The sequence below is a fragment of the Ochotona curzoniae genome, unplaced genomic scaffold (genome assembly GCF_017591425.1).
Source record: "Ochotona curzoniae isolate NIBS_2020 unplaced genomic scaffold, NIBS_Ocur_1.0 scaffold_4683, whole genome shotgun sequence".
Lineage (NCBI taxonomy): Eukaryota > Metazoa > Chordata > Mammalia > Lagomorpha > Ochotonidae > Ochotona > Ochotona curzoniae.
The window spans coordinates 19,449,701-19,510,648 of record NW_024467121.1 but is presented as its reverse complement, the minus strand read 5'-3'; the positions used below and the strand labels follow the sequence as shown (position 1 = coordinate 19,510,648).

The 60,948-nt window shown below is 44.9% G+C and overlaps 1 protein-coding gene and 1 long non-coding RNA gene across 11 annotated transcripts; one reads left to right on the top strand and one right to left on the bottom strand.

Moving 5' to 3' along the window:
* Positions 1 to 284: 284 nt before the first annotated feature.
* LOC121147937 lies at positions 285 to 33,949 on the bottom strand. Its single transcript, XR_005882488.1, has 3 exons — positions 33,588 to 33,949; positions 32,698 to 32,952; positions 285 to 485 (listed from the first exon to the last, which is right to left on the bottom strand). It is a non-coding gene; the product is annotated as an uncharacterized LOC121147937 (long non-coding RNA).
* Positions 15,886 to 58,657, top strand: SEPHS1 (selenophosphate synthetase 1). Of its 10 annotated transcripts, XM_040967845.1 has the most exons (10): positions 15,886 to 15,897; positions 18,454 to 18,459; positions 37,536 to 37,810; positions 44,237 to 44,340; positions 46,388 to 46,495; positions 47,503 to 47,657; positions 50,083 to 50,173; positions 51,744 to 51,843; positions 55,047 to 55,259; positions 56,454 to 58,657. In XM_040967845.1, the coding sequence occupies exons 3-10, from the start codon at positions 37,618 to 37,620 to the stop codon at positions 56,666 to 56,668; spliced, it is 1,179 nt and encodes a 392-aa protein (XP_040823779.1). In that variant the 5' UTR covers positions 15,886 to 15,897; positions 18,454 to 18,459; positions 37,536 to 37,617; the 3' UTR covers positions 56,669 to 58,657. The 10 variants fall into 10 exon arrangements, with proteins under 10 accessions (XP_040823779.1, XP_040823778.1, XP_040823780.1 ...); XM_040967844.1 differs by lacking the exons at positions 15,886 to 15,897; positions 18,454 to 18,459 and adding an exon at positions 34,840 to 34,900; XM_040967846.1 differs by lacking the exons at positions 15,886 to 15,897; positions 18,454 to 18,459 and adding an exon at positions 35,563 to 35,705.
* Positions 58,658 to 60,948: the final 2,291 nt, after the last annotated feature.

The following is a 60,948-nucleotide window of genomic DNA, read 5'->3' as shown; positions in this document are numbered from 1 at the left end:
AGGCTTTTTAAACATCAGTAGCATCTGTCTTCTCAGGTCTCATGACTTATTGGATCAGGAAGCTACCTGTAAGGCTCTCCCTTGGTGCTTGCTCAGCATTTGGTGCTGTGTTCTTATCCACATGGGGTGCTCTCCCTGCCTGCTCACCTTCCCACCCAATGCACAGTGATCAGCTTCCATAATTACAGAGTGCTGTGATGGTGCTGGGATTAGAAAGGAGATATAGCTTATATAAGGAAGAAAAGGTGAAGGGGGCACAGAAGTACATACCTTCACGAAGCTTCTCTGAACACGCCTCTGAGTATTCATGAATTCCCTGAGGAACACAAAGGCTTCAAGAGACCTAGTCTCATCAATCTTCCCATGTCTGACATTTTTCCTTCTGAGTCAGGTCCAAATAGAAATCTGAGACATTGGCTCGTACGAACATATATTCACTGCATTCCTGTCTTCTTGATATTCCATAAAATGGCTTTGGATTCAGGCTGATGACAAAGTGATTTGTTCATTTCTATATTCAAGACCCATAGAAAGAAAAGGGGAAAGACAATTAGCCCCACTGCAATAAAGAGCAGGCTTTAAGATATAGTTCACAGAGTCCCTGATAGAGAGAATAAATGAAGTCAGAATAGAACCTTAATGAAACACAAATGTGGCTCTCTGCTTCAAACTCGCGTGCTTTCCTCTTCTCATGTAAGTAGACTCACAAGTCCTGACGTTGTAGACTGTTTTCTGTAGTTGAAAGGTAGAGCAAGGAACAGAGAGAGAGAGAGAGAGAGAGAGAGAGAGAATCTTCCATCTACTGGCTCATTCCCCCAGATGATCACAGCAGCCAGGGCTGGGCTGGCCTGAATCCAGGAGACCAGAACTCAACACCTGTTGCCTCTTAAGGGAGCACATTAACAGGAAGTTGGATCAGAAACAGAGATTGGGACTGCAACCCAGGCATTTTGAAATTGTGTTGGTTCCTAAGCTGGGACTTAACCCACTTTGCTACAATGCATTTTGTGGGCATTTTTAATGTGTACAATAATGACTCCTTGTTGAATAATGGCACACTGCTCTTGCATCTTCAAAACTCATGACTATCATTTCACATGGCATAAGAAGCAGACTAGGTGGATGTGATTAAGCAAAAGCTTTTGGGATGGGCAGATTATCCTGGATTGATGGGATAATTGCAATGGTCCTCTTAATACAGAAGGAGGAGAACTTTGTGTGTCAGAAGACACTATCATGAGAGAAGGAAATACGACCCACAGAATGGGGAAAAATCATTTTATTGGATAAAGGTCTAAAATACAAGGGACACCTACAACCTTGAACAACAACAAAGGAATTAAAATGGTCAAAGAGAGAACCAATGTTTGGCTTAATGGTGAAGATGCCTGACTGCCACGTTGGAGAGCCTGAGGTTGACTCTCAGGTCTGGCTACTGACTCCAACCTCCCACTAAAACTGATTCTGAGAGGCAGCAGTGATGGCTCAAATAATTGGGTTCTGGCCCATCACATGGGAGACCGGGGCTTCATGCCTGGCTCCTAGCTTCCAGCTTTGGGCCCAACAGATGAAAGGGTGTTCACCTTTTCTGCCTTCAAATAAATGAATAAATAATTTTAGAAAATGGGCAAAGGACTGTAATCCCAAAAGGATATACAAATGACCAACAAGCACATGAAAGGATGCTCAGTACACCATTAGTCACTAGGAAAATGTAAACTCAATTCATGAGCTGCTACTTCACACCTACTAGGAGGACTGTAACTTTAAAAAATGGAAAATAGAGGCCAGAATTGTGGCAAAGCAGATGAATCCATAACTTTTGCTGCTGGTAGCTCATGTCAGAGTGTTGATTTGAGTCCTAGCTACTCTTTTTCCAATCTGGCTTCTTGCTAATACACCTGGCAGCAGAGTATGACCCAAGTACTTGTGCTCCTGACCAGAATAGTGTTCCTGGCTCTGGGAATTGAGCCAGTAAATGAAAGATCTCTCTGTCTCTCTGTCTCTCTATCTCTCTCTCCCTCTCTGTCACTTTATCGCTGTGCCCTTCAGATAGATAAATAGATAGATAGATAGATAGATAGATAGATAGATAGATAGATAGATAGATAAACTCTTTTTAAAGGAGGAATATAATAAATGTTGTTGAGGGTTTGGAGAAACTAGAACACCTATACACTGTTGGTAGAACTGTAAACTAGTGCAGCTGTTACAGAAGCCTATTCAGCAGTTCCTAAAAAAGCTAAATGTAGAGTTACTGCATGACTCAGAAACTGCAATGCCAGATAGAGTGCAAACTAAGAACTAAGATGCCTGTAGTACAGTGTTCATTGTAGTACTATTCACAACAGCCAAGCAATGAAAACAACTCAAAGATTCAGCAAAAACAAATGGATAAATAAAATGTGGTCTAGACACACAATGGAATATCATTTTGCCATGAAAAGGGACAGCATTCTGAATCATGCTACAACATGAGTGAACCTTGACAACATTAGGTTAAGTGCTATAGATTGGACAGGCCTTGGTTCTCCAGCCACAAACATGTATGTTAACAGCTGATAGATAAAAGGTGAAGACTTGATCTAATTTATAGTGTGTGAGAGGCAGCCTGGTGGGAGGGCTTTAGATCTGCAGGGGCTCTTGGGAAGGCAGGTCTCTTGTATAGGATAGGCATGTGTCTCTCTCCCTGGTTCTTGGGTCACATCATATGATGGCTGTTCCATTGCCAGTCTCCATTCTTGAATTCTAAGCCAAAACTCTAAATTCTACATTCTAAAGCCAAAACAAGCCAAGAACTCCTTTTGGATATTTTAAAGTAACAAAAAGTCGACCAATACACTATGAAATAAACAAACAGATGTATGTTTCCACTTTTATGAACTACCTAAAATAGGCAATTTCATGGACACAGAAAATATAATAGAGGTTGGCAGGGACCAAAGGGAGAAGGAAACAGGATTTATTGCTTCATGAGGTACAGAGTTCCTGTCAGGGCTGATGAAAGGGTTTTGGAAACTGATAGAGGCGACTGCTGCACAATGTCACAAATGTGCTTCATACTGCCAAATTACACACTTTAAAATGGTTACATGGTGGGTCCAGCACCTAGTGGCTAAATCCTTGCTAAGCATGTGCCGGGATCTCTTATGGGAGCCAGTTTGTATCCTGGCTGCTCAACTTTTTATCCAGCTCCATGCTTGTGGCCTGGGAAAGCAGTCAAAGATAGCCCAAAGCCCTGTGACCATGCACCTGTGTGAAAGACCTGGAAGAAGTTCCTGGCTCTTGGTTTCAGATCAGCTCAGTTCCAGCCATTGTAGCCACTAGGGGAGAGAATCAGTAGACAGAAGATCTTCCTCTCTGTTTCTCCTCTCTGTATGCCTGACTTTCCAATGGCTCCATGGTAAATTGTATAGACAAATCAGAAAAGGAGATAGAAAGATGGAAGCAAGGACTGGTGTAGACCTTGCAGATGGAAGAAAGGAAGCAGAAGTCAAGGAGCACAAGCCAGCCCCAGGAGCTGACAAGCGTGAGAAAACAGATTCTCCCCTGGGGCCTGGGGCTCCAGGAGGAACTCAGCCCTGCTGACAGCCTGATTCTTGTCCCATGAAGAGTCATTTCAGACTTGGAGGCTCCAGAGCTATAAGGAAAAGATAATAATGTTGAGGGTAGGGGTACATAGTTGCAGGTAATTTATTACAGCAGGAATGGAAAAACTAATATGCATGTGTGCATGCTTTAAAATGTTCAGGCACTAAAAGAAACTGATCTTTGAACTGTATTCTCCATGAACTTTTTGAGGGATGCTCTTATGTGGATATAAACCTTGTCCCTTTGCTGTAGGTCACTAACCGTGCACCTCTCATTCACTTTCCAGTTGACCCAGATGACTTTAAAGGGATCACATCAATCAGCCCTGCAGCTGGCGGGAAGGACCCTGCTGTGGTTGGAATGTTCATGGACCCTTAGTTCCCAATGCGACGTCCCTGAGGGATGGTTAAGTCATTAAGAGATTAATGACCTTCTCCTGAGATAGGGTTAATTCTCTCCAGGATGCGCCGAGTTCTTGCTCCAGCGTAACCAGATTAGTTCCCATGGAACTAAGAGGAAACAGCATTCCCTTGTGCTTTGACTCTTGCACAAACCCACCTGTCCTGCCTTTTCACCATGTGACATAGCACAGAACTGTTTCCAGAGGCTGTAACATGATCCTGGACTTAAAGCCTGGAACCTTAAGCTCAATAAGCCTCTCTCCTTTAGAAATTACCTGGTTTGAGGGTATTCTGTCATAGCAACAGAAAATGGACCAAGAGGGGGACCCATTGTCTACTGAACTTGTGTGCAACCACACTGAAATCCAGTAAACGGTTAGAACTGTAAGACTTTGCTGTCCCTTTTACAAAAATGGAATGAATGCAGTGAATGAGATCCCAAATAAAAACACTTTCCCCTACAAAAAAAAAAAAAAAAACCACAACCCTGGAAATGCATGCACGTTTGATTTGCAAAATTTATGAAAATTATACCTGGACAGCACCAGCGGGACTGCATGTAGAGGCCGTACTCCTATGCTCACTGTTTTGCCCCTTCGCTAACTTCCCTGAGCACCCAGCACATCTTCTTACCACACTGTGCTGCCCCTTGCGGTGCTGCAACCAATTTCAACTTTGCATTTGGAGCACAGAATTTATATTTTCATCTTTATACCTAAATCTGGAATGAAAGGCTTTCTGTTTGATCACAAGGTAGGGAGATAACTTCCTCCAGGACATCCTTAAAGATTGAAGAAAATGAGGGCGTTCCAAGGACATTGACCTCCTATGAAGTTGCACCTAGAGATGTGACAGCATCCACTCAAAGCACCTGCAGAACTTTAATATCTGGCCCCAGCATCTCACTCTTACTTCTCTGCTAGTATCAAGATCTTTATTCATAAATTCACCTTACAGATGATTAAACACACCACCCTGCAACTAATTTAAAAAGTCCTGAGTTGCCAGGTTGAATTCCAAAGAAATGCCTTATCCGTGAAGCTGACACATGTTAATCAGGTCAAAATCAGGTGCGATAATTGTTGCCCAAGCTCTAAGCCAAGGGCTGTATGTCTCCTTCACGTGGGAGTGCTAGGGGACATTAGGAACTCCATTAGGGTTCTGCTGCCAAGATGCTCACAGACACAGTTACTGACTCATCCATTATCTCCACAGAGCTTCGAGGCTGGGCTCCATGGTACAAGCAGAGGAGCTCCTTCTCACACATGATCAGCTGCCTTGGACACTGTTTACCTCCCTGCCAATCACTTCTTCCCAAGAACAACTCAGTCTATTATAGGTTTCCTGCACTTTGCTGAAAGTAAATAAAGTGGAAAATTCACCTGATGTTACTTTCTTCCTGTTCTCCCCATGAAAACCACACCTGTTATGCAGTGAATCCGTAAATACCAAACCAAAAGGCCTTTGTCCAAAACATTCCCCCAAATCAGCAGGAAGTGAAAGCAAATGACAACTTCTTATTGCCATTTACTATAGTGCTTCTCCAAATATACTTACAGTGGGAATGCAGGTTTACTTTAAATAATTTGAAAAACAGAGAAAAGCACACCAAAAAAGTCATCTGTTGTCTTACTGTGGCGATAACCACTATCCATTTCCCAACATTCCTTACACCTTTATCCTACTCTTTTTGTTCACAGGGCTGTTTTATAATTTTGTTATTTATTTCAGTTATTGGTCTACTACCCCAGTGGGATATTAAGACTATGAAGGCAAAGCATCTGCCTACCAGATATCTGGAATAATCTGTGGCTCTAAGTACTTGTTAGGAGCTTGGCATTGTGGCTCAGCAAGTGAAGCCATCAGTTACAACACAACACCAGCATCCTCTGTCAGAGGGTTGGCTCCAGTTCCCACTGCTCACTTCCAATCTTACTCCTTGCTAATGTGCCTGGGAAAAAAGCAGAAGGTGTCCTGAGTGCTCGGGTCTCTGCCACTCATGTGGAAGATCCAGATGCAGCTCCCAGCTGCTGCCTTCTTCTTGGCTGAGAGCCAGCTGTTGCCATCACCAGCAATCATCTGAACTAGAAAATGAAAGATCTTTCTGCCTCTCTCTTTCTCTTTGTAACTGTGACTACTGTCTCTGAAACAAGATGGCCTTTAAGCAAATTTCAAAAGAAACTGTTATAGGTAACCAAGTATATACTTATATTCTCACAGATGAATGGTATAATGGAGGCTACTGTACTGGGACGTAGTTACATTGCAATATGGGGTTCCACTCATAACTAAAAGTTTTTATATTTAAAAAATTTTTAATTTACATTTTTAAAACACGTAAATATATGTGCACAGTATGATACTAGATTTTCCACCTTTACCTATACCTACCATATCTTCATACATTTAAATAGCAGAAAGTTAACTTACAACTGTTACAAGGAATTTATTACTGTGATAATTCAGGGAATAACAGTGGAAGAGGAAAACATGAAGGGAGAATAAGGAGGAAGGAAGACTCTCCATAGCTACACAACTCTATCATGGTAAAGAACAAATATATTTTAAAACAAATCAATAAAGATTAAAATGAAATAATTTGTAAATTTGGCATAGAAAAAGATTAATGATAATCATTAACAAAATAGAACAATTGAACAATATGCTACAATAAAAGTTCTTTTAAACTAAGGAATTATTTATTTTTGAGAATTTTCCATTGAATATGTTTTGCACTAAGGAAGGCTGTGGGAAGCAGACCATAAAATGCCAAGCCAACAGCAAAGAGGGAACAGTTGGATAATACGAGCTCAGGAATGTTCTATAAACTTACTGCAACATGTTGTTTTACTCATCTTATTCCTTCTACATTTGCCTTCATGTGGGCAATGGCAGCAGTGTGCAGTCATTCTACTAATTAATCATCTACTTAGATCCAAACCAAAACTTGGAGAAACACTTACTCTGCAATATCCAAAACAATCTCTAGCATCCAGGCCTGCTTTACCTGTTTTTAAAAAGATTTATTTATTTTTATTGGAAAGTCAGATATACAAGAGAGGAGGAAATACAGAAAAAAAATCTTATGTCCGCTTAGTTACGCCCCACGTGGCCGCAACAGCTGGAGCTGCACCGATCTGAAGCCAGGAGCCAGAAGCTTCTTCCTGGTCTCCCACACGGGTGCAGGGTCCCAAAGCTTTGGGCCTTCCCAGGCCACAAGCTGGGAGCTGGATGGGAAGTGGGGCTGCCAGGATTAGAGCCGATACCCATATGAGATCCCAGCGCATGCAAAGGGAGGACTTCAACTGCTAAGGCCCTCATCTGCTTTTTAAAATAGATTTCTTAGAGGACTAACACCATGGCATAGCAGGTTGGGCCTCAACATCCCACATGCGTACTATTTGAGTCCCAGCTGCTGCTCTTCTGAACTGGCTCCTGATAATGGGTGGAAAGCAGTAAAGAATGGCTCAAATGTTTGGGCTTCAGACTGGCCCAACTCTCACCATTTGCAGCCATTTGAGGAGTGAACCAGTGGGTGGAAGATTCCTCTCTCTTCCTATGTAGCTCTGCCTTTCAAAATAAAATAAAGATTCCTTTGAAAAGCAGAGAGGATATCTTCCATCCTATGGATCGCTCTCTAGATGGTCATAATAGCTGGGGCTGGTCCAGCCAGCATCTCAGCACTTGGCCCATCTTCCACTGCTTTCCCAGGTGCATTAGCAGGGAGCTGGATAAGAAGCAGTGCAGCCAGGACTCCAACCTGTGCTCCAATATGGAATGCCAATGTCACAATTGGTGGCTTACTGGGCCCGGCGGTGTGGCCTAGTGTCTAAAGTCCTTGCCTTGAACGCCCTGGGATCCCATGTGGGCGCCGGTTCTAATCCCGGTAGCTCCACTTTCCATCCAGCTCCCTGCTTGTGGCCTGGGAAAGCAGTCAAGGACAGCCCAAAGCCTTGGGACCCTGCACCCGTGTGGGAGACCTGGAAGAAGTTCCTGGATCCTGGCTTCGGATCGGCATAGCATCTGCCGTTGCGCTCACTTGGGAAGTGAATCATTGGACGGAAGATCTTCCTCTCTGTCTCTCCTCCTCTCTGCATATCTGACTTTCCAATAAATAAATAAATCTTAAAAACAAAAAACAACAATTGGTGGCTTACTCTGCTGCACAATGCCAGCCCCCTCTTTGTTTGCTTTATGGCATAACCCAGGTATCTCCCATCCAGGAGCTCTTCCTCTGAATGCTGGGAGCTCTCCTTCTCCAAGGATGTAGTCATGAGATGCTAGTCATCTCACCATCACGTTTGTTTTCTCACTGCCATATCATTACCACAGGGAAAGTCCTAATTGCTGGTAAGCTGGCAAAGCGTGCACGACCTCCAGCATCTATTCCATCCTCTCCTCCTTCTGGTCCAGTTGTGTTATAAGCTGCCTCACTCTCAGGCAATCCAAAATGCAATCACTTCACCCCTCTCCTAGTCAACATCTCTTTTCCACTGTGTCTTGTTGGCCTGTAACATAGTTTTTGTTTGTTTGTTTGTTTGTTCTTATTTGAGGAAAGAGACAAAAGAAGAAAGTGAGAGGATGTGTGTGCATGCCCATCCACGATTCACATCCCAATTGGCTGCAGTGGCTCAACTGGGGTTGAAGTCAACAGTCAAGAACTCAATCAGGCTTCCTAAGTGGGCAACAGGAATTCGGTTCATCCAGGCATCATCTCCTGCCTCCCAGGATGTGTGTTAGCAGGAAGAATTAAGAGCAGAGTGAGGATCTGCACTTAGGTGCACTAATACAGGATGCAGGAATCCCACCCAGCAATTTAACCACTGGACTAAATGCCCACGCCTGTAACATGCATTAATTTCGTTTCCTCAACCCACCCCCACCACTCCCAGAACAAAACATTTCTCCTCAGTACTAGCCCACAAGATCATTATGGATTTTCTGTGAAGATAAAATTGGTCAGTCTGAGCAAGGGATGCCTGTCAGAATACAAATGAGCAAAAACAGACATCTAGGCCTGATTTTAAATTTAGGAAAGTCTGACCTACATTCCTCAAAGAGGGGGATGCATCTGGGGACAGCAAGCTGTAAACCCTCTGAATTACTTCAGATTCAAAAGCAAATGAAATTATTAACAGTTTGTTTTTAGAAGCATCTTGGCTTGACTATCTGGATTAATTACCAGTTGAAAAACTTTGCCAAAGACATGAGCTGATGGAACCATCCAATCTGAAACAAAGTCTTCATTGCATGACCCCTATTTTACCCTGTGCATGCCTCTCCAGTTTGTGAAAGAACAGGAAAATCTGAAGTTGATATGTTGATTCTGAACTGTTGTAGATTTTTTTTTAAAGATTTATTTTTATTATTTTTTTTATTGGAAAGGCGGATATACAGAGAGGAGAGACAGAGAGGAAGATCTTCCGTCCGATGATTCACTCCCCAAGTGAGCGCAACGGGTTGATACTATGCCGATCCAAAGCCAGGAGCCTCTTCCGGGTCTCCCACGCGGGTGCAGGGCCGTCCTCTGCTGCTTTCCCAGGCCACAGGCAGGGAGCTGGAAGGGAAGCGGGGCTGCTGGGACTAGAACCGGCGCCCATATGGGATCCCGGGCGTGCAAGGCGAGGACCTTTAACCACTTGCGCCACCGCGCCGGGCCCACTGTTGTAGATTTTTAAGAAATATCGCCTTTGCTCTTTGGGGTCAATGTTGTGACACAAAGAATGAAGCAGCCACCTGCAACGCCAGCATGCTGTATTGGAGCACCAGTTCTAGCGGCCCAAATACATAACCCCCTGCCATCCTCTTGGGAGACCCAGACGGAGCTCTGTTCTCCTGGCTTCTCTCTGGCCTGTTCCCCATTATAGCAGCCATTTGGAGAATGAATCAGCATATGGAAGACCTCCCTCTGTGTGTGTGTGTGTGTGTGTGTGTGTGTGTGTGTGAGAGAGAGAGAGAGAGAGAGAGAGAGAGAGGGAGAGAGAGAGACTCCTTAACTCATCATAAATCATGGTGGCAATAAAGCATTGCAACAGGTTTACAGGAGAATTCAAAAAAAGACAGCCATATAGGCCATCAGAAGGTTGAAATAAACTTATCAAGCAGTTTGAGCATGACAGTCTCTCTCACATGGTATAGAAGCCAATTGCATTTCTGCATTGAACATATTTTTATCTCTAGATAAAAGAAGCATGACATAACCCAGGGTTTTCTGTAATTTACAGCTATAACATAGTTCTGTGAAAAATTCAGACCTTTGTAAAATCAGACAACACAAAAGAATCTGCTAGATAATACTCTGCCATCCACTGAAAGGAAACCCAAGGACCTTTTTGTCCACTTTAAGGCCCTTTTCTTGGCAATAAGGGAGAATGTAATAAATTGTAGAGCAGTCCGAAGTTTTGTGCTGAAACCAAACAAATGAAAGCTTAAAGGAAACCTTCCTGAAGAGTAACCACACACATAGAATCAAGATGGCAAATTAGGATAAGGACAAGTTTAAACAGACGGAGAAATGTTAGTTAGTGTGATGTAGAGAAGGTACACTCCAGGAAATAGGAAAGGACAGAACAACAGCAGAGGGATACCTGGAGACTGACTGACACAGGAAAGCAGGGACACAACAGTGTGGTGTTGATTGATAACCCAGCGGCATTCAGTGAGTGGCAATCTGAATTGCGCCGGCAGCCAGAACTACACCAGCAACCAGGTGGGAAGGGACGTCTATTGCGAGCTCAGGCAGTGAACCCAGACGAAGACTTGCCCATCCTGCTGGTCTGTTTGATTTGACCAGGAGCAGAGAAAGAGCGGCAGATTCGACAGGTTCCAAAATAAGATAGGCAGATCAAGAACTCTAGTAGTCAGATGTCATTTTGTACAGTGTGGAAAATAATTTAAGACTGCAGACACAACAATGAGCTGCGCATGTGGTGAGCTCAGCTAGAACTCACTAAGCTCATTGCATTGCACTGGTCCCACAGGGAAATAATACGGACTTTGGCATCCTACAGGTCAAAATAGGTCCATGTGGACCTCAGACCTAATGGCCAACAGGTTCTGACAAGATCAGCACCACCAACAACCTAATTATATAGGACAAGTGGTGTCTCCCTAATCCTGGGAACTGCTCCAACTGGAAGTAGGAGAACTGTTGTACAGACAACAGTGGAGCCTCAGCACGGTATCACAGGAGGTGGAACTGGTAAGCCAGGAACTGAGGCTATGAAGATCATGGTGGAAATCTAACATAAGAATCCAGACCTGGAAATCGCTGGAGGGAGTAGCACAAGTGACTGCAAACAAAGAGCTGTGTGCCAACTGCAATAAGAAAATCAAACTGTAGACCTGTGGGTGACAGAGCTTAGAAACCTGCCCCAGGGAGAAGAAACTGATAACCACAAGTACAATGACCAAGAGCAAAAGAAGAGAAAAAGGCACAGTAAATATACTGAAGACTCTCCTACAAAGGAACAAAACTCTTTGCCAACCTCAGAGTTAACTGCGGAAAACATTGAGAAAATAGGGGATACAGAATTCAAAACACTTGTTATAAAACTTCTTACCAACAACAAGAAGCACGTAAAGCAGGCATTTAAGGAATTTAAGGACTATGTCACACTGGAAATGAGTTAAATAAAAGCTGATATATCAGAAATGAAGAATACAGTGGAGCAAATTAAAAGTACAGTGGAGGGGACTGGCATTCCCCAAGTTACCACAGTGGCCATAGCTGTGCTGATCTGAAGCCAGGAACACAGAGCTTCATCTGGGTCTCCCACGTGGGTGCAGATTCCCAAGGCATTGGTCCATCCTAGACTGCTTTCCCAGGCCACAAGCAGGAAGCTAGATGAGAAGTGGGGCTGCTGGGATTAGAACTGGCGCCCATATAGGATCCCAGTTCATTAAAAGCGAGGACTTCAGCCACTAGGCCACTGCCATGAGGCCCCCCTTCCCTCCTCCTACGGCAGCTCAGTGGCATGTGACTGGCATAGTCTTTTTCTCACATGGTAGCCACTGTCCTAATCATCTTTTCTGCCACATTGCAGACACCTTACTGGGAGGGCTAGTCAATGAACCTGTCAAAAGAGCAAAGTGGAAACCATCCTAAAGAGGAGCTTTCTCTGGTCCTTACTTAGTTTCAACATTGGCTCCCCACCCTCTCTTTCAATGACCATCAGGGTCACTCCGGAGCCCCAAACATTAAATCAGATAGAGAGAGACCAATAAAGAAAGCTTAGAACAGACAAGAAAAAGTCAGCTTGTACTCTCATATACCTCATAGGTAGGACACAAAGATCAGGGACTCCTCACTAAGGTATTGAAGATTTCTCTGCACACCCCTCCTAAAACTGTTCTGCTCCTCAGTCGTTAACATATGGCTTGCCAGAGTTATAAGCCTGTTTGGACTATCCTAAAATTCACGAAATTCACACTTGAATACTAGAAGCTGCTAAATATAAATATGAAGGGGAAAAAGACACAAGACAACTGAATATTACCCTAAAACCATTTTAAGGTTCATAGCAGTCAGTTATGTATAAACTAAAATTGATATGCCAATGAAGTAGCTGCAGGATGTGGTTAAGCATGTCAATTAACTTCATGATGTAAATTTCCATGTTTCTTCCTGTTGTTGAATTTGTGTTGTGGCTTTTCATTGGAGGGGATGATATTCTGTCAGCTCTACTTTCAGACCAAGGATGGTCTCCCAATGAAACTGTTGAATTTATCTGGACAATAAGATGTTGGACTCTGCATGGGCCATGCCCGCAATAATGGAATTATGACTAGTTATGGGCTGTACTACTGTAATAATATGGAGGAAATCAATATAGGGGAGGGAGGGCTTGGGGGAATCCCAGAGCCTATGGAACTGTGTCATAAAATGAAATTAAATAAATAAATAAATAAAATTTTTTAAAAAAAACCCTCCTAAGATCCCAGATCCTTTTCTGAGGAAGCAATATTTTTAAATGCCCCCAGCACACGTGGTCTCCACCTTGAGAGTTTGTATTGCTGCTTGTCCCTTCAGAGTGTAATCAGAGGTAAGATTAAACAAAAGAGACTGAATCTTTTGTGTTCTGAAAACAGTTGGTCTGCCTTTATTCTTTCAGGACCTAGTCCAGGACAGGTGGTAGAATGGTTCTGTTAAATGATTTTAATTGCATTTAGAGTCAAGATTAAATAGAGAGATGTGGGCACTTAGCCTAGCAATGAGGACATCCACATCTCAGAGTGCCTGGGTTCAAGCCCTAGTTCTGTTCCCACATCCAGCTTCCTGATAACGTGCACACTGGGAAGTAATTACGCAAGCCCTTGGCTTCCTGCCACCCACATAGGAGCCTTGAGCTAAACTCCTGTCTCCTGGTCTCAGCTGCATATACTTCACTCTCAACTGACTCTCTTTCACTCTATTTGGGGTTCCCTAGCTTCCAGTAGACGGTGGTTGGGAGAGTTACCCTAATCCAGACTGTACTCAGAAACTTGTCACTGGTTGCTGTCACTTATTTTTTTTTTCCAGAAGCACTCAGTGGGGCAGCAGCATCCTGCCCACTCTTGAGGACCCTGGAGCTGTGCCCTCTTGCCATGTGGAAGATGCTGACAGCTCTCACTTCACTGACAATACTCATGGGAGCTTTGTTCATATCTCAGCCTGCAAAACAACCCCATCATGTTCTTGTTGCTGAATGAAAGGTAGGTTAGAGACCTGGAATCACTTCCCCAGTCTCAGAGAGCGAGAGGGGGGCAGAGCCAGGACCCCATTCCCATGTTTGTGATTCAACATGTACACCTGTCCCTAGACAGTCCTTACATGAATAATAAAGAGGAAAATTGAATCACTCCATAAAAATTCATGTTTGAACATACTAACACACAAGGCTGATCGTGGGCAGATATCCCTTTCAAAGATACCTTTATCAGGTAAAAAAAACAAAACAAATCAAAACCTTATTAAGCAAATGAAATTACAAAATAGTTACAAGAGAGAGTTTGATTGTTCCCATCACAAAGAAACAATAACGTTTTGAGGTGCTGGATAATTCAAGAATCTTGAGCTGATCAATGCACAGTGTATATAATCTTGGATCAAAGCATCACAGTGTACCCCAGAAAGATGTACAATTATGGGCAGGCATGGTGGAGCACAGGGTTTGGCTGCCCCTTGCCATAGTTACATCTGATATTGGAGGGCTGGTTTGAGTCCCAGCTGCTCTGCTTCCAACCAAGTTTTCTGACAACATGCTTGAGAGGCATCAGATGACAATCCAAGTGCTTAGGTTTATGCCACCCATGTGAGAGATCCAGAAGAAGTTCCTGGTTCCTGACTTCAGCCTGGCCAGGTTCTGTCCATGGTGGGCATTTAAGGAGTAACCTAGCAGATGGTAGATTGATCTTTCTATCTTTCACATAGATAGACGTCTAAAGGTTATATCTGAAAAATGAGATGTATAGGACCCAGCATGGTAGCCTAGTTGCTAAAGTTCTTGCCTTGCATGCACAGGGATCGCACATGAGCAATGGTTTGTGTCCCAGCTACTCCCTTTCCCATCCAGTTCCCAGACTGTGGCCTGGGAAAGCAGTCAAGGATGGCCCAGGGTGTTAGTACCCTGCACCCACATGGAGACTCAAAAGAAGCTCCTTGCTCCTGTCTTCAGATCGGCTCAGTTCCAGCCACTGCAGCCACTTGGGGAGTAAATCAGCAGACAGGAGATTTTTCTCTCTGTATCTCCTTCTTTGTGTAAATCTGCATTTCCAATAAAAAAAAGTAAATCTTTAAAAAAATGTATAACTGTCAGGGGGAAAAAACCACATGTTGCTTCAGGAGTGAATTTTCTATATATCCTGGAGTCTTGTCTTTTTTCTCATTTTTGCTTGCACAATTTGCTGGGAAAATTGCCACAATCATCACTAACCTGCTCCCTTCCAGTGCCTCTCTTCACAGTTTCACCAGACACAGTCTCCCAGCTTGGGACCATGCGAGGCTACTGGCCTGCAGTATGGTCAGCCTGGAAAGTGCAGCTCCCTCCCTCAGCTACTGTCAGTCTCACAGCATCCCCAAATGTTGCTGAACTGAAGGCTGATGTGTTTGCTCCCATTCCCTGCAGTTGTCTGAAGTCTAGAGCATAAACTCTTTTTGTAATTAACCCAGGCAATTAGAAGACAATTCAGTAGGTGCCAAGGGATATGCCCTCTGCCCCACTCTCTGGGTCACTGGCTACAATTCTCAGGGGTTTCTTGTAGCTCATGAACACTTGATAGCATTTGTCTATTCAAGTAAGAAAGGTCTCTGTTAATAGCTTACTTCCCCCAGTGACTTTAAGCCATTTAACAAAAAAATTCACATATTCAGTTGCGCAAACACAAGTCACTCTTCCACATTCAGGCTCCACTTGAATGGCACTTCCTCCTGGAGGCCTTCCCTGCTCCTGTCAAGCCTAGATTGGGCCCCCTTCCCCAGTGTTCCCAGATCACTTACCCCATTAGCATCATGGCTGTCTAACAGGTTAAGAATTACTTCTCTGTATATTAACTCAAGGCCAAGAGCATTCAAAACATATCTACTGATCTAATGTGCTTTCTGAACACTGAATTATAGCTTAGTGGTGCACCATTTTGGCCAATGACAGACCACATCACAGCAGTGTCCCTATAAAATTACATGACCTAGTGTCATTGAAGCTGTCCTAGTATGCACAAGTGCAAAATTACCTGATGATGCAGTACTCAGAAAGTATCACCCCATTCAGCAATGCATGACTATATATATATATATAAAGGTACTATGAACTGGAACAGTAGATAAAATGAGCTCTCGGCTCAACCTTCCTGGCATCTCTACATAATTCGCCAAAGCCAAAAGCAATGTGAGAAAGGATCCCTTCTATTCATTCCACTCTTCATCTAGGTTCACTGGGTAACCCCATCAGCAGTTCTTGCTTGCGGATCTTCTCCTTCTCCTCCCATGACTGAGAGTTCTCCAGTCTCCGTTCATTGCCAAGAGATCCTCATTCATCTGCATCTGCCCAAGGTCAAAGGCTGATGACTGTACTTGGCCTCATCATTTTTTTTTTTCTTTCTCCCAAGTGGTTATCAAATTGACTCTCTAGTACCACAGCTGAGAATACTGGCAAGAAACTGGCTGGTGAGGGTGCACCATCTGTTTTCTAAACTTCATTCAAAAAGTTACACGCAGTTTACAAATATGACGGCTCAAAATATCCTCACAGGCAGCTGTGTTGGTGCTTGGGAGTGTCAGAGACACGACGGTGAGCTACAGAGACTCGGCAGGCAGCTGAATGTCAGCTGGGCCTTTTAGCAGCCTGGGCGTTTGGAACTGCTGCCAGAGCAAGCTGTCTGCCTCGTGGGGTTTGTAAGCAGTACTGAACTAAGAAGCACAAACACCTACTAAGCAGTCTGACACATCATAAGGGCTTGGTGCTGCTAACAGGCAGAATCCCTCAGCATCCTATCCCTGTAAGAGAAGACCTGAGGTAGCTCACTTCCAGAGAGAAAGGGATTCTTCCACTATAGATGCAGCACAGGCCTGGGCTCTGGCAAGATGCCCACAGCATATGGCAGAGCTCATAAAGAGGAAAGATTACGCGACAAGACAGGAGAGGGGTCAGGGCCCCAACTCGGGCTTTTATGACAATCCTCTTGTGACAGTTACCTTCTGAGGGCATAACCCCACCATCTTAGGATGACCCCTGACCTCAGTAGGCCCAATCCCACACCGGTTCTGTCATCTTCCAACAGCACCACCCTGAGGACCAATCCTCTTAACACAGGCGCCTTTGGGATTCAACGCTCCAATGCGCACACCTGAACTCGGAGAAGCAGGCACTTCCAGTATTTTTCACACTGAACATTTTTCTTTTTCTGCTTTTTAATGTTTATTTTATCTGAAAGGTAGAAACAAGAAGAGGAAAACTGAGAGACCGTCAGAAAACTTGTGTCTGTTGATCTCCCCAAAGGCCTGCAGCAGCTGGGCCCTGGTGAAGCCAGCAGCCGGGAATTCCATCTGGTCTCCTCAATGGGTAGCAGAAACCAAGTACCTAAGCTTTCTCTGCTGTTTCCCAGGGGCTTAATAGAGACCCAGACTGGAAGAGGACTTGATTCTACACACTCAATGTGGGATACAGGCAGCCTAACCAGTGGCTAAACCTGCTGTACCATAAAACCTCTGCCCCTGGCCCGACACGGTAGCCTAGTGGCTTATCCTCATCTTGTGTCTGCTGGGATCCCATATGAGTGACAGTTTGTGTCCCAGCTGTACCACTTCCAATCCAGTTCCCTGCTGATGGCCTGGGAAAGCCATCTTTTCTTCCCGAATTTTATTCTCCATGTAGGTTCCTTTCCCTTTGGTTCCTTCATATCCCTCATTTATACAGAGGTCCCTCTGTTGTTTCAGCTGTATTTTTCCTGTAGCTTTGTCTCCTGCCCTGTGCAGCAATTCAGGTCTCTAATTTGCCTCACCTGCACCAACTTGTCACTCCCTCCATGACTTTTCCTTATCTTCTCTAGTCTCACACACATTCTGTTGTCTTCCTATCTCACTTCCAGAGAGATGCCAATCACCCAGCTTTGTGGCCCATCTTAATGGTTTCACATAGACAAGTCTTCATGTAGACACGGTGAACAACATTCAGTGAATTGCCAAGACACAAAGCATGTTCTCTCCCAGGGCATAAGCATGGAGCCCATTTGGGAACATAACTCACTAAGTGTCCAGTGTGCCCTTGCTTGCAAAGCTTCATTGGTTGACCAGAAGCTTCAGAAGAAAGGTGGTAAGTAGGCCTCAGTGGACAGAATGCTGGGCTCCAAGCACTCCCTCCTGCTGGTGGAGCTGAAGCCTGGCTGCCTGCCCCTCCCCCAATTCCTAGTCATTTCCAACCCCTTCTGTCACATCACCTTTTCTTGGCTTCACAGAACCCTTGAAGGATAATCCTCTTTTATTTTCCTGAACTTCTGAACTGTTCCTGCATCTCTTACCTCCCATCTTTGGCAATCAGCCCTAGATTCTTTTATCTACCCTTGGCTTGACTAAAACTCACCAAAGGAGAGGCAAGATGACCAATTTTCACTGATTCGCACAGTTTTTTTTTTTTTCACTTGAGATCTGCACTTACACACCACATTGTGTTTTTTCGCCTTCTCCTTTTATTTATTATATTTCTTAAAAGATTTATTTGAGGCTGCTATTGTGACACAGCTGGTTAAACTGCCACTTGCAATGTGAGCATCCCATACGGGCACCAGTTAAAATCCTGCCTGCTAAATTTTGAATCCAATGTATTTATTTATTTTTTAATTTTGGGTTTATTTATTCATTTGGAAGGCAGAGAAAGTCAAATGTTGGGCCATTTTTCACTGCTTTTCCAGGCACACTGGAAGGGAGCTAGATCAGAAGTGGAGCAGCTGGAACTAGAATCAGCACCCATATGGGATGACATCATTGCAGGGAGAGGTTTCACCCACTATATTACAATGCAGGCCTCCTAAGGGATTTCAAACCTGCACTCCAAAATGGGATGCTGAAACTCAAACAGCAGTTTAGCCTGCCGCATCACAACTGACCCCTATGCCTCCTTTTGGCTGGGCACTCTTCCTCTGTCCACAAGTACAACCCCACAGACTTTCTTGTTGCTCTTGTCTCCTCTGTGTGAGCATCCCTCAGTGGACTCCCACCCGGCTCTCCATACTGACCAATGTAGGCATACTGAAAGAGCCCTGCATTGTGCAGGTGCCTGAGCCGCCATCACACCAGCTCTCAGAAGGAGCCTGGTCAGCTTCAGGAGGCCCCAGATCCAGTGCTCAATGCCCTTGATCTCTTCATCATGTGTTTTTTTCCCCCTCATTCATGGAGTAAAGGTGTTGGTCTCTTGGTTGGTACAAAGTGGTTACAGAGTTAAATCAGAGACTCCCATTTTTCTCCCCCAAATATATATATATATATATTTAAGCTGTGTCACAAATTCTGCTTTCTCAAGGCTTCCTGTGAGACAAAACTGCGTGATGGCTTAATTAGTTAATCTTCACCTTGCAAGCACTGGGATCCCATATGAGCACTTGTTCATGCTCCAGCTGCTTCACTTCCCATCCAGCTCCCTATTTGCAGTCTGGGAAAGCAGCAGACGATGGACCAAAGCCTTGGGACCCTGCACCCATGTGGGAGACCAGGAAGAAGCTCCTGATTTCAGATTAGCTCAGCTACAGCCATTGTAGCCATTAGGGGAATTGAAAGATGGAAGATCTCTCTCTTTCCTTCTTTGTGTAAATCTGCCTTTCCAGTATAAATAAATAAATCTTTTTTCAAAGGTTTATTTTATTTTTATTGCAAAATCAGATATACATAGAGGAGGAGAGACAGAGAGTAAGATCTTGCATCCGATATTCACTTCCCGAGTGACCGCAACACTGATTCGAAACCAGGAGCCAGGAGCTTCCTCCAGGTCTCCCACGTGGGTGCAGGGTCCCAAGGAATTAGGCCGTCCTCGACTGCCTTCCCAGGCCACAAGCAGGTAGCTGTGATGGGAAGTGGAGCTGCTGGGATTAGAACTGTTGCCCATATGGGATCCCAGTGTGTTCAAGGCGAGGACTTTAGCTGTTAGGCCACTGCTCCAGGTCCTCTTTTTTTTTTAATAGCCTTCTACATGTGAGTCTGTTTGAATCAGCCAGCCCCCTGCACTGTGTTCTAGTTCCTTTTGTTGGGCAAGTGCACTCTTGGGAGTTGCTCCTGGCCCTTCTGCAGTATGACCTGGGCATTGAGTTCTATCATCTCCTAGCTCACTCTCAACGTCACCACTGCAGTTCTGTTCTAACACCTGTTCTGCTCCTTTCCCTCAGAGCAAGCACCTCTGAGTGTCTTCTCCTGGACATCTCTCTATAAGGAAGAATGGAGTACATAGAAACTTGGGGACATCTATATCCCACTTTAGAGCACCTGGATTGTTCTTTATTCTAGCTTCCTGCTAATGTGCATCCCAGGAGACCATAGGTAATTAGGTCCCTGCAATCCACTCAGAAGACCTCGATTGTGTCTCTGGCTCCTGACTTTGGCCTTGCCCACCTCCAGCCACTGGGGGCATTAGAGGAAGGAATCTGTGGATGACAGTGTTGTCTCTCTAAAGTAAATAACTAGACAGAAGGAAAGAGAGGCCTAAAGAAATCATGGTTCTGGCAGCCAGTGGTCAGAACTCTGCCCTCCAGACCTCATATGGTGAGGTTCAGCTCCAAGCCATTTGGGGCCCTCATGCTGTATTTGTCTCAGCGATAGAATCTAAGCCACAATCCCAACATCACTTTGCCAGGGAGAACTCCAGCTGAGGTTCCTGCCAACCTTTGTCCACTGAACATCTTCTCCCAGGTGAGCACTATGGCAAAGCCACTACTGGTATTCCACATGGATACCTGTTTATGTCGAAGCTGCTCGACTTCCAATCCAGCTCCCTGCTATTATGCCTGGGAAAGCCTGGATGGAGTCCCAGGCTTCTGACTTGGGTCTGGTTCAGTCCTGGCTATTGCAGCCATTTGGGAAGTGAACCAGTAGATACAATATCTCTCACACATGCACCCTCTCTCTCTCTGCAATGACTCTGCCTTTCACATAAATAAATCTATAAAGCGTTTTCCTCAAACACTCCAATAGGGATGAAACTTAAGTATTTTCGATCAGAAGAAAACAGAGGACATACAGAGTCACAGATGTTTAGAGTCAGAATAGCTCTAGGACAGGGATACCTCTTTCCTCCTCCCAGCACTGACACTGGGGCAGGCTGTGGGGTGGGAGACACTTTCTATTTATTTTGCATTTATTATTTATTTGAAAAGTATTTATAGAAAAAGGAAGAGAGACAGAGAGAATATTCCATCTACTGGTTCACTTTCCAAATGCAACAGAGGTAGCCTGACCAGACCAAAGCCAGGAGCCAGGAGCTTCTTCTGGGTCTCCTACATGGGTGTCAGGGCCCCAAACACCTGGGCTATCCTTCACTGCTTTCCCACCACATTAGCAGAAAGTTGGATGGAAAGTAGAGCAGTTAGGATTTGAAAACTGCTGGCCATGGGATTCCAGCATCACATGCAGAGGGTCAACCCACCACACCATAGCACTGGCCCTGGGAATGCTTTTATTGAGGATGGCAGCAGGTTGACAACAGTGCCCAACAATGGTACATGTCTCAAACATAAACTCAAGTCTCCCAAAGGCTTTACTTGTTTCTGTTTTCTTTGGCAATAATCCTCCATAGTTTATAGATTTCAAAATGCTCTTTAAATTGGAACAGCTTACATTATATGATTAATTGGAGTCAACTTGGACTATGCTAAGAGGTCAATCCTGTTAGTGTAACATTATGCCCCTGTCAGGAAGTGGTTACATTATGCACTGATGGTCTGCTACAGGCTGTTGGCCTTTTCATTTCTAACTTGGAGGAAACTGACTTAAATTGTGCTTTAACGGGCTGGTATCTTAGCATGGTAGGCTAAGCCTCCACCTGATATGGGTTTTAGTTTGAGTCCTGGCTATTCTACTTCTGATCTTTCTCCCTGCTAATGGCCTAGAAAAGCAGCAGAGGACAGCCGGACTCCTGGGTCCCTGCACCCATGTGGGAGACCCAGTGGAAGCTATTGGCTCCTTCCTGGCTTTGCCCTAGCTCAGGCTTGACTGTCACAGCCATCTAGCAAGCAAACCAGCAGATGGAAGATTCTCTGTCTTTCCTGCTAAGTCTGACTTTGAAATACATAAATGAATCTTTAAAATAAAAATATTAGGAGGAGGAGTCACTATTTGGCCTGGAGTTGACATGCTCCATCTCATATTGGAACATCTGGGTTCAATTTCCAGCTCTGGCTCTTGACCACAATTTCCTGCCAAGGTGGATCTCCAGAGGCAGCAGTGATGGTCCATGTCACTGGGTCCCTGTGTCCCACGTGGCACACCCAGATCATTTTTGTGGCTCGTGGTCTCAGCCCCAACCATTGCAGCATCTGAGGAATGAGCCAGCAGATGGGTACTCTATGTCTCTCTTTCTCAGTCTGTCCCTCAAATGTGTTAGCAGAGAGTTTGATCCAAAATGGAGCGGCTGAGAGTCAGACTAGTGCTCACATGGGATGCCATTGTTGCAGCTTAACCTGCCTTGTCACAGAACTGTCACCCTAATTTTGGTCTTTAATGTTCTTATTTGTTTTTTCCTGGGCCCAAATGGCTTGTGAGCTGAAGCTGTTGTCCAACAACTTAAAAGGGATTCGGTTTTTGTTTTTGATCTGACTTTAACCAAAAAAAAAAAAAAAAAAGATCAAAAGGAACATTTGACAAATGCGCAAAGTTCTGACAATTCCCAATAGGTTAAATAAAGTGGCTCTGAGTGTAGAGAGGGTCAGCAACTGAAGTTCAGCTCACGGCCACACACACAAGTGCTAACCAAGGACACACAGAGTTCAAGAGCAGCTGTCCCATACAAGGGCAGGGAGGCCAAGGGGAACCCAGACATCTGATGTCCTGGGGAGGGCGTGGGCAAGGGAAGGGACACAGCAGAAGATCTGAGGATAAGCTGGCCTGCTCCCTAGACAGGAGGGGAGGAACCCGTTAGGGAGACGGTGATAGCTATGTTCCAGCAGAGCAGGCACACATGCAGGGCTGGGAGACATCACTGGGGACTCTCTTCAGGCAGGGCTGGGTAGATTGGCAAATGGAGTGACTTTCACTCTCTGTGTCCATTCTGGCCTGCAGCCCTCTGCCTATCTACCCACCTCTGTGTCACAGGTGCAGGCCCTGAAGCAATGTGAGCCTGCACGTAGGTTTAAGCACCTTTCTGGGATGGACCTGTGGCCTGACACTGGCTGACACAACATTCAAGTAGGACCCCTGCCTCTTAAAACCACTGCCTGCTTGATCTTCACACTTACATTATTTTAGTGCTTTTAAAAATTGATTTAGTTCCACATTATTTTTTGCAAAAGTCAAGAAGATTGTTATTTTTATTTTATGAATAAAGTTTAGGTTTAGAATCTAAGTATACTTGGGGCAGGCATGGTGGGGTAGTAAGTTAAGCCACTGCTTATGACAGCCACATTCTGTGCTACAGGGCCAGGTTGAATCAGGACTATTCTCTGCTTCCAATCCAGCTTCCTCCTAATGCATTCTGGGAGGCAGTGAACGATGCCTCGAGTGCTTGGCTTCTGTCACCCAGCCAAGTGGTTGGCTTCTGAAACCAAAGGGTCATCCCATATGGGCATTAGTTTGAATCTCAGCTGTTCCACTATCCTGTTAGTAGCCTGTGAAAGCAGAAGATGATGACCCAGGCAGTCCATGTATACATGTGGGAGACTCAAAAGAAACTCCTGGCTTCTGGCTTTGAACCAACACAGCTCTGGCTTTTGCAGCCATTGAGGAAATGAATCGGTGGATAGAGGGTCTCACTTTTTGTCTCTGCTTCTTTCTCTGTAACTCTTTCAAAAAAAAATAACTTTTTTGTTTAATGCAGAGCTCAGTGAGCCACTCTTAAAAAAAAAACTTGTGTACTTTAAGGGACACTAAGCAGAAAGTTAACAGCGGAAAAAAGATTTTTAAGTCATATATCTGATAGGGGTCTATTGTTCAGAATACATAAAGAAATTTGATAAATCAACAATAAAAAGATAGATAATCCAATTAGGAAAGAGGCATGGGACTTGAACAGACATTTATCCAAAGAAGATATACAAAGAGCCAATAAACACATGAAAAGGGCTCAGCATCATTACCAACTAGGGAAAAACAAATCAAAGCTACAATGTGATACTACCTCACAATACCCAGTTGATGCTTAGACTCAAAAACACACAAAGCAGTAAGTGCTGTGAGGATATGGAGAAGTGAGGATCCTCTGCATTGTTGGTGGGAATATAAAGTGATACAGCCACTTTGGGAAACAATTTGACAGCTCCCCAAAATTAAGAGCATTACCATAACAGCCAGAAATTCCACTCCTAGCTACACATACCCAAGAGAAATTAAGCCCATGTCCACACAAAAACACAACCCAAAGGTAGGCACGGTTCCCCACCAGCTGATGAATGCATTAGGAAAACAAGTATAGATTTCTAAAAAGAGAGATAAATAAATAGATGACAACTAGATATTGATAGATAGTAACTAGATGTGGATACACACACGAGAGACAGAGAGAAATGAGACCTGGAAGAATATCCTGGCTCCTGACTTCAGCCTGATTCAGCTCTGCCATTGTGGCCACTTGGGAAGTGAACCAGGAAATAGAAAATTCTCTGTTTCCTCTTCTTATCTGTGACTCTGACTTTCACATATATAAAAAAATCTTTAAAACAAAATAAGAGACACAGATAATGAATAAGTATAGATATATATTTTGCATAAGTTGATAATAAGTACATATATAAATACTAGAGATACATTGGCAGGTGATAGATATAGTCAGATATATAGATGACACAGATACATAGATGATAAAGATGGATGATAGACAAGAGATACACACATTGGAATATTACTTTGACTCACACTACAACATGAATAAACCCTGAGAAATTATGCTAAATGAAAGGAGGCAGTCACAAACCACTAATTTCAAAGCTTTTTCTATAACTGTCCAGCATTGGCAAATTTGGCTCCAGAGCCAGGGACCAGTGTGGAGGTTGCCAGGGGCTGAGGTGGGGGGAGTGTAGAGTAAGCAGAGACTGTTCCTCAACTGCACAATTGTAAAGGGCTTTATGATGTGTCCATTGTGTTTAAACAAGAACCCCTGGGAATAAAAGACCTTGGGTATCATCCTTCCTATTCAAACAATTGCACACAGTAACAGGAGGAGAGCCTGGCTGGCTCGACAAGAGGTCATGGAGATGCCCAACTGGAGATGCCCACAAGTCCAGGAAGGAACATCAGGAGGGACTCCCCTGCACCTCCCCTCCCCTCTCTTTACCAGGCACTTTCTCTTCCCACTGTCAAAGAAAGATAATCTCAGGCTCAGAAGGTGATGTAACCAAAACCAGCATTTTTGGCCTTAAAAGTGTCAGGGGCCAAAGCCAAACCAAAGACTTTTGAAAAGTTCATCTAACAAAATACATATGCTTTTTTTTTTTGCTAAAGTTAAGAAAAGGGGAGAAGCAAAATGCTGGCTGCCAGCAGCGCTTACTTGCCGAAAAATTATCCCAGCCATGGGGCTCCTGTTCAACTGGCCAGATCCTCACACCTATCTCAAGGTGGTTGCCACAAGCTGCGTGTGTTTGTACCCCAAAGATCTTTTCAGATATCCAGGCAGGTGGCAACTGCCTGCCAGGAGCAGCCATCGGATAGCTGTCTGCTTGCCCACTTGAGAAAGCAGCTTGGGAACTTAGTACTCCGGGAGCCTTCACAGGGAGCCGCCAGCTGGCGTCAGGTGTCTTTCAACCTGGCTGAGATCATTACACACCTCTGCACAGAAGACAGAGTTAGTCCTCGGTCACCTCAGAGAAGGGTGTGACTTTTATATTGCTAAGAGGGGACCCCAGCTGACTTAGGCACGTTGGAAATTCTCCTGGAAGAACTCAGAGTCTGATTAAAGTCAGGTCATCCTTTCTCCTGCCCACCCATGTGAACCCACAATCTGCACGGCTTGAAGCAAGGCCTTTGACCTATGCCCACAGCTTATGATGTGATCACTCAGTGCTGATAAAGAATCATGCTGATGAACAAGTAGAATCAGAGCAGGTTGGGTGGAACACATACTTCAAGGTCGTTTAATGAGAGCTACAATCCTAGCAGCTCTGCTTAGTCCAGGAGAGGAAAGTTGGCCCAAAGCCAAATCATGATGAGCACACAGCAGGTCAGTATGCAGACACAATGGGAAGTTTGGAAACCAGAAGGTGGGGATAAAACAGGAAGTGAAATAATCTCTTGATAAAGAATATCTACCAGCTGAAGTCCTCACCTTGCATGCACCAGGATCCTATATGGCACCGGTCCTAATCCTGGCTGCTCTACTTCCCATCCACCTCCCTGCTTGTGGCCTGGGAAAGCAGTCAAGGGAGACCCAAGACTTTGAGACCCTGAACCCATGCAAGAGACCCGGATCCCAGCTCCTGGCTTTGGATCGGCTCATCCTCAGCCATTGTGGCCACTTGGGAAGTGAACCAGCAGATGGAAGATCTTCCTCTCTGTTTCTCCTCCTCTCTGTATATCAGACTTTCTAATAAAAATAAATTTGTAAAAAAGAGTTTAAGAAACAGTGACTGGTGAGATTCATCATTTACAGATTTTTTCTCCATGGTTTAACATTCTTTAGCCTGATGTATAACATCTATAACCAGATGTATAGACATCTGGAAGCACCCATTGTATGACAATTCAAAGCAAGAAACAAACTCAAAACTAGGTACTGACATTGGCACAGCACTGCTTGCATGGGAGTGCGAAAGGAGATCCAGATGGAAATTCTGCTTTAGTCTGGCCCAGCATTAGCTCTTTCAGGCATCTGGAGAGTAAAGCAATGGATTAGAAGGTCTCTTTGTCTCTCTATCTGTGTCACCTTCCTTTCCACTAAATGCAGAAATAAATAAATACTGGCACATTAAAACATCCTAGCCAGTTTGCTTCCCAACCAAGCTCCCTGCCAATGCATCTGGGTAAGCAGCAGAAAAGAGCCCAAGTGCTTGGGTCTTTGCTACCCAGGTGGGAGACCTACTGGATTTCCAGGTTCCTGGCTTCCAGATTCGCTCAGCCTCCAGCCATCATAGCAACTTGAGGCGTAACCCTGTGCTTGGGAAGATCCCTGTGTCTCTTCCTCTCTGTCACTCAGCCTTTCAAATAAATAAATACACGTTTTTTAAAAAGTACAGCTTAGGGACAGGGGCTGGCCACTTAGGCTAGTGGTTAAGATGGTTAAGATGTCTATACCTCACATCACTTTTCAGTCACCAATTATGCCAAGTATTTACTTAGTGTCCATTATGTGCCAGGCATTCATTTCATACTCACCACAGACTTATCAAAGCTGGTTCTATTATAGTATGTCCAATGTTGTAGGTACTGGACAGAAAGGTTGGAGTACCCCTCTGAGGCTGCACAGCAGGAGGGAGAAGCTGCTACACATTTCTCTAGATCTGGCTCTCTCTCTGGGAAGTGGAGAGACTTGCAAACACTCTGACATAATAGTCTAGTTCCTGCAGATAGCAATATTCCCTGCCTGCAAGATAAATGATGGCTGATGTGTATTCAAGAGTAACATAATCATTTTCAGCAAGTTTACTAAGGTCAGAATACAGAAATAGAAACTACCAAGAAAAAAAAATTGCTTTTGTGTTTCTTCATGCCTTCAGGGGGAAGTCTGCTATGATGTTATTTCAGCTAAGTTACATCTATGTGCTGGAGTTCTCCAAGCGTATTCAACTTCACATTTCATCTCTTTCATGAATTTATATACCAGACTTTCTGTTTGCCAAGATGAGAAGACACACCTGTGAGAGCTGGGGCGAGGCAGGGCAGGGAGAATGGCGCTGGCATCTGCAGTGTACCTGGCACCCCCACACAGCCCTGAACATCTGGAAGATGTCTGGCTATTCCCCAATACCTATCTTTTGCATGATCCTGGAAAGAAGGAGCCAGACTGCTGGGTGGCTCCTCCTAGCTTGGGCCAGATCTCCAACTGCAGCAACGAAGGACTCTGATTCAGAGGGTTAGGTTATGCTGCCTCCTACTGTGAAGAACGAAACTCTGCACAAAATCCAGAAGACTACAATTCGGTGTTTTTAAGCCTCATTAACAGAGGCTCTTTCCTAAGGCAAGCAGGGGAAGACTCTTTTTGAGGTATTTGTAGTCCCAAGAATGACAGACCATTTTAGGTCATGCAAACAACAAACAACAGATTACAACCAAGGTTGTCCCCTTTGTTCTCAGAGGTGTACACCTTAGGTACCCCTTGCAGTTACAAGCAGCACCTCCCAAGGAGCCTTTTGCACTGCCCTGCACCAGCCTTGGACTCATTTTTCTCTTTTCTTGGCCCTATATACATTTCTGTCTTTTCCCACCTAAAACACTAGAAGATGTCCATGTTCTGCCTCAGCAGTCTGTCTGGGAACAGCTTCCACTGATGAAATCACAGCACTTCTAAAGCTTCTAGCGTCTCCCTTCTCTGAATATCCTTCCCCTCCCTTGATACCTTCTTCTTTCTCTTCCCCAAGACAAACCAGTGGCTCTCTGCTCTTGGCAGCCAAGCTCCCTGCTCTAGACACATTGTCTCCACTCAGTTAAGAAAACAAAGTATAAGGGATTGGAAATAGGGGCTAGGGGTGTGTTGTGGCACAGAAGTTTAAGACTCTGCCTGTGACAACTGCTCTGGCTACTACACTTCTGACCCAGCTCCCTGCTAATGAGCCTGGGAATGCAGCATATATGGCCCACATGCTCGGATCCTTTACCCACGTGGGAGACTCAGATGGAATTCTGGGCTCCTAGTTTGGGCTTAGCCAAGCCGTGATCATTGTGTCTATTTGGGAGCGAACCAATGGATGGAAGACATTCTCTCTCTAACTGCCTTTCAAGTAAATAAATCTTGAAGAAGGAATAGGAAAAAAAAAGAAAAAGAGGGAAAGACAGAGAAAGGAAGGAGGAGAGGAGAGGAGAGAAGAGGAGAGGAGAGGAGAGGAGAGGAGAGGAGAGGAGAGGAGAGGAGAGGAGAGGAGAGGAGAGGAGAGGAGAGGAGACAGAAAGGTAGGGCACTGTCAAGGGCAAGCGAGGGTCGATTGTGCTCAGAGAAACCCCAGCCAAGGAGGCCAAACCCAAATGCCCTCCAGAACCAGAAATTGTGCCTGTGTTCCACACGTAGGTACTGCGAGACAGTTGAAACAAGACCCTTTGTCTCTGCCATTATGATTTTCTATCCTCCTCTTAGCACCTTTCTGTGCAATTTCCAGTCTAGAGGACAAGGTGTAATCCTGAACTATGGTCACCATAGGGCCTAGCATGCTGTAGATGGAGAGGAAGTTCCTTTGCTCTGCTTTCCCAAGCACAGTGCCCTCTGACCACGGGAGGCAATTAAGGAAGATGGCATACCCTGGGGCAAAGGCTAAAGTCTGCCATGCATTAAACACCGGCAACGAACAAGATGACAACCACCAGCAGCTCCTCTGCTTGAAGAATGGAGAATTCTAGGTATGACTTAGTTCTGGGGCCAATTTTTATTTGATGGCATCTTAGACCAGGGAATCATCATCCTGACACAAACACCCACAAATGTGAGGGTACTTCATGAAGTTCCCGGGATGAAAAGATAAGGTTACGGGAAGGCTCTGGGGGGCAACAGTACCACAGTGCATGGTTCAAGTCCCAGCTCCGCCACTTCCAATCTAACTTCGGGCTAATGCACATGAAGCATCAGCAGTAGATGATGGCTCACACACTTGGATCCTTGCCACCCACAGAGGAGATCCACACAGAATTCTAGCCTCCTGGCTTGTGTCTGCCCTTGTCCCAGATGTTGTAGGCATCTGGACAGTGAATGAGTGGATAGAAGATCTCTTTCTGTCTTCTGAATGAGATGAAATTAATTAATTAACAGATGGTTTAAAAATATGTTTATTTTAGTGCAAGGAAGTGTTGAAATCCATGCATATGAGGGATCTTCAAAATGAAAAATGTGTACTTAAAAAAAAACTATATATGGAGTCAAAGTTCTTTGCATCAAACAGGTAGGAGGAATTAACTTCTTACTGTTTTTCCAAATGTCCTCTGATTTGAGGCTAAGTGTAAAGTTTGCCACAAATTAAATGTTAGAAACAAAGAATGTGACTAATCAACTTAGACTGGCAAAGAGAGACAGCTAGAAGGATCTTTCCTCTGCTGGTTCATTCTCCAAATGACTGCAACAGCCATGGTTGGGCCAGGCCAGCCAGGAGCTCCATCCTGGGTCTTCCATGTGGGTGGCAGGACCCAAGCACTTGGACCATCCTCCACTGCTTTCCCAGGTATATTGGCAGGGAGCTGGACAGGAAGTGGAACAGCCAGAACTTGAAGCAGTGATCACAGGGGATGTCACTGTGGCTAGCGGTAGCTTAATGTACTGTGCCACAACACTGGCCCCCAAAGAAGTAGATTTTTAATCCCATATTTTTCAAGAACTTTCAGAAATCTCCTTTCTTGTGTCTTCCCTGCATCTCTACTTGCCTCATTTCTTCCTCTACTCTCCCCTCACCAAATACTAGGACAAAGATTGGTATCTAACAATCACCATTTACTGTAATCAGACTTTGTGGGGATGGTCCTAAGTGCTGGAACGAAGGAGGCAATTGTGTTTAATACAGAAACTGTAAAGGAATACACACGAACCAGGGTGGTGAAGGATCCTCCCTCTATCACACTGCAGGAGGTCTGGAGGACAGAAGTGGAAAACGATAGGGCTTGATTGGGATGGGAAGTCTGATTGGAAGAAACAGCTTTGCTCCTAAAGAGAGGGATGGAGGTGTGCATGAAGGACTCGTGTGGTAGTCAGTAGTACAGGCATGCTGATGTGTTGGGATTTGGAAGGGTGGGGTCTTGGTAGTTCCTGAAATGTAAGACTTGTAAGGAGAAGAGGCAGGAGGAAGGGGCGTGGAAACGCCACGAAAAATAACCCTGCAGTGCTGTCCTTCATATACCACAAAAGAGAAAGGGCAACACAATCACTTGTAGCCTTTGATATTCTGGCTACAAACAACATCTGTATTCTATAGAATCAAATGAATCACTTCATGAGTTTAAAAAAGCAGGGCCTAGCACAGTAGGCTAGTGGCTAAAGTCCTCGCCTTGCATGTGCTAGGATCCCGTATGGGTGCCGATCCTAATCTCAGCTGGTCCACTTCCCACCTAGCTCCCTGTATGTGGCCTGGGAAGGCAATCGAGGACAACCCAAGGCTTTGGGATCCCAACCCGCACGGGAGACCCAGAAGAGGCTCCTGATTCCTTGGTCCTAGCTTTAGATCAGCTCATCTCAGGCCATTGTGGCCACTTGGGGAGTGAGCCAGTGGACAGAATATCTTCCTGTCTCTTCTCCTCTGTGTATATCTGACTATCCAATAAAAATTTTAAAACAATTAAAAAAAAAAAAGGTCTCAGGCCCTGGAAGTAGAGTACTCTGGCCCAGGCAGATAGGCTCAGTGGCAGGCTCTACTGTACCTACTGCCCACCTGACACTGCAGGGCTGAAGTTCAGTCTTTCCTAGACTAGCAACAGGAAGTGCAGGACAGGGCACACCCTAGGGGCAACACTCTATCAGCAAGAGGGAAGAGTCAGCCCCTCCTCTGCTGCTGGTATAGTCCTAAGGGAGTGGATCAGTTTGTTAATGTCACAATTGACTATACACTTCTTACTTGAGCCATGTGACAGTTTGGGGAGCCAGAAGATTTTATGGGGCTAGGAAAAAAATCTGTCCTCTTGCCTCTTCCAAATCTAGAGTGTGCCTGTTTCCCTTGGCTCACAGCCCTGGCTCCATCTGAATTGGCAATGTAGGGCTGAATCCCTCTCATGCTGCCACTTTTCTGGTTCTTTCACATTGGAGGAGGCTTATAATTATCTTGAGCATACCCAAATAATATACTATCTTATTCAACTTATTTGAGAGGTAGACAGGCACACACACACACACAAGAGAGAGAAAGAAAGAGAGAGAGAAAGGGAGAGAGAGAGAAAGAAAGAGAGAGAGAGAGAGAAAGGGAGAGAGAGAGAGATTCTTCCACCTATTGGAACACTCCCAAAATGCCTGCAACATCTAGGGTTAGTCTGGGACCAAAGCCAGGAACCTGGAATTCAACCCAAGTCCCCCAGGTGGGCAGCAGGGACAGAACTAGTTGAGCCATCACGTAGTATACATATTAGCAGGAAGTTGAAACCCGGAACAGAGCCAGGATTTGGACCCAGGCACTCCAACATGGGGTACAGACACCCCAAGTGGCTCTCACCACCCTATTTTAAACCCACGTGATAAGCAGATTTAATTCCATCTTCAAGGAGTGGGGCCCCTGTGGGAAAAATCACATTCCATCCTTAATCCAGTCACATAAAATTCTTGAAGTCAAGCCCTCAGCACAGGGACCTTGGGGTACACCCAAACTACAGTCCAAACCATAACAGGTCCTATTTCCTAAAGAGGCCACATTCGTCAGTACAGGGGTCAAGATTTGCACGTATGTTTTCGGGGGGGGGGGGGAACTGTTATGCCTAGTAGGTGTAACCTTTCACGTGTGGCTGGTCAAGTGGTATTTTTAGCAGGTCCCAGGTAGTAATGAAGCCAAAGAGAAGTGGATCACAAATGGAGCCAACAGAACCAGGACAGGGGGCACCATAGGGTAGGGTTCTGACCAGAGAGTAATGCAATCCTGAGCCAGCTCCAGACGAATCAATGCATCCAGGGCTTGGTCAGGAGGCTAACCACCTTGGTTAGCAACAACCGTTCTGGAGCCACCCAAGATGTGCAGCCAGGGCAACTGGGCAAGGGAGAACTGGTCTAAGGATGCCTGCCTGATGCCCCTCTGCCCGGCTGCAGAGCTCTGTCCAAGGTCTCCCGGTTCCCTCGGTGCTCTCAGGGTGATCTCACCCCGTAAGAGGCGTCAAGAGGTGAGTGCTATTCAGACTTGCAAACTCAGCGCCAGCCCCACCCCCACATTCTTGAGCTGGTTCCCAATTACCTTTTGCCAAAGGCTATCTGGCAGGCCAGAGATTTAACATTTCTAAAGCCAAGCTCACCCCAAAACTTTTTTGCTTGTGCTTTCCTGTAGTTCTAGTATCAGCAGCAGCACCGTCCACTGAGGCCCCACTTCCCCTGAACCAGAAATCTCCGTGGGACCGGAAGGAGTTCTCTTTTTGCTGCTCTCTGACGTTTGCCAATCACAGAAAATCCTCTCCGTCACCCGGGATGACTCTTCTTCCTTATAAACGAGGTCTCAGTTTACCCCAATAGGGAGACACGGCATCCCAACACTGTCACCAGCATTCAGCTTGCTATAAAGAGAGAAAAAAACTTCAGGTCGGGTGCGATAGTGGAGCGGCTAAAGTCCTCACTTTGAACGCACTGGGATCTCATATGGGTACTGGTTCTAATCCTGGTAGACATGCTTCTCATCCAGCTCCCTGCCTGTGGCCTGGGAAAGCAGTCAAGGACGGCCCAAAGCCTTGGGACCCTGCTCCCGCGTGGGAGACCTGGAGGAAGCTCCTGGCTTTGGATCGGCTCAGCTCCAACCGTTGCGGCCACTTGGGGAGTGAACCATTGGACAGAAGAGCTTCCTCTCTGTCTCTCCTGTATGTATATCTGCCTTTTTAATAAAAATAAATACATCTTTAAAAAAAAGATAAAAACCTCAATGTGGCAAACTGCAGGTCACTCCTGGTGTGTTACACACACACATTAACCCCCTCCTTCCTTCGCCGCCACGCAGATTATTTTCTATTTTTCCACTCTTAAACTCTTCCTAGCTCTCCAACTCCCAGCTTCCTGCCACTCCACCTCCCACCACCACCAAACTTCTAAAAAGGAAATTCAGGTCTCTCTTCTCTTTCCCTGCCTGAGGACAACTGCTGTGCCTCTGGGTTTACCAGCCCCGGGGAGTCAGGCTGGTCTTCAGTAATACTTAACCTACCACAAACTGTAGGTGTGTGGACAGCACACAAAGGCATCCAGGTGCTATCGCTGGGTACCCATAACTTGTTCGAAATCCAGGGTGGGAACTAGCCAACAGAAAAAAAGAAATTAAGAATAGGGCATCCACCTAGCGTTCAAGTAGTGATGTGCTCTCATAAAGCCTGGCTGGGTTATCCACAATATGTCTACCAACTCCCAACCCTATCATGCGAAGGAATTTGGAAAATGCTGGCCCATTCTAGAAAAGTTTGGTCAGCGAGTGGGCATACAGGTTTAAGAAAAGCCCTTAGAAGAAGTCTGTCACCTGAGGCCTTTGCACTCTAATCCCATCAGCAACGCATTTGAAAACCACAACAGGAGTTCTCTCCTCACAAGCATGCCCTGGCCCACCGGGGGGCTGCCATGTTGACTTGGACTCGTGTTGACTGACAAATGATGCTAACCCGTGGGGGGGGGGGGGGTAGGAGGGGAAGGAAGCTTCGAGGCTTCCTTCGGAGCCTAGGTTCCAAGAACTTGGCGGGACATTCGCCTCTGTTCATGAATGCCGTCGGGGCGGGTGGGGAACAAAGGGAGGCTGCGGGCACGGGAGGCTGCGCGCGGCCCCAGCGTCCCGCGGGAGCGTCCCGGTCCTCCACGCGCCATTCCACACACGGGTCTCCCACGGGCATTGTCTCCGAGCGCTCTCCGGCCAGGCATCGCGCGCGTCCCCAGGCCTCGTCAGCTAGTAGGGACAATGTTCCCGGGCCCTTCCGGCGGGTCAGGAGAGAGAGAGAGGAGAGAAAAAAAAAGTAGGTGGCCCGAGCGCCAAAGGCCGCTGCCAAGGCAAGTCGCAACTTTTGAAATCAATCCCTTTTTTTTTTTTTTTTTTTGCATCAGGCAACGGATGCTACCGCTTGCAACCCCCCACCCCTCCCCCGAGACCAATCATTGCCGCGCTCGGGGCCTGCACAGCGCCCCCGCCCCCTTTTTTTTTTTCCCGGGGCCGCTCGCAGCCACCGAGCCGCTTCTGGACGCGGCCGCCCGCCGCCTCTTAAAGGGAGGTAGCCGGCCTTAAAGGAACCCTCGCGCGCCCAGCCGGCGGCAGCGCGGCGGCCCGCTTCCCCTCAGGGCCGAGCCCCCGGCGGGCGGGCGCCCAGGCGCGGGCCCGGCCTCCCCGTCCTCGCCGCCGCCGCCGCGGGCCGCCGGGAGCGGCTTTTTTTTTTTTTTTTTTAAATTCAGGCGACGCTTAAGGGAGCCCCGGCCGCGCCCGGTGCATTGTGGGAGCGGCCGCGGCCCGTTTTCGGGAGGAGGCGGAGGGCGCCGAGCGAGCCGGTAAGCGGCGGGCCTGACGAGGGGCGGGCGGGGGTGGTGTGCGAGGCTCCCAGGCTTAAAGGGGAATCTGGGTCCGCAGACCCGCGGCGGCTGTTGTAAATCTCCCTCCGGGCCGTCCGGGACCGCCGCCGAGCCGTGCACCTCCGGCCCTGCCAGGAGGAGAAGGGGGCAGAGCCGGGGCTTGGTTGGGGCCGCTTTAAAAGAGAAGCACCGCCCGCGCCGCCGCCGCCGCCGCCGCCGCCGCTGCTGCTGCGCGGGGCCGGGGATGGAGGGAGGGAAGAGAGGACGGGGAGGAGTCGGGGGGGGGGTGGGGGAGGGTGGCGGCGGCCACGCAGGGGTTAATCTTTTCGCCCGCCGACATTTTTGTGTGGCGGCGGCCGGGGGTCCCCCGCGCGAGCTAGGGCGCGCGCGGCGGGGAGACTCCTGCCCGGGCTTCCCCACCCCGGTGCTTTCCCCCTCCGAGGGGCTCCTCCTCCGAGCCCCGCGGACGCTGCGGGGATTTGGGGCGCCCCTGCCGTCTCCCCCAGCCCACGCAACCCCCTCGTCCTCCCGCCGCGGCCGCCATGGCCCGGCCGGGGGCACCGCGCGGCCCCCTCCGCCCGTCCGCCTGCCCGCGGCGAGGCGCCGCACAAAGAGCGCGGCCCGGGCCTGCTGCGCCTTTAAAGGCGGCGGCCTGAGACTTAAGCTTGTCGCCCCGCGTGCCCGTCGTCCGGTCGCGGGCCGCCGCTGCCGGGGACGCGGAGCTTCATGGAGAGTGCCGGGCCCCTGGCGCGCCCACGCCGCCGCGCACTTCGGGGGCTTGGGGGTAGGTAGGTAGGTAGGGGGTCGGGGCTGGCCGCCCGGCGTCCATCAAGCTGTGACTTCGAAGGAAGGAAAATGTTGGCCCGGGACGGAATGAGTTAAACGTCATTTTTACATATTCGTGTCACTGTTTTAAAGGTGTAAACGTGTGGTCTTGGGGTCCCAGTGCTCCGGCTGTTGTAATGCAGACGGACCCACGTCCAGGAATCCCAGCTTCCCCAGACACCCTCTCTGCCCACCCCTTCATCCCCTTCGCATTCCCTTCCCAAATGTCAGGATTTATTATTAGTGTTTTAGGTTTGGGATGTGTGGCTGGCTGTGATGTGTTTTCTAGTGCCCTTGAGTTTGTTTGTCTTTTTTTTAACTTCCTGAACAATGCCTTCTGCATTTAAGGGCTTAAAACTCTCACCCCCCTTCAAATCTTTCCACCTTTGAGAGGGAAGGATGAGGATTGGAGGTAGGAAAAGAATCGGATCCCTCCCCCTCCCAGGAAACACACACCCTGTGAGTTGCATATGTCTCTCTGTGTATTTATTTAATTTGATTTTCCTGGTTGAGGTGGGGTGGCAGTAGGCATTTTGCCAGGTTTGTTGCCTTTCGAAGTACTGACTCTAAAATGGCTTCGGAACCCCCGTGTGTGCTGGCGTGCTGGGCCAGGCTGGCCTGCTGGTGGGGGCACGTTGGTTTCTTGGAATGGTGTTTGAACGATCCGCTGTGACTACAGTGGTAGGTTTACCGCTGAAGTCACCGCTCATCCAAAAACATGTTTTTCTAAGGACAGTTTGGACTACTGCCCAAACTCAGGGTGTGTGAGATTTATTTTAAATGAGCGATGTGCTTCCCGGGGTATGGGAAACTATAAATGGGAATTATGTTCTCAATCATAAACTTTATAGAGGAAATTGACCCTAAAATTTGGGGTGTCTGTAATTCTATGCCCAATAAAGTTATCAGTCTGGGGGTTTGCAAACCTCAGGAGCACATGTTCGGGGTGTGTGTGCGTGTGTGTTAGCTCCAAAGGCTTCAGACTTGGGGGCTTGCTTCAGACCTTCAGTTGTAATGCCAGAAATGCTCATAATTAGCGTGGTTTCCCTTGTCGTTTCAGTTCTTGCGATGAAATGGTCATGAGCAGTGGCAGATTCTGGTGTTTGTCAGTGCTGTGTGTACTAGCTTGTTGGGCGGGATGCTTGCTTTCTAGGAAACAACACTACATTAAAACATCAGGGAAGTTTTCCAGGACTCTTTTGAACTTGAACATGACTGTGTTTTTAAAGTCATTAGCTGTGGATTACGTTGTATACTTGCGGTACAGAGGGAAAGCATGTTTTTCTAGAAACTGAGGACCTTGACGAGGAGAGGAATTTTGTCAAATGCATTTGCTTCAATGCCTCTTTCACTACACAGTGTTTCCTGGACCTTTTAGCTCTGCGAGAGTAAAAGGTTTCCATAGGACCTCTACTTTGTAAACCACGTGTGCCTGCCAGTTGACAGGTGAAGTGAATGTTTGGGACTTAAAAGTTCAAGGTGGTGTTGTCATGTGAGCCTGCTGGCAGGTTCTTCCCAATTCCAGGGCGGTGTTCCTCGCTGGCCTGTGGCCTCATGACCACAGTTACACCCCCACTGGAGATGTCAGGTGTTTCCCCTAGTTGTCTGTGATGATACGGACAGTCCCTTTCAACTCTGATGCACAACTAGTGGTCAAGGTGTTGTGATGCAGTTCTTTCCCCCTCCGCTACCCGGTTTGGTTTTCCTTGGCACACATTCACTTGATTCTAGGCACATGTGCTGGTCGGAATTCTTTTAATGGTGTCTTTGTATTTTTGGTGCTACCTAGGTGGATCTGTAATAAAGAACCCAGCCCACCAGGAGAGGGGGAAGGGAGGGGTTGAACTCTGAGGAGCTGGAACCCAAGAACCATGTCTACGCGGGAAACCTTTAACCCAGAGACTTATGAATTGGACAAGAGCTTCCGGCTAACCAGATTCACAGAACTGAAGGGCACAGGCTGCAAAGTGCCCCAAGATGTCCTACAGAAGTTGCTGGAATCTTTACAAGAAAACCACTTCCAAGAAGATGAACAGTTTCTGGGAGCTGTCATGCCAAGACTTGGTATGTAAACCATTGTTTCTTTGCTAGTGAGCAACCTGGTCCATGAGTCAAAAAAACAGACTTGTCAACCAGGTTGCTCTTCCTCTTGTTTCTGTAAAAGAATTCTAAGAGCAATCCAGTGGTAACGGGATGATGTCATAACTTGTTGGAAGGACTTGTAAAGCTATGAGTTATGCAGCTGAGACAATGATATTGAAAACATTTTTTAAACTATAATCAAATGATATTTTGGTTTGCTGAGGAGAGGCAGAAACTCCTGTTTGCCCCTCCCTAAAGTAACCCCTGCAGTGCTTGCGTGCTCTTCGAAGGCCGCAGGAAGGAATGCCTTCAGAGCATCGTGGATGGTGTGTGGGGAGCAGGTGCTGAGGTTGGGCAGCAACTGGGCATCTCCTGAAGAGCTGGGGTGCGGGGACTGGATGGCTCTGTCCTTGCCCCAGCATGGAATTGAAGGCAGTTTTTTCCTTCCTGGATTTCAGTGCATGCTTTATCCCAAACACAGAGCTTGGGATTGCTGTTAGGCTCTTGGCATGCTGTTTGTTAGTGTAATGGCACAATTTGTCTTTAGTTTATTTTTGCCCATTTTGTTGTACAGTCCGGGGCACTCCATGCTTTCCCCACAGGTAGAGCAGATAAATGTGGTTTGGGTAGGAGGGAGGAAAATGTGCACTTGGATGCGTACATGCGCACACAAAAGAGTTTCTGTCTTCCAGCAGAGGTCTAGACTGGAGAAACACTGCACGAAGGACAGAGTTGGAATCCGTGGCCACTTCCTAGTGCAGAGGGAAGCAGATGCAGTTGCTCCTTGGTGTCCTTGAAGGACACACACACACACACACACACACACACACACACACACACACACGGCCCACAGTACCAGAGTCTGAGGATGCTAAATTCCCTGCATAAATAGCATAGTGTTTTTGTGTATGACCTACATAGAGCTTCCTATATGTTTAAAATCATCCCTGGATTACTTAAACTACCTAATGCTGTGTAAATAGTGTTAACTGCGTTGCTTAGGGATGACGGAGAAAAGGAAGAGACTGTTGTTGGACACAGCCGCAGCTTTTCTTCTGAATATTTTGATTGTCTGTTGTTTGGATACACTGATGAGGAGCCTCAGGGTGCAGGGGGTTGGCTGTACCAAGGAAGCTCTGGGTAACTCTGTCAAGAAAAGAAGCTTCTTGATGATCAAAAACACATGACTTAAGGCCTGCTGAAGCAGTAATTGCTGTTTATCGCCCTCCCTGTGCAAGTTGGTGAATGCTTGGGCCCACTGTGTACACTCCTCAGCATTTCGAAGGAGCAGGGACCTGGAGTCCACATCTTCCATCTCTGACTTGTCACCCGCTTTGGCCTTAACTGCTCGCAGTGCCAAAGGGGACAGCTCTCTGAAGGCAGTGAAGGAGGCAGGGAAAAGTAGATGGACACATAGGCCTGGGGGAGCCTGCACCCCATCCCCAGCTTTAGAGAAGAAAATGAAGCTGTGAGCCTGTCTCACAGCAATGTGCATTCCCTACATTTTGCACTCACAGTGTTCGCTAGGTGGATAGACCCCAGGGGATGCATAGAGCAAGTATTAGGCTTGATGCAGAAGTGGTTATTTTGATGACAAGACTTTGCCTTGGAATCCTGCTGAGAGTCATACCCTGCCACCGATAGTCACTGCTCCCAGCTTTGTGCTTACTGTTTAGCCTATGAGAGCCTCACTTTGTTCATCTGTGAAACAGGACACAGCAGGTTAAGTCACAGGCCATTTTGAGTCCTGGCTGCCCTGCTTCTGATCTGCCTCTGAGTGCTTGGACCTGGCCTGGGTGGAGTTCTGGGGTCCTGGCTTCAGCCTGTCTTGCCTTGGCTTTTGCAGCCATTTGGAGAGTGAACCAAGAGAAGGAAAAGCTTTCTCTGTGTGTATATATCTGTCTGTCTCTAACTCTGCCTTTCAAGTAAATTTATCTTGAAAAACAAAAAGCAGCCTCATAGTAGTATTTGGGAATTGTGTGGCTGCCAGAAAATTGTGTGTGTGTGTGTGTGTGTGTGTGTGTGTGTGTGGAGGGTGTTCAAATACTTCATGAAAAACATGCATGACTTGGGGAGTGAACCAACAGATTGAAGATCTTTCTGTCTCTCCTTCTCTCTGTAAATCTGACTTTCCAATAAAAATAAATGAATCTTAAAGAAAAAGAAAAACATGCATGGATTTCAAAATTTTTTTTAACCAAATAATCTTTATCTTTTCCATTTTTTTCCATGACCTTTGTGGCATGCCTTTGTATATGTATATATGTACATGTATGCATGTATCTATGTATGTATGTTTATCTGCTTTAGATCTTTTCTGATTGAATTCCTATAGAATGATGAGCCCACTTTTGGAGTGTGTATGCATGCTTACTAGATATATCCTAACTGAACAAATGTCAGTGTGTCTTAGAAACTGGTACAGATGTTGACTGGTACTTAAAAACTGTCAGATGTTGATAGCTGCTGGCAGTGATAAAATGTCTTGTATTCTTTGCTTATTTATTTATTTTATTTGAGAGCCAAGAGAAAGATTGAGAGACCAGTCTTCCATCCCAACATATCTGGGGGCCAGGAACTCGGTTCATGTCACTGTTGGGTCGCAGGGACCCAGCTACCTGATCCTTCACTTGCTGCTTTGCAGGGGCCACGTGAACAAGAAGTTGGGATTGGGAGTGAAGCTGGGACTTGAGCCCAGGCCCTGTGGTACGTGCTGCAGGCATCCCAGGCAGTGTGTGTCAACTGTACGCCCCAGGTTATATCTTCTTAGTTAGAGGGCTTGCGCCTTACTGAAGGCTTCTAGAATTTTCTATTCCTCCTTATGTATTTAATATTTAAGGCTTCCCCTACCAGTGGAATCTTCATTTCTGCTTGTGTTCTATCCAGACTGTCACTCTTTCTTTCAGTTTGAAACTGATTTTCAAGATGTGTGATCCATCTCCAGCTCAACCTCATTCTTCCCTCTTGAAACTTAAGAGGTTTATTAAGTTTAACTGAACTTAATTTTAAAAATCTGTTTTTAAAAAAGCCTGTGAGAAAAATAAACTGTTTTGATGCAAATGTTTTTGAAATCCATGTAGTTTATTTATTTATTTATTTATTATTTGAAATGCAGATTTACAGAGAGAAGAAGGGGAGACAGAGAGGATCTATCAGTTCACTCCCCAGATGGCTGCAGTGACCGGAACCAGAGGCTTCTTCCAGGTCTCCCTCGTGGGTGCAGGGTCTCAAGGACTTGGGCCATCCTCTGCTGCCCTCCCAGGTGATGAGTAGGAAGCTGGATGGGAAGTGGAACAGCTGGGACTGGAACTGGTCCTGTATGTGATGCTGGTGCTGCAGCTTGAAGGATTATTGTGTGAGGGTACCACGCTAGTCCTCCCCTAACCCCGTTTTAATGTATTTGGAAGGAAATTTATAGAGGAGATAAAGAGATTATTATTTTTATAATATATATTTTTCATGAACTTTTTGAAGATGCTCTCATAGGACAAAATGAAATGCTGGTTTTGGTACTGTTTCAAACCTGGTGTCTGGTTTGTACTTACAGCACATCTCAACTTGGAATAGTCACATTTCAAGAACTCAGTAACCTCCTGGCAGCCATGTTGAATGACAGCAGCCCCTCCCTCAAGTAGATCTGGTGTCACCGTAGTAAAGGGGAAAGTTTTTCAACCCAGAAACATGCTTAAGACTCTCCAGTTGTTTTGATGTAAGAACTTGCCAGGTATAGAAATGAAGAGTTTTACAAATCATATGTTTGAATCAGATTTATAATGACTCACATTAGGAATATTTAAAACCAATATTCAGCAGCTAATTTTCTTTTTTGTCTTATAGTCCTATAATTTAAATTGATACCTGAAATAAGATGATATCTTTCCATTTTCCAAATTGAATGGTGATTGGCTCAACATAACTAGCTGTGATTGTCAATTTAAGGAAATTCTATGCAAATGAATGTGATTCTTGCCCTGTTTTGACATAGGTGCAGAAGGGCACTGTGAGGGAAATTTGTGAATCTGAGCACCTGGCTTTGAAATGAATTTTTGCTCATGATCTTGTCTGTCACAGATGAAAGTTGATCACTACCGAAGGGTCCCATTGCCTCAGATTTCTGAGACTTGCCATTCTGAAATTAAATTTGTTGCTCCCAGCTGGATCCCATGGGAGTTCATCAAAACCACAATCCTGTCTTCACTGTCTTCACACACTGTAGTGTGTTACTGAACTTGATTGGTGGTAATGGACTTAACACCAGCAAGAGGAGGGGCCTCTGTGATCCGCCATGGTTGGGTCTGTTGAAGTTTTGTACAAACACAGAAGACAGTTTTAGTGAGATTCTGATAAGATACATTCTTGTTCGATTTGGAATTCTACATTTACAGGGGAGAGTCCTCTGGCTCCCTTCTGTACTTTTCCTACTTTGGTGTTGGACAATAAAGTGGAAGTACTCATTATACAGTTAGAAGGGTGTCCTTTGAAAAGGAGTATGGGAACACTATTCACCTTATGTAATAGGAGCAGTTTTGTAAATCTGAAGTGGCTGCATTGCAAGTGATGTTTAAAGAAATGTGACCTGGGCCAGTGCTATAGCATAGCAAGTTAAGCTGTTGCTTGCAGTGCCAGCATCCCATAATGGGCACCATTTCTAGTCCTAACTGTTCCTCTTCTGATCCAATTGCCTGCTAATGTGCCTGGGGAAATAATGGAGGATGGCCCAAGTGCTTGGGCCCCTGCACCCATGCGAGAGTCCTCGATAAAGCTCCTGGCTCTGGATTGGTCTGCCAGTGCAGCCCTTTGGGGAGTGAACCACAGATGGAAGTGCACACTCTCTCGCCATCTCTCTCTCTCTCTTCTTAGTAACTGTTTCAAAGAAATAAAATCTTTTCTTTTTTCTCTTAAGAAAAAAAATTTGATCCACTGTTACTAGGCTTGAATACTGCAAAATTGAGTTTAGCAAATAGAAACCCTGAGTAATTTGCTGGTTGTCTCTTCTGTCTAAATAGTCAAATTATTTTTAATACACTGAACTCATTTTTATCTTGTGCCACACTTTTTGTTTTTTTCATTTTAGTGGACAGGATAAACTTCAGACACATGACTTTCATATCATAAGCTACTAAAGGTGGCATTTGTAAGCTTTTTACTACACAAATAACATGGAGTTTTAAAAGTTCCTCTTTAGAAGTACTTTTGAAAACTTATAAAACAGTTAGATTACATAGGTACTAAGTGTTTATGTAAGAGTTCTTCCAGAAATTCCTGGGGACATGGCATGGTAGCTCAGTAACTAAATCCTTACCTTGCAAGCTCCGGGATCCCATATAGGCGCCAGTTCATATTCTAACTGTTCTACTTCCCATCTAGCTCCCTCCTTGTAGCCTGGGAAAGCAGTAGAGGACAGCCTGTAGTCCTCCACCCACATGGGAAACCCAGAAGAAGCTCCTGGCTCCTAGCTTCATATCAGCTCAATTCCATCCATTGCAGCTTCTTGGGGAATGAACCAGCAGATAGAAGATCTTTCTCTCTGTTTCTCTTCCTTTCTGTAGATCTGACTTTCCAATAAAAAAATAAATAAATCTTTTAAAAAAAAAATGAAGTCTAGCTTTGTCCTTAATCACCTTGATTTTTGTTACGATAGTGCTTTATGTAAAATGCTTCACGAATTTTCTGCTGAGAAAATGAAATAATATCTAAAGATGTACTCAAAGTTTTTAACCACAGATTCAAATATCCTAAGCTCATATACTCTATTTTCATAGTCAAAGAAATTCTTTGCGATGCCAAGTGACAGAGTATTGCGATAACATAGTCCAATAAAAGATGATACAGTGTAAGAGAAAACTTTTATTCTGGGCATCATTAGAAATCCTACTGGGGTGGATGGTTGGCCTGATGGTTAAGACACTGGTTGGGACACTGTCCGCTGTCTGAGTATGTCGGGTTGCTAACCCAGCTGCAGCTCCTGACAAGCTGTTTTCTGGTGGTCATGGCTCAGGTGGGTTGGTTCTTGCCACCTGTGTGGGAGACTAAGTTGTGGCTACTTGTTTTGGCCTGGGTCACCCAGCCATTTCAGGCATTTGGGGTTGTCAGTGCAGGGGAATGACATAGTGGATGAAATCAATAAATAAAATTTTCATCAAATTGGTTATAGTAAAGAGATTTTAAAAAAATATCACTATTGAAGTCGTCTTGATGACTAACATTTTAATTTCTGTTTCTCTTAAGCTAGTTACAATTCACATTTCTTTCAGTTACAGTTCTTGATAGGACACACATGGCTTCATTGGCATGTGCGGTTTCCTGAAGTGTCTTAGGCAGAGGTCTTTCTGTTCACAACACTGCCAGAGTGAAAGAGAACGGCTCTCCTGGTTTATTTGTGGATGCTGATGACTTCCATCTTCACAGGCATTGGAATGGATACTTGTGTCATTCCTTTGAGACATGGTGGGCTCTCCTTGGTTCAGACCACGGATTACATTTATCCTATCGTAGACGACCCTTACATGATGGTAAGTTCGACCTAACAGGTTTTTGTTACTGGAAATCTTATAATTTTGCTTTTGATGGTGACTGGACTTTGTACCTGCACCTCTGGTTGTTTCTTATACTGCTGTGTTCAAATTACACTGCCCCCAGCCCTGCACTGCCTCCTGTATGGCAGCAGCTGGCCCCTTCTTTCCTCACACCTGGCCCCATGTGTAAAACAAGGGAGAGGCAGGGAGATCTCTACTGCACTCATACTTGAGAGAGAGAGAGTGTGTGTGTGTGTGTGTGTGTGTGTGTGTGTGTGTGTGTGTGTGTGTGTGAAAACACCTACTGGTTTAGTGGCATGTCTCTTGAGTGACAGTTTTTGTCACTTTCTTCTTTCTTGACTTGTACCTTCCCTCCTCCCTTTTTTAAATTTTTAAAAATTTTTTTTTATTTTTTGGAATTTCTAAGCTCAGGCTAGTGTATGCTCTGTAATTGGGCTGATCCTCAGTATTTCTTCCCAAAAATAAAGCAGCTTTATTGCTGGGCTTGAACCCTGATTCAGATACATGGTACTTCCTCCTGCCCGTTCATTCACACTGCTGCCCACTGCTGTGTCACATGCTGCTGTGTGTGAGATGCAGCTGTTCATTGGATTAAAGTTTGTTAGCTACTAACTATACTCTGCTTTAGATGTTTCTCAATTCTTCAGTGCTTGGTTGTAGCTAGGAACCCTTTAATCTGCCCAACCTTTAACACTTCCTCTCTGCCAGCTAAGAGGGATCAATAGAGATGTTGAGACTATTCCATGTATTGTAAAATGCTAGGTGTCCTTCCTGTGTGGAAGGACCCTGGGCTCCAGCTGCAGGTCTAGGAGCTTAGGCCATGAGGTAACTAAGTGGAGGAAGGTTCCACATTGCAGGCCAGTGACAAGCCTGTATGCCCCCTGCACATTCCTCAGTTCCCAAGAACCATGCTTCCACAGACTGAGATGGTAAATCAGACTACAGGTGTCCCAGCAGACCAGATGACATAAGTAGCTAGAACCACAATGCATTTTTCTTTTCCCTAGCATCTCTTAAAAGCATTTGAGAAAAGAAGCAGCCAGAACTGAAGGGGACAGTAGATGGTTGCCATCCTGCCCTGTGATTTGGCCTTTCTGGTTGTAGATTACCTGTCAGTCATGCAGAGGAGGCTTGGTGGTATAAGAGTGGGACCGCAGGAGGTTGTTGAGCTGCATGGCCATTTGCCAGGACCCAGGAGGAAACAAAGCTTGCAGTTGGGCAGCCACTGCAAATGATAGTACTGCTCTGGGATTGGATCCTCCATACTTACCTCCTGTCTAGATGAAATTATAATGATAGACAATGGCTACTTACATTTACAAAATCTCCTAAGGCAGTAAAACACTTTATTTTTGTTGTTGTTTGCAATTTTTAATAAATTGTTTTATTGTCTCAATTCTGTTAAATACTATGTTAAAGTTCCTAGTAAGATGATACAGTATATTGGGAAATACTTCTTTTTCTTTAGAAGACTAACTTAAGCCCTGGATGTTACTCTTTCTTTTTATTTTTTGGTTTGTTTTTTTCCTCAACCAAGTTACTTTTCTTGTTTGTCTCTTACAGTTTTGGAAAAAGCTACAAAACATAACCCACATGTTTATAAACCATGTCCTCCACAACCCATAATGTCAACATTTTGTGGTCTCCATTCAGTATCGGTGGCTATTTCCAAGGCCCCAGGAAGGACACAGCTGTTGACAGATTTTTTTCAAACCCTGTCTTCCAGACCCTCAGTTCACATGCCTCCCTGCTGGGTGTTCTCCCCTAGATAACTTGTGGGCCTGCTTCTAATATACAGGGTAGAGAAGTGCAGAACAAAGCAGAGCTAGAGTCAAGGCTTGTGTGGGCATGGCATGCAGTGGCTCTGTGCTGAGGCTGTAGCTACTAGCAGGTCTGCAGAGGGCCCATTGGCTGCCATTCTAGACCGTCCTACCTGCCCTTGGCAGCCACTCCGGGCTCATGCTCAGTTTCTTCAGATGGAACATCCACAGTGTGCGTCCTCACCTCTTTCCTCTCTCCCCAGGGCAGGATAGCATGTGCCAATGTCCTCAGTGACCTCTATGCCATGGGGGTCACGGAATGTGACAATATGCTGATGCTCCTCGGGGTCAGTAATAAAATGACCGACAGGGTAAGTAGCCAGGCTGGCTTCCATCATCTTGGGTACATGTTGTTTCACATAAGGAAGGCCAGGGCCCCAGGCCACTTTGCTTCCATGTTCCTTCTGGCACTCTGATTTTTAGCAGTTGCCACCAAACTAGAATGAGAGGTTGCCTGGTTCATCTTTTCATTCTTGCCACCTGCTGCCTGCCTTTCTTTCAGGTAGAGTAAAACCAAGGCATTTTTGAGTGGTTATTTTAATTAATTAAATTTAGGCCATGATAGCAGTACTGTAGCCAGGCCTGTGAATTGGGCTTGCCCTTACTCACCCAAGATACACAGCGACACACAGGCTGGGCTCTTCCCGATAAAGACAGTGAGGAGGCTGGCCCCCCAGTGTGTGTTCATGTGCTTGCACTACTGTGTTGTCAACTGGCAGTGTACCTGCTCTCTGAATTGGAACCAAATTAGATTAGTTGGACAGGTTCTAAACTTTGAGTAACTGCTGACAGCAACCATAGACCCTGTCATGCCCTTGAGTTTTCTGTGAGTTCCTTTTTGCCCTCGTATCCTCTTGTCTTTGGTTGTACACGATGGGTGGTCTCAGCAAGGCCTTTGTGGTATGGGGTGGGTGTTCTGTCTCAGCCACAGCCCATCTCTGCAGTCCTCGCTGAGCTATCAGCTCACCTGGGGGCAGTTACACATGTATGGTCCTCGCCTAGGAAAGGATCTTTAGAGAGCTGATTTCTAATTGTCACCAGGCTTAAGGCCAGTCTTATGGACCAATTCAGACATCTTTTCCTCTTATGTTGTTTGGGTTTCCTTTATGTTATAACCTAGAATATTGTTCAGGTTTTGATACAGCACATAAAATGCAGCATATTCGCTCGCCATTTTGTGCCATATACTGTGCCCTGTCTATAAACTTTTAGACTTCCTTTAGTATTTTATGTTCCTTTTTATGACTGTAAGTTTAGAACTCTGTTTTCTGAGTTTTAAATAAAATTGATTTCTCCTTTATATCCTTTTAAACTCTAGGAAAGGGATAAAGTGATCCCCCTAATTATACAGGGCTTTAAAGATGCAGCAGAGGAAGCAGGAACGTCGGTAACAGGTGGCCAAACGGTGTTAAACCCCTGGATCGTTTTGGGAGGAGTTGCTACAACTGTCTGCCAGCCCAATGAATTTATCATGTGAGTTTGTTTTTGTTTCACACCATCTGGGTGTTTTCCTTCTCTCTCTCACTGTACAACACACCCATTTGAAGTGTATGTTTCAATACTCCTGGTGTTATCTGCAGTTCAACAGCACCCACCAGGGTAGGTTTTTAGTTTTGAAGTGTTTTCATCCCTCCCATCCTGCTTTTTACTTATTTGTTGGAAATATTTTACTATTTAAAATGCTTCATTCACATACAGTGCCCATTTTTATGGGCTGCAATGCAGTATTTCCCTATAAGCCACTCTCAAGTGAGGCAGCCTGTCTTTGCACTTCTTTATGTTTGGAGCCTACAATCAGCCCCTCTCTTCCAATTCTTCTTTTGGTACGTAAGATAGTATTGCGAAGGACAGTCCTATGCACTGTCCTGTGCAGCTACTCACTTCTGTTTGAACACTAGAACTTCTCTCTCAAGGCCAATGCGATGACTAAACTGCCTACTCCTCTGCCTGCAAGTGCCAGCTCCCCACTAATGGCCTGAGAAAGCAGTAGAGGATGTCCCCAAGTATTGGAGCCTTGTACCCATATGGGAGACCCAGAGGAAGCTCCTGGCTCCTGACTTGTTCAGCTCTGCTCCAGCTTATGCAACCACTTGGGAAGTAAACCAGCAAATGGAAGATCTTTCTTTGTCTTTCCTTCTATCAGTAAATCTGCCTTTCCAACAAAAATAAATAAAATCTTCATTACAAAAAAAAAAAAATAGAATCTATTTCTCCCCTATCCCACCTTTCCTAGCCTCTAGGAATTTTTTTCCACTTCACCAAATAAAACATTTTATTTGCCTTTCTGTGACTGGCTTATTTTACTTAACATAATGATCTCCAGTTCCATCCACTTTGTTGCAAAAGTCAGGATTCTGCTCTTTTTGGGGACTGAATAATACTCCACTGTGGATGTGTACTGCAGTTTATTGATTCCTTCTTTGAAGGACATGTGGATTGTTCCTTATGTTGGCTCCTGTGAATAGTACTGAGGTGGGAGGGCGGGCATCTGTGCTGTGCTGACTTCACTTCCTTTGAATTTATTCACAAAAGTGTGACAGCTGGACTATGATAGATCTATTTTTAGTTTTGTAAGGAACCTCTATATTGTTCCCTCAAAAGCTGAATTTGCATTCCCACCAACAGTGTTTAAGGTTCTCTTTTCTCTATATCCTTGGCGGCCTGCCTTTTGATAGTTGTCTTTTCCATAATAGCTATACTAACAGGGTGGGGTGATACTTCATTGTGGTTTTGATCTGCAATCCCCTGATGACTAGTGATGTTGAACATTTTCTCCTATTTTAGTTGATGATTTGCTTTTCTTCTGAGAAATTAAAATCTTTTGCATATTTCTTAATTGGATTTTCTTTTGTTGAGTTTTTAGAGATCTTCATATGTATTAGGTATTAATCCTTGGTCAGATACTTACTTTGATATTCCATTTGTCTGTCTTCATTTTTGTTGCCTGTGCTTTTGTGGTCTGACCCCTGCCTGTGCCAACACCTTGAAGTATTTCCCTGTTTCTTTCTGGTAGACTCATAGTTTCAGGTCTCAAAGTGTAACACAATTTCATATAACATTTCATTGTTTTGCGGATTTATCACAGACTATAGAAATGATCCCTGAAAGTATAGTCTTGTTTTTTGCAGATTTGTAAGTCTGCCCCTTTGACCACTTCTGAATAAAAGAATCGTTGGATCAGTTAGCAGTCACTGCCAACTCCTCCTCCTCCCCTTCCCATCCTCTAGCAAACAGGAATATTTTTCTCTCAGGGATTTGTCTGTTCTAGACATGAGATAGGTGGAATTTTATGTCTGATTCCTTCGCATGTCTTCAAGGTTCATCCGTTTCAATGTGAATCAGTACTGCTTTCTCTTGTCTGGCTGAGTAGCCTGCTGAGGGAATATAATGCATTTTGTGTATTCATCCTTGCCTGGTCAACCTTGGAAGTGTTCTCGCTTATTATGGGTGGGACTGTAATGAAAATTACATGTTGATCTGTGGCTGAAGGGTCCAGTGGAACTTTTGAAGGCTAAATGATTTGCCCTGCTTCAAATATTATTTGGAAAGCAAATTTTACAGAGGGGGTGATCTCCCATCCTCTGGTTCACTCCCCAAATAGCCATAATGGTTGGAGCTGGGCCAATCCAAAGACAAGAGCTTCTTTGAGGTCTCCCATGTGGGACAGGGGCCCAAGGGCAAGGGCCGTCTTTAGCTGCTTTCCCAAGTGTATTAGTAGGTAACCATATCAGAAGTGGATTGGCTGAGCTCAGACTGGCACTCTTAGGGGATGCTGGCATCATAGATGGCAGCTTAATCTATGATGCCACAAAACTGGCCCTTCTCTCTTTCATTTTAATAGTAATGAGTTGATCTTGTTCATTAGCTTTACTGGAACATGCCCTTTTTCTTTTTTCAGGCCAGATAATGCAGTGCCAGGAGATGTGTTGGTGTTAACGAAACCCCTGGGGACACAAGTTGCTGTCGCAGTGCATCAGTGGCTGGACATTGTGAGTGAATCTGCTTGCAGTGAGGGAGCCAGTTAAGTTTTCAGGATCATGGTAATTTGTTGGAGGGCTTTTGAATGTGAGGATCTTTTTACTATCAGTCAAGCCCTTAAACAGATCCTCCCAATTACCTGTATTCTTCATTAAACAAATACTTCATGTACTGAAGATTTCAAGTAGGTACAGGCCAGGTTGAGATTAAAGCTTCAAAATTTTTACCACAGGAATATAAGAGTTGGAGGTTGGATCTCTTTATCTGGGGCTGAAATAGTGTCATCTATTACATCTTAAACGTCACTAAAAACAGAAAAGATTTTGTGAAAAGTGAGGTATTTGGGGTACAGATAACACATGGATTCTAAAACAGTTTTAACCATGGAGTTAGAAGTTGTCTTGTCATAGATTTAGATTTATCTTTTTTAAAATTGTCTAGTAACTGAACATTGAAATAAATAATTCTCGCATGTAGAATAAATCTGGAATAGAATATGTCTCCAGAGACATTTTCCTAGTGAGCTATTATCATACTTAATATCTTTTTCATTACTGTATGGTAACAATTCAATTTAATAAGGTGGTATTATATTCTCACATCAGTGTGTTTAATTTGTGCAACTATCAACTGAAATTACCAGTCCTGAGAAACAGTTGAAAAAGAATAATAAATAATTTTGTTGTTCATCAGCTGAGTATATCTTAGCTTGAGCAGAGCAGAGAAGTGAATCAGACCACAAGGCCACTGCAGACAATAATCCACGGGGTTGGACTGTCCAGGCCCGAGTAATCTAGCAGGCAAGGTGGGGGAATAGCAAAGATGAAGGGACTAGGGTTTTTAAATACTGAGAACTGGATAAAAAAGGCAAGTTCTGAGGATTGTACTGCATAATGGCCTTATTACAGACAGAAACAACTAAAGAACATATTGCTTAGGCAGCACAGAATGCTGTTTGGAAAGATAGACGCAGACTTGAGAACAATTGTTTTATCCAAAGGAGAAACGGCAATGGCTGAGGGTAGCTAGAAGTCATTGCTGTGTTGGTGTGGTGGGTTGAGATGAATAAATAAAGGCATGAATGAGGGCAGCTGTTGGACCATAATGAGTGTGGGCCAGGGACCCAGCACCATGATGCTGAGTGTGTTGAAGTTTGAAGAAGAAAACAAAAATTCCTTCTTTGGTGGTCAGTTGGCTCACCCAGAGATATCCTCAGTGCAAATGCAGTTGAAGTTGTTTTCACATTTTGTACATGGAGATATACCTTAATCCTAAAATTCAGTCACAATGAGTGAAAGTGTAATACAAGTGATGAAAGCCATCAGTTCAATGAAAGAGATGGGAGGAGAATCTGGGGACTTGACAGTTTACTAATGACAAGGCTTTTGTCCATCAAAAGAATAGGAAGTTGGCAGCCAGCATCTCACACACCATATTGCTGGCACCTTATAGAGTGAAACAGAAGATACATAAAAAACCACAGCATAAGTGACTCAGAAAATAGCGGCTCTTCTTGTCAGTGGCTCAAAAAGTAACCACATTTTCCCCTCTGTTCTTCCTCACCTATGCTTGTATGTTTAGCCTGAAAAATGGAATAAAATTAAATTAGTGGTCACCCAAGAAGATGTGGAGCTGGCTTACCAGGAAGCAATGATGAATATGGCCAGGCTCAACAGAACAGGTATGGGCAGGGCCCTCCAGTGGGCCACGTGTTCTTTGAAGTGCGAATGGGGCATTTTTTACCTCCACAACTCTTTAAACATATAAAGATACATTCTCAACTGAGAACCTGGCCAAGGATCAGATTGGACTTGTGTCTGAAGAACATCTGCTCTTGATACCTGCTTGTAGTTCTATGGATCTCTGGTGGGAATGCAAATACATTGTGTGCTCCCAGTGCAGATGAGTGTTTTATGTGATTGGCATAGAGAAAAGCTTTCCAAGGATTGCTTGATTGAGCAGCTAAAGCATCGCGTGCTCACAGTTGTTACTGGTATCTGTGTGTGTATAGGAAATGCAGTGACCATTCTAGAAACAAGAAGGAAACCCCTCTCATGCGTCTCCCAAAGTCCTAACTTCTGACTGCCAAGGTAGCTGCTTCTGGAAAGTGTTGATGGGGCTGCCATGTGTGACTGATTTGGAAACAAATCTGCATTTAGAATCAGTTTGAGATAGTTTATGTTCTGGGAGTAATAGTTTGCTCCCTTATCATTAATTGCATGATTTACAAAGGGTTTTACAAGAAGTTTGCAAAAACACGGATAATGTATAGTGTCCATGAACAGAGGGTGTAGGCTGTATGACATCCCTGTAGGAACCTTCAAGACAATTGAAGATAAAATCTAGAAATCTTGTCCCTTCAGACAAAGAATTTCCTCAGTTGATTTCTTGAGCTTTTCCTGAACCAGCTATCAGAAATTGATTTCAAGACTTAGTCAAGGTCCTAATCAAGATTTCCTAATACAAATTAGGAAGCTCCATGCCTGTACCTACTTGTCATATTTATAAGTAGAAGAGAATATACACAGATTCTGTGGATAACCTTAAACAAGGATGCAGCAAGGTGTGATGGGTCTCCCACATGGGTGCAGGGTCCCAAGGCTTTGGGCCATCTTCTGCTGCTTTCCCAGGCCACAGGCAGGGAGAAGGAGAGGAAATTGTAGGACTGTGTAAGAAAATGGGAGAGAACACCATCCAAAAATAATTTTATTTGGAAAGCATAGAGACAAAGCTCTCCTGTTTCCTTGTTAAACTCCCAAGTGCCCCCATAGCAGCTGGAACTGAGGCAAGTTCCAGGAATCCAAGGACTTATTCCATTCCCTTCTGCCTCCTGGGAGAAGGAGGGTGTGTGCTTTAGCAGGAACCTGGAATCAGTAGCAGAGCTGGGACTTAAAGCTAGATACTGTAAAACGATGCTGCATGTGCCCCAAGCAGTGTCTCAGCTTGGTGTCTCAGAAGTTTGTATTGAAATCAAAATTTTGTGGGGTTTTTTTGTCTGCTTGTTTTGTTTTTAAAGATTTACTTATTTTTTTGAAAGATATTTACAGAAAGAGGAGAGACAGAGAAGTCTTCCATTTGCTGGTTCATTCCCCAAATGATCGCAACAGCCTGAGTTGGGTTGGTCTGATGCCAACAGCTTCCTCCAGGTCTCCCACGTCGGGGCAGAGTCCAGGACTTTGGGCCATCCTCTGCTGTCTTTCCAAACCATAAGCAGAGAGCTAAAACAGAAGTAGAGCAGCTGGGACATGAACTGGTGCCCATATGGGATGCTAGTGCTTGCAGGCTGAGGATTAGTTCACTGCACCAGCCTAATTTTTTTGTTTTATTTTATTTGTTTATTTGTTTTTGTTTTTATGGAAAGCTTAGAGTAGGAGTAGAAAACCCAGAGACAGACTCATACAAGTATGATCAACTAGTTTCTGATAAGAAAAGCAAAACCTGGGAGTAACAGGAATGTCCTCCAGTCACTTAACAGACAAGGGAACTGTCACATCTGTATGGATTGCTGAGAAGAAAAAGAAATGAGTCATCTAGCATGAAAGGATGTGGAGGGAACTTAAAATCATATTAGTAAGTGAAAGGAGGCCATCTAAAGAGGCTGTATACAGTATGATTCTAACTACAACATTCTAGAAAAACAAGCTACAGAGACAGTAAAGATATCCAGAGCACCAGGATTGTGAGTGGCAGTGAAATTATTCTGTGTGATACTGTGTTGCTCGATACATGTCACTGCAGGATGGTGAACACCGAGAGTCCAGCACCAAGAGTGAACCCTGCTATAAAGGCTGGATTTGAATAGCAATGTACTAGGATTAACACCTCACTGATGCCAGTTGGTGACACAGCTAAAACTAATGGCCACTCTACACTTTGTACCCACTTTCTCTCAACTCAAAAGCGCTCCCCTTCTTTAGTGAAGTCTGCTCCCTGCGTGTGGCCTGGGAAAGCAGTAGACAGTGGTCCAAAGCCTTGGGATCCTGGACCCACATGGGAGACCTGGAAGAGGCTCCTGGCTCTTGGCTTCAGATCGGCACAACTCCAGCCCTGGCAATCACTTGGGCAGTGAATCAGCGAATGAAAGATCTTTTTCTCTGTATCTCCTTCTCTCTGCAAATCTGCCTTTCCAATAAAAATAAATAAATCTTTTTTTTTTTTCCAGTGTGAAGGAAATTGAACTTCCAGGTAATTCATCTTCAGGGAAAGACCTGGGTTTTTTTGTTTTTAAGGTTTATTTGTTTGTTTAAAAGGCAGATTCACAGAGAGAGAAGCAGAGTCAGAGATCTTCCATCCTCTGGTTTACTCCCCGAATGGTTTCAGTGGCTGGAGCTGTGCCCTGCTCAAGACAGGAGCCTACAGCTTCTTCTGGGTCTCCCACATGGGCACAGGAGCCCAAGAACATCGATCATCCTCTGTTGCTTTCCCAACCCCTTTACCAAGGAGCTGGATCAGAAGTAGTGCAGCCAGGACTTGAATTGGCACTCAGATGGGATGCTGGCATTGCAAGCAGTTTTATCCACTCTGTCATAAGGCCAGCCCCGAGTACCTTGATTTTATGTCATACATTCTTAAAGCCCTGTTCCTTAGTTTTAGGATGACTTTCACATGGTTTACCTTTCACCGAAATCATAATCTGGTTAGATGTTTTTAAATTTACTACAGTATAACTCATTGTTCCTAATTGAAGCTGCTGATGGATTCCAGGAGGTTCAGGTTGTAGTAAGTCAGCTTTGAGAGTCTCACTGGGGTTTTGTTGACTTTATAATGCTTCATTTTCATTATTTGTGTGTGGCATCTCTCTCACAAAGGTGAGCTTTTTGATTAACAGTGAGATTGCGAGTTAAAGGCAGGTGCTTTTTCTCAGTCACCTCTCTGCTCTCTCAGCTGCAGGACTCATGCACACATTCAACGCCCATGCTGCCACCGACATCACCGGCTTCGGGATTTTGGGCCACGCACAGAACCTAGCCAAGCAGCAGAGGAACGAGGTGTCATTTGTGATTCACAACCTTCCTGTGCTGGCTAAGATGGCTGCTGTGAGCAAGGCCTGTGGAAACATGTTTGGCCTCATGCATGGGACCTGCCCGGAGACATCAGGTACAAGGGTGTGGGCCCAGTCCTGTGTGAACCACTCTGAGTGAGCTCAGGTTTCCATGAACACACTTCCTGCTGCAGGCCTCCAGACCTCAGCGTCCTGTGTGTGCATTTGGAGTGACCTGTGTTCTCCTTTTTGACACAAGAATCTGGTGGTGGGTGGGAGAGGCGAGTATGGGAAGAACAGCTGTTACCGCATTTTCACTGGAAACTTAGCATTTAAAATAAACTATACTACCTGTAGGTTAATGGAGCAACCTGTATTTTGGGGCTATTTATCTGAAATTATGATAATGAAACATGTAAGTGGCCCTGTTTTTTATTTCATCTGTAACTTTCATTTTTTTACCACGCCAAGAGAATGTAATTGGACCCAACCCTGAGAATATGTGGGGCATTGATCTTGGGTGTGCCTAGGGTCTCCAGAGGATTCCACTGGAAGCCAGAGGCAGGGACCATGTTTCTCAGACAGCAGAGCCTGCCCTGTCAGCCCTGTGTAGTGGCTGAGTTTTTCAGGACTGTTTTAGGCCTCACCTAGCCTTTGCATAGAGAGGACTCCTCAGCTTTCACTTAGTTTCCACAGGTAAGCTCCAGGAAGGCAGTTTCCCAGCCAGGACAGTGTTAGCCACCTTGGGGTACTGAGTAAGTGTGGGGTGAATTAATGCAGAGTCTTTAGTGTAGCATAAAATATTTCCTGATTATATTATTTCCACTTTAAAAGATGTGATTTTTTAATTTAATTATGGGAAATTGCAACATGGTTGTTTATTGTATTTGATACTTCTCTTATAATGATGGTCAGGACCAGAACTCTCATGCTTTTGAAATATGCACTCTTTCGTGAGTCTTAAATTTTAAAAAATGCCAGAATGCATTCTTGGAAAGGTGAGGCGTGCTCTTGTTTATAATTACTTAAGGGTAGCTCCCATGCTGTCGAGGGGGCTGTACTGACACCTGACTCCTACATAGTGTTACATGGGTCACAAACTGCTTAATTTCCCAGTTTTAAAATGTGTTGCAAATGTGTTTTAGAGGAATTGCTTAACTGCTGTCCAATGGACATTATTCTAAATGGGCAGTGCAGCCTGCCTGCAGCCCCTGGCTATACTTGGCTATGGGTAGAAGTGTCATAAGAAGGATGGAAGGAAGTACTCTTATAGTGTCACAACTAATGGTCACTCTTTATTCCTTTATCAGGAGGCCTTCTAATCTGTTTACCACGTGAGCAAGCAGCTCGGTTCTGTGCAGAGATAAAGTCCCCCAAATATGGTGAAGGTCACCAAGCATGGATTATTGGGATTGTAGAGAAGGGCAACCGTACCGCCAGAATCATAGACAAACCCCGGATCATCGAAGTCGCACCACAAGTGGCCACTCAGAATGTGAACCCCACGCCCGGTGCCACCTCTTAATCTAGGCAGAGGTAGCTGTTTGATTTTGTTTTTAAATAGATCTATTTCCTTTATCATCACTTCAATTAAAGACTATAAACAACAACAAAAATCTCATTGTGTCTACACATCTGGTGACCGTAGGTCGATTCGTGAGTGGATACAATTAATTAAACCCATGGCCTTTTTTTCCTGTTACATTAACTGAAGATGCACCTAATCTTGAGGCAGCTTCTGAGTTGAGAATTATATTGTTATCCAATACTGTTGATTCATTTTGAATCTTTAGACACTTATCTCTTGCCGCATAGGCTCTTTTTAAAGGTGCTTTCATGTAGCACAGACACTACCAGTAAGTAGTGTCCGATAGCAGTTTTTGTCTTCATTTTGTGTGTATTTATCATAGAAGTTTCATCATTTTTTAAGTGTTTTGAGTGGCATTCTGGAAAGAAGGATTTGGTAAGTGTGACATGATGGCTTCCAAGCTATAAGAGGGTTGCATGATTGCTCTGAATCTGATCACCCAAGAGCTCTCTCTGGCCCAGGACATCCTGCAGTAGTGCATTTAGTTCAGCAAGTCAAGTGCTTCACTCTGCATGAAAAGCACTTTGAAGACGAAAAAGAAATTTTATTTCTTTATTTTTTTTGTAGCCTTCCTGGTATTTACAGTAGTATCATTAATTATTTTATCAGTAGCCAAAAAAAGGATACTTTTTGCAATGTAATTAGATGTTCTATAGTGCAACGAGGAATTGCCTTCCAAAAGGGGGTTCGTGTATAATACTCATTTGCGATTCAATATATAATTACGCAAATAATTTTTAAATATAATCAACAATAAAGACTGTTGTGGATGGTAGTGTTTAATACATTTTATATTTTGTATAGTGATCACAAGCCTTTTGTTAAAATCAGCAGCTTATTTAGCCTAATTCTTAGCATTATTTTGCCCCTTGCACCAGTCCTTTTGTTGTGCATGCATTTTGTGATCTGTGTTAAAAACTGGCATTGCTAACATTGCAGCTCAAACGAAAACTTGTTATTCAAATAAATATTTAATTTTTTAAATTGCTCTTGTATAATCAGATACTCCTTTTGATATTATTTTAGAAGCCTTGGGAGGGTTTTGCCTGAAATACAATTTATCAGGGGAAAACTAGATTTTAGTTTTATAAAACTTCGAAGTCTTTCATGGGACCTATATTTTCTTGAATTGAATTTTGTAGTTCTAGAACAAACAGGCTATCTAAACAGGTGTTACTGTGTTGCTAAAAATCAGAGGCTTCCTTACATTGTCACCTGGTACCCAGGAGGAAACTCCTGTGGTGTGGAGCACAGGGACGTTGAGCCCTCCGGGGTCATTCCCCATCAGCAAAGGTCTCATGCCCTCCGCCCAGGCCCTGAATGCTTCCTGCTCACAGCACAAGAGCCGCTGTACCTGTGGACCTGTCTGCTTCCTGCCAGAGGATCCAGCAAGGGAGAGAGGACGCTCACTGGAAGAGGCGTCAGGTGGCTGCGCCCTGCTGCAGGAACTGAAGCAGCTTCCCTACATGAACACAGAACTGCGCCTGAGGTGCATGAGAGGCTGCTGCAAAAGCTCAAGTTGCCTGGACGTTTTGTAGGGATGGATACAAATGCTGGTCCTTGAGAGCCACAAGCCAGTGGCACGCAAAATAAAATGTGCTGGAAACTTCTGAGTGAGAAACATCCACTGTGCAGCTTTGTTTCGTTGTTTTGGCATTGGTTGAGTGAGTGTGAGCCACATTCATTGTAGTGTATTTCCCTGGTGGTGGGTCTGTGGAGAGGAAGTGAGCTAAGTGGATTCTGCACTTGAGAAAATCGGCTTTATGAGGATTTCTCTTGATAAAGAGGACTGTTTGGGTACTCGGAATGTGTGATCCCAGCAGGAAGAACTGGCCTTTCAAGTGATCCCTATTGGTAGGTCCAGCCTCCCAGGTATCAGAATCATCTGAGGTGTTTGTCCAAAGGCATACTCCTGCCCTAAAGATGGCCCAGGTGCCAGGGCCCTTGTAACCCACGTGGGAGACCTGGGTGGAGTGCCTGGCTCCTGCCTTTGATTTGGCCCAAATCTGGCTGCAGAGTGTTGGAATGGAAATGTGAATTATTCAATCAAAAACAAACAAACAAAAAAAAACACAGAAAATTTCAGTAATAAAGATATTCAACTGTCACTACATTTTTGTCACAATCAAGGAAATTTGTAAAGTTCTGTTAAGAATAGGGAAGTAATCAAAATATAAAACATCCATGAATGCATAGAACCACATTGAGTTTTTTGATACAGATTTGTACAACACTGAGACCATCAAAATTCAGGTTTGATGTATTGGTTGGGTTGTCCGCCTGCTGTTTCCTAGTGCCTGGGCTCCAGTCACAGTTTTACTGTAAATTCTAGTTTCCTGCTAATGAAAGTGATGGCTCAAGTACATGGGCCCCTGCCCTACATGTAGGAGACTGATTTCCAGGCCCCTGGTTTGGTCCTGCACCAGCCCTGGCTGTTTTAGGCATTTGCTGAGTGAACAGGTAGATGTCTACCTTTTTCTCTCTGCAGTTGAAATTATTTTTAAAAATCAAGTCTTTGGCATTTAATAATAGGGACATGGCACAATATGTGTGTACTGTGATAATTTTTTAAATGTACATGGTATATGCAGGAAAATGAGAATATCAATTATCTATAGGTAGTGAAATTATGAATGATTTAATTTGGGGGTGATTTCTTTTTAGATTGACAAATTGTTAGGGACAATTCATGATTGCTGTCAAATTGTTAAAAACAATACAGAATTAAGCTGTAATTCTATATCCCATGAAGTTGTTATCAGGGACTACTTGTTGGTAGAATGCTTGTGCTATAATGTAAAGTAGAAAAGAACATATGAAGAGGCCAGTGTGTTGCCAGGTGGGTTAAGCTGCCACCTGTGATGTTGGAAATCCCTTAGGAGTGTTGATTTGAATCCCAGCTGTTCCTCTTGGGATCCTCTGGGAACACAGAGGGGAAAGAAACAGCACAAAAAAAAAAAAATCTGTCTTGGCTCTATGCCTTTCAAGAAAGTAAAAAGACTTTTTTTAAAAAAAATAATTAAATACAGATTACTAAGACGAGTATAAAGGACGTCGGGCAGGAAAGTAAGTTTTTCCTCCTGCTTTTGTGGGCAGTTTGCAGTCAGGGCAGTGGTGCCTCTTAACCCGCCCCCTCCCTGCTCCCATGTGGTGGCTGATGCCAGACAGGAGTTCCTGGGACTGCTCTGTCAGGCTTGCTGGGGACTGCTGCCCTTTCTGATAGGGACTGAGCCCTGTGCCCAGAGATGGTGGTTTGTGCCTCTGTTTCTCCCCCTGTGGAGAGCGGGCACTCAGCAACCCAAGTGAGGTTCTGGGTGTTGATTCCTCGTCAGCCCATGCTAGGTGATGTACACTCCTCAGTATTCCTCCCTCCATATAATTCTGTAAATGAGAACTTCATGTTTTCATCTGGATTTATATGCAGGTGTATTTCAGTTTCTGTTTTATGCTGAAAGATGAAACATCTCTGCACCACCCATCGTCTCAGCTCTTCGGGCTTAGTCTGCGTGACTGACATCAAAAACAGGCTGGAGAAGTTTCCAGCTCTTTGGAAAAGATTTAGAGGAAATTTGTCTTAGAACCACAACACAGCTTAATATGTTTGTGCTCTTAGAATTATCTTTATCCTGTTTTTAAATTAGTATTATAAGGAAAAGACCACAATTCTTACAGGGCAGATTCTGAAATTGTAATTCACATCTCCGGTCTCTTGTGTGATTTTCCCTCGACCCCGTTTTCACCACCAAACACCATAAACCTGCCACTCTCAACAGCACGGGAGTGGTCCCACAGCGGTCGGTTAATCGCCTGCAGAGATTCTTGTGGTTAGGTTGAGGCCCCTTCTTGCCCTAAACTCAGTGGGCCCAGAGTGAGCTTATCTCAAGGCCTTAACCTTTATGGAAAAAAAGATGCCTTTTCTAAACAAGGTAACATTCCAGTTGATTTTTTTTCACGTGCACATTCTTTTTTTAAGATGTATTTGTTTTTTTACTGGAAAGGTGGATATACAGAAAGGAGGAGAGACAGAGAGGAATATCTTCCATCCGATGGTTCACTCCTCAAGTGGCCACAACTGCTGGAGCTGAACCAATCCGAGGCCAGGAGCCAGGAGCTCTTCCGAGTCTCGGTGCAGGGTCCCAAGGCTTTGGGCCGTCTCGACTGCTTTCCCAGAGCACAAGCAGGGAGCTGGATGGGAAATGGGGCCACCAGGATTAGAA

Bases quoted from the DNA above. Each gene is read 5' to 3' on its own strand.
- SEPHS1 (XM_040967845.1), top strand. From the start codon at position 37,618: ATGTCTACGCGGGAAACCTTTAACCCAGAGACTTATGAATTGGACAAG. The intron at 47,658-50,082 runs GTGAGTTTGTTT...TTCTTTTTTCAG, and splicing joins CAGCCCAATGAATTTATCAT to GCCAGATAATGCAGTGCCAG. The intron at 55,260-56,453 runs GTACAAGGGTGT...TTCCTTTATCAG, and splicing joins GACCTGCCCGGAGACATCAG to GAGGCCTTCTAATCTGTTTA.